The sequence below is a fragment of the Cinclus cinclus genome, chromosome 15 (assembly GCF_963662255.1).
Source record: "Cinclus cinclus chromosome 15, bCinCin1.1, whole genome shotgun sequence".
NCBI classification, from domain to species: domain Eukaryota; kingdom Metazoa; phylum Chordata; class Aves; order Passeriformes; family Cinclidae; genus Cinclus; species Cinclus cinclus.
Window position 1 is genome coordinate 2,241,232 of NC_085060.1, and position 71,348 is coordinate 2,312,579.

Sequence of the window (71,348 nt, forward strand, 5' to 3'; positions counted from 1 at the left end):
GTTCCTGCTGTTTTTCCAGGCTGGGTAAGGCTCTTCCCTGAGTTTAGTCCCAACATCTGTAGAAGCTGGTCAAAAGTCACCTGGGAGGAATTTAAAAGATCATTTTCAAGAACTAACTATTTAAAGATTTTCTTATAAAGACATCAGATTTATCCACTAAAGCCAAGAAGTAGGTGAATTCTATCCGTTCTATACATGATTACAGATCTATCTACAGTTTACCTCTTCCATCCATGATGTGGCCATTCCATTAATGTCAGTAACATTTATGGAGCACTCCTGCATTGTACCATTACAGGATTTAAAGGCAGAACAAACAAACACTTAGAAACAGCAGCTGAAAGTTCATCCAGGCAGACCTGAAACACCCCAGACTGCTCAAGGATCATCCATCCATCCTGCACCATGCCTTGTGCACAACCACACAGAGCTCAGTGACAGCAGCACAGTGGCTGTTGTGGCTCAGATCAATACAGTGCAATGCAGCAATTAATAACAATAATAATAATAATAATAATAATAAAAATGTTTCCTGCATTCTGCTTTGATAATGAGCTACAGCTGCTAGTAAAAATCCAGTCAGTGATTACAATGTCATGTCAAGGGCTCAAGCAGATTCTTAAAACTGCTCTGCTTTGACTGAACACACGTGAAGAGTTTACATTTAGAAAAACACAGTGTTTTAAAGCAAGAAACAGTCAGGCTTCTCACAAGCACATTCATTCCATCAGGGGGATGCAGCCAACAAGAGCTGCTTACCTTTTGCAGCTCCACACACAAATGCAGGGGGTGTGAAAGCTGAGTGGGGGCAGGATCCAGGTGTGATACATGAACTTACCCCTGAGGGATCACCTGCAATTCAGTCACCCTATGCCAACCCACAGCCTGGGGTTTGTTACCTGCTCCACTGGCACCACCAAGCACCACAAACAATTGATGAGTTAAGACTCACATTCCATGGCAATGACTGTTTCCTCTGGGAATTGCTGCAAAGCTGGAAGAGCCGTTGTGACAGGACAGCCATTTCTATTCACAAAGATAAATCCTTTATTTAGTAAGAATTATCCACACAGATGGAAGCACAGGAGTCAGAGAAAGGAGTCTTCCAGTGGAAGGGTTACACAATCTCATCTCAACCAAGCTTTCTGTGTTGTTCTGGAACATATCACCTTCCTGCATAATGTAAGTTTTACATTTTCATTCTGAAAAGAAACTTGAACAAAATCTCTGTGTTGAGAGATGCAAGCAACTATCACTCCATGGAACAGAAGAGCTGAGATTACCTGAGGGATCACCTGCAAGGAGTAAGCTTTGAACATCCATTTGGAAAAAGCACAACCTCCCTGCCAGTAACTCATTAAGTTGCCTGAACTGGAGGTTAAAATAGTCCAAATTTTTTGTGTTGTGACTTGATATCCTGAGCCTAAAAAGTTTTTACGTGGGAATTAGGATTGATTTCTCTAAGTTCACAGTTAAGAGATCATTACACACTTCGAGCAGCAGCCCCTTTTTAACATCCATTTTCTGCAAACACACTTCCTCTAAAAAACAGAAAGTGAAGAAAAAGAAATTAAATGTCTTTTTCTGCTGTAAAATTGCAGGCAAAGATTTTATAATGGGAATAGATAACTTGAATTTTGAAAAACAACCAGCTTGAGTCCAGAATATGAAAAGCTGCTGTTTAGAAAAGGGACGTTTCAGTTTGCAGCAGAGCAGAATTACCAAGATCCACTGAAGCTGGAAGAGAGCTCCCAAATCAATGTGTTTCTGTGAGAATTGTAAGGCTTTTCTGAGAGGTGCCAGGCAGACTGTCCTAAGGGTCAGCAAGTCTCTCCAAAGCCATCACTCTCCCATTCAATGCTTTAAGCATCTGCTTCAGTGGTGACACTTTGGAGTCACAGTACATGAATAAAACCTCACAATTTAAATGAAAAACAAAAAATAAGAAGAGCTGCAGTTTAACTTTGCAGCAGACGGGAGACTCACACAGTATTGCTGCTGCTTCTCCATAGCAATTCACCCCAACACAGCCACCACCAAGCTAGGAATGTTTATCCAGCAACTCCCTGACATGGGAAAGTTTTCAGTCATCTCCAGAAACCTGCTGCAGTTCTTTAAAACACATACTCTAGTGCAGGACTGGCCCCTTGTTTTAGCAACTGCCTTTGTCCAGAGTTCCCTCCTGTCATTCCATTTAAAGTTGGACAGAGCTGCAGCACCTCCACTGGCACCAAAAGGATGGCAGAGACAGGTAATGGCCTTAGAGCTGCATCAAACCCTACAGATTTAAACAAGTATTGATCATTCCTGGCATTTGCCACCTGAAAACCGTCCTCATTCCGAACTTGTAATGCCCAAGACTCTCAGTCCTTGCAAAGTCCATCCCCAGTGATAAAATCCATCAGCTTTCATCTGAAATTGTCCCTCACAAACACAATCAAACTTGGCATTAAAGTGGTTTTTGATTCCAGACATTTTGCAGACAATTTCCGATTCTGTGCACCCTGGTGGGACTTTCTGGGATGTCCAAGCCCTGGAACATGGAAAACTTTTCCCTCCACATTTCAGACCAGAGTAATTTCTCATCTTTGTGCCAAAAGGAAAACAATCTTAGGACTGAAATATTTATAGCCTTTGCCTGTTACCTGCTGCATGAACAGCAGACAAATTCCAAAAATCAGCCCTCGCAGAGCAGGGGAAGAGCCATAGTTTGGGGTTTGTCATGATGCAGGAAAGGGAGATTCCTCATAAATCAGATTTTCAATAAACCTTTGCTATTTCTGGCAGCTGGGAGGTAACTGCATTACAGTCCCCTCAGTGCTGTCAGCAGCTCAACCAGGAGACAATTAGGGAAAACAAAGGGAAGGTTGTAAACTGGAATTCTGCACTGCCACTGCATTAACTGGACTTCAGTTTGCTTCTACACTCCAATGATGAAAATTAAAGTGCTTTTAGAATAATTTTTAACTGGAGATTGATGCCAGGTTGTTTTTTCACCCATCATTTTAAGAGCGAGAAAATAAGTAACTAGCAAAGGTTTCACTCCTTTTAAGTTATGTTCCTATTTTTAGTTGTAAGGGAGGGTATAACAAAAAAATAAACGCTATTTGCAATTAAATTTCCAGAAGCACCAAATTCAGCCCTTCCCTAGTGCCCACACTGAGAAATCTTGCATCTGATTTACAAACATAATTATATCAGTGTAATTATACCGGTGTAATTCCCCAGAAATAACTAAGTTATTTTTTAGCATCCAAGAGAAAGATTTTAATTCTTAAATTCAACATGAAGAATTACACCAGGATAGCTCATGCTAAAGAGATGGTGAATTTCCCTGGAGAGAAAAGGCCTAAAAATACAACCCTGTTGTGGTGGGATGACCCTGGCTGCATGCTGGGTGCCCACCCAGCCTCTCCCTCCCAGCTGGGCAGGGGAGAGAACACAACAAAAGGCTTGTGGGATGAGACAGGGACAGACCACTCAGCAATTACTGTCATGGGCAAAACAGACTCCACTTGGGGAAATTAACTTCATTTGCTGTGAATTAGAAGTGTGAGCTGGGTAATGAGAAAATAAAATCTTTAAGCACCTTTCTCCCATCCCTGCCTTCTTCCTAGGCTCAACTTCACTTCAGAATTTGCCTCCTCCTTCCAAGCAGTGCAGGGGGGTTGTGGTCAGTTCATAATATTGTCCCTGCTGCACTTTCCTCCTCACTCTCTTCCCCTGCCCCCTTTGTGTCTTTTCCATGTGTCCTCTTGCCACAGGCTGCAGTCCCTCAGGCAAAGGCTGCTCCAGCGTGGGTCCCCCAGGGGGTCACAGCAAACCTGCTCCACCACAGGCTCCTCTCTCCACAGGTCCTGCCAGGAGCCTGATCCAGTGTGGGCTTCCCCCAGGGTCAGAGCCTCCTCTGGGAACATCCCCCTGGCTCCATCCAGGGCTCCTTCCCGGGCTGCAGGTGCATCTCTGCTCCATCATGAACCTCCATGGGCTGCAGGGAATCTCAGCTCCAGTGCCTGGAGCTCCTCCTGCCCTTCCTTCTTCCCTACCCGCATGGCTGCAGGGCTGTTGCTCTTCCATGTCCCACTCCTCTCTCCGGCTGCAGTTCTTCTTTCCTCCCTTCCCAAATCTGGGATCCCAGCAGTGCATTGCCCTGTTGGTGATGTGCTCAGCCTTGGTTCTGTCAGGCACAGGGGAAGCTTCTGGCATCTTCTCCCAGACGTGACCCCTGCAGCCCCACCCAAACCCAACACACCCACAGTGTCCTGCAGATCCCAAACAGTGAGGTTTCCTCCCACTGGAGAAGTTTTGGCTGTTGAAATGAGGAGATTATTATAGCAATGCTTTCAGCATTATCCAGGTCATTTTCTCATACATTAATGAGATAACAGAAATTTATGGAAGTCTTTATTGAATCTTAATTGCTCCCTAAGATCATGACTGAACTAGAAAGAGTGACTGCATTCTGCTTTGACTACTACAGCAGATGCTGAGGATACAAAATCCTGAACTGGGATTTGTTTATCTTTCACTTAAAAATACTGTTAGTTTTCCTTTAGAATAATACCAATCCATTTCCTGATAGTGCAGTATGAAAGGTGCTTCTGAAAGGTGAGAGGGGTAAATCCAATATTTAGTTTGCTACTAGAAGCCTAATATTTTGTTGAGGCTGTTCTTACTCTTTACAAGGAAGATTTTAAACCAGAACACCACCAAAGAATTTAAAAGGCATCTTCCTCACTAGCAAATGAGTTCAAATTGGCTCAATTACAATTAAAACATGATGCATTTATCAACCATCAATGATGAGAAATAATGTAAATCAAGGACAAGTCTGTTTACAATATAATAATCCACATCAGGTGACTACCAGGAGAATTTACCAATGCCTAAAAATTGCCATAAATTACACCCTTGGTTGGGAAGTTGGAAGTTTTTGAAAAAGCTCAGCTCTTGCAGATGCCACTGAATATTAAGAGATTCCTAAAGATGCAAAAATAGAATTCCTTTGGTTGAAATTATGTCCCCTGTGAAACTGTAAAATCCAAAAACTGCAAAACCCAGAAGTTTTTGAATGCTGACTTAAAAACAAGAGCTGTATTTCACTGTATTCTTGTGCAATTTTAACCTGCTATACAAGATCCAAGATCCCATTCAGCATGAACAGTTCCCACAGCCTTTCACACTGTTGATAATTTCTTCTTCGAGCTTCTTCCTTTCCTCCTCTTTGGATGTCTGGTTATTTCTCTCCTCCCAGTTTGGGTGGTTGTGACTGTGGAGCACTTTGCTGCTCTGTGTGTGCCACATCTCATAGTAGAGATTGCTGGGATTTGCCAGGAGTTCTGCATGCTTGCCACGTTCTGCAACTTTACCCTGCAAAACAAGGGCAGGAAGTCAGAAATCCAAATTCCCAGATCTTTAGGAACAGGCCAGCCATGGATCACAGTGTCACAGTATGGATTAGAGCAGTAATTAATGAGAAGGGGCTTGAGACAGCAAGGAAAGACTGAATGCACAGTGCACCCCTTGTGTGGGCACTGCCAGCTGAAAACAAGGAGCTGTGCTCTTCTCAGACTGCAGGTGCCTTTTGTCCATCTGGACAAAATCAAAAGCCCACCAGCATGGAAGGTTTTACTATCTAAAGCTGGAGGAGTTATCTAAAGTAAACGTGGACCTCTATACGAGGAGCAAGGTGTTCAACTACTCCTGCAAAGGTCACATGAATGGACCAAAATAAAGCACGTACTTGTCTTTGCTGGGTAGCAAACACATGTGAAGAAGCTAAAAGAGAAGAGCAGACACAGAGGGGTTTGTATTAGACAAGCCAAGCACATCTCAGATCAAACCCTGAAAACCATTAGTGTAAACTGTGCTTTTACGGGTGCTCTGTAGCTTGTGTCACTGCAATCACCACCATGAAAATGGCATAAGCAACTCAGTTCTCTGGGCTGTTCTCAGGAGCAGAGATGATTTATTGACTACCAGCATGGAAGGGAAGAATTGGAGAAAATTCCATGAAAATTCCAACCCTGCAGAGAAATACCACCACTCTTCAAAAAACCAAACTCACTTTTTACTTTGAGAGACATTCACTGACTTCAAATTAACCTAACACATGAATTCATTCTCCAGCTCCTTTTCCTTCTGGGAAAGGACAGCATTATACAGACAATCACATGGATTTGATATCAGTTCCAAATTCTGATCTACAATTAAATCTACCTCCTTGTGACATCTGCTGATGGACAAGCTGGGAAAAAAATTGGGTGTTGGCACTTCTATCACTAGGTGTGCCAGTGGAATCTCAACAAACATACACTTGACCAACAGAACTGCAGAATTTACTTAAAACCTTTAAGTGATTAATTCAGAGTAGAGAACAGGTTTTGAATTATGGCTTTTTTTTTCTAGTAACTCTTGACCAATCCTCAAAAATGGAACATCTCTGCTCAGCTCCACAGCATCAGGATCTGTATCATTACTCCAGTGTTTACCTGCTCAGGAATTATTCTGATTTTACCTCAGCAAAGGTGCTGGAATTTTGATTCCATGATTACCAGTGCTAAGCAAAACCATCCACAATCACCCTGTCTCATCCCTGCTCCTGAACCTTATTTATCTGGCTGCTAGCACATCAATCCTGCTGGGATGGCAGCAGCACACGGCAGCACTGCCTCCCTCATCCACAATTCCATACTTCAGCAAAGGGAGCACCCTGGCTCCTTCACTGTTCAAGGCTGTGCTTTTATTTTTAATTTAACAGTTACACTACAACACAAAACACGCTCTTAGGAAGCTGTGAAAACTTGCATGGAAAACAAAAAGCTGCCAATTGCCTTGTGACACGTTACAAAATGTTTGCGAGACATTTTAACGTGCACTTGTAGGAAGGCTACACCTTACAAGAGGGTTTTTCAGCAAAAGATGAAAAAAACAAAGCAGATCAAACACAAGTAAAAACTCCATGGAGCACTGCAGGTGATTTATTTATTTCACTACTTCATCCTGAGATTCATATAAAGCTGAGTTTTGTGTAGCAAATGTCACTGTTTTATAAGATATGGTTTTAATTGCCCATGAAATCATTGAATGTAGTGTAAGAATAATTTATTTGCTTTTAGATGTGCATTTTACATCACTAAAGACACCTATGAGCACAGCACAAGCTTATAAATAGCAACTGATAAAAATGAATGTAGAGATAAATTTAACATCTATTATCAGCAGATTAGAGCCCTGTACTTTCTGCATTATCAGTGAAAAGAATAATTACGAAGTTATCATAAGGACATTTGTTTATTTTAAATCTCTTGCCAGACATGGATTTAAGAGAAAAAAATGGACTTTGGATGAGTATGAGGTAACAGCCGAACACTGATATTAGGGAATCAAACGTTGAAACATGTTTTTCTTAGAAAAGAAGCCTACAGAAAGGGAACAATCACACTTTTCTACAGGTACAACAGAGAATGGTGCTCAGATTTTTAGCATAATTAGGTTGAACAATCCTGCAATAGTTCTATCTGTGTGGAAATGGAACATGCTGTCCTCTCTCTTTCCACTGAGAGGAAAAAAAGGATGCATGTGAAAACCAGACACTGAGCAATGAGAGTGAAGCATAAATTGGGGGAACACATGAGGAAACTTCAACTGACAGAAGCATGCAAAAAATTAAGATTAAAAACATGCAACAGTAAGGCATAAAAATAACAACATAGAAGACAGTCACACATGCCAAGCTTGGGCTGGAATTTTCAAACACAGTTCATTTCCAAAGAAAAAACTTCCAGAAGCTTGGTGGGAGTGCAACAATTCAAAGTGGACACACACAGAGTCTCCTAAACCAAATCCCTGACAGGATGTGAAAGTCACACAGCACCAGGTGAGCCCTCACCTGATCCAGCACGATGATCTCATCTGCATCCACCACTGTGGACAACCTGTGGGCAATGAAAATCGACGTCCGGTTCTTCACCATGTCCCTCATGGCTTTGAGAATGTTCTGCAAGATTGGAATAAACACAAACTCTTACATGCTCCTGTGTGAGATGAGGAGAAATCAAATGCTGCTGGAAATATGCAAATTACTGTAAATAAGTTTTGAAAATCATCTCTGGTACTGCTACAGCTTCCCAATAACAAACAGCCAGGAGTACGTACAGGAGAAACAGAAAAGTCCCAAACATAAAATTATCTGTGGTTTTGCTAAAGCCTCAAACTGAAGAAAAAAAAAAAAAAACAACTTGTATTCACAGAAAAACACAGCTATCCCCAGGGACAAAGGAAGAGAAGTGTCACTTCATTTCAGGAAAAACTTCCCCACAGAGCCATGCTACACAAGCAACAAATGGCAGTAAAAGCATCTAAAAATAAGAAAAACTCGTGGTTGTAATATTAATGTTTTCCCATGACTGTTAAAAGAAAAAAAATCCCTCTCAATTTTATGCCAGTGTGGAACAAAGGCAGAGCAATTCTGGCAATTATCTATGTATCCAGTGTTTCCTTTGTGAGCTCTATGCCACCTTCCAAACCACATCCCTGTGCAAGGAGCACTGACCAGGAATTTGTGCCCTCACTACCGTAAGTGAAGTGTCCACTTTATTTCCCCGAAAGTTTTTGTCAGAAAACATTTCCATTCCCAGGCATACTCTTGTGGAAAAGCCTCATTTTCATTTGCTGACTTCCAAGACCACTCTGAGACTTTCTGCTTTGCTTATGACTCTTGCACAGATACAGCAAAACAAGAGAGGAAAAATCTGAGAACTGAGTGTGATGTGGACATTTCTGGCCCATGAGAAAGCCATGCTACAATTTCAGTGCTGTGCTATATGGATGTACAGTTCATCCTCTGGATTCTTTGCATCTGGAAAATGAAAGTAATTTAGTGATTACAGGTCAATAAACTCACTCAATAATCTGCATAAGTAAACAGAGCTGTAGCTTAGCTCATTTTTGATGACATTAGTTTGGGAAATTAGTGCTGGTGCTGAGAGTTTTGTGCTTAAGCAAAGATGTTATGAAGGTTGATGCAGCTCCTGTGACTGTGTCAGCACATCCATGTCACAGCCCTTCCTGTGGAATGAACACAAATGAGCACCAGCATTGCAGGTCACACCTACCTCACCTGCAGCTGCTACACAACAAACAAGGGAGATTTGTCCTAAATTAGGTCCCAACTATTTAGAAGGCTTTTTTGATGGATACTAGATGGTATCTAAACACCTTCTGAAGTGGACTGGAAAGCTTCATACTTCATGGCCACCTGCAGCAGCTTCAAATGGGATTTCCAGAGTGGAAACAGAAAATATCCCAGACACAGCTGATACCCCCCACTATCTCCAGGTAATGGACTGAGCATCTCTGCTCTGCTCTTTAGGAGAACAGCTTACACATAGCATCTCTTAATAATACTGAGGAAACACTTGAAAAAGAACAGAGTTCTGAGAGGAAAAGAACATGGAAAAGCATCAGAATCAAACATCACTGCATCACTCAAACGTTAGAATTTTTTATTCCAATTTACCTCTTCTGTAATTGAATCTAAAGATGATGTGGCTTCATCATAGAGAAAAAGAAATGGCTCCTTTAACATTGCTCTTGCAATTGCAACTCTTTGCTTTTCTCCTCCTGAATGAGGGGGAAAGAGAAAAAAAAAGAAAAAATATTAAGTTACAATTGTGATAGTCTAAATTCAACAGCAGACATGATTTTTGAGTGTTGGCTGTTGGCTTTTTTCCTTCTTTTAATAGACATCATAGTCACTGCTGACAAATGTCTGACATGTTACATAAGGTAGCACACAAGTTCCTGCTCCCTGGCAAATTCAGTGATTCAAGATTGCTCATCCTTTTGGAAAAGGACAGAGAACTATTTTGTATCTTGCTCCAAGGCAAGAGTCTGACACAGGTGAGTAACATTGCTGTACAGTTACTCACTCTAAACAACTGGGAGCAGGAGCCCATTCACCGGGCCTAAGCTCTGCTCCATCCAGTAACTCTGCACACACAATCCCAGTTTTCTCTCACCACAGCTCTGTCCACACCTGCTGTATTGGATTCAGGCAACTTGCTCACACGTTGTGTCTTTCAGGTCTTTCATTGATATTCATCCAACTTCCCACCCCATAATGGAAATTTCACTCAAGACAGTTAATACTGTACTGCAAACCACCTTCAGCCTGCAATCTACAGCCTGGTGGTTTCTCATACAACCCAGTTTCAGACTAGTTTCCTTCCTAAACAATTCTTACAGCCAACATCTACTCAAGAATAACTCAGGGCAACTTTTACAGACAGGAAAACAGGTGCATTTGAGAACTCAAAATCTGCTAAACATTTGGTACACGACGCAAACACGTCACATTTGTGCTCTTGTCCTCCTTTGTTTTATTCAAGGCTTCAAAACATTCCATTTAATACCATTAGATTCTTGTTATTGTTCCATTCCTATCAGGAGAGAACATGCTTTCATAAACCATTTAAAAGGCTGGTGGTAATGCTGCAGTTCACATTTTAAACTGTCTTTGGCAGAACTCAGTAGCAATTAGAACTGTATGGTTTACTCAGTCTGTTTTAGTGTGCTCCCCCTCCCCTGTACAGCATCTCCAAAACAATGCCCATGTTTGAAAGACATATTTCAGTAAGCAGATCCCTCATATTTGCAGCAGATCCACTTGTCTCATGTTGTTCCCCATTCACACTCAGGGCAGCAGCACAATAACTGTTCCATTCACAAAGTCAGGGATTTGGGGCTGTTGCAGCTCTGCGTCTTACACATCTATCAGACAACACTGATGTGAAACAACTTGTTTTTCATTCTTTATTCTTGATTAATCAATCCTTGATAACAGTAAAAACTGCACAATATACTACATCACCATTTAAATTGGCAAATCTGTCATTGCTGCTAAAATCTTGTTTTTCCATTGTGCTCATAAACCCCGGATTTTAAAGAGAACCACTTAAATTCACATAGCTTTTACTCACTCTATTCCTGCCACAAAATAAAGAGAACAAGTCATGACTCCGTGCTCTCCTTAGGCTTGAAGCCTCACCCAACTTCAAAAAAACCCCACAAACTGATTCTGAAATGAATCCATATATATCTTTATAAGAGTTCAGGGAGCCAATCCAGTATTGAGAGAACTATAGATTCCAATTAGCAGTAGCTTTTTACAGAGCCACTGAAGGAACTCAGAACCTTCCATTTGGTATCTCCAATCCTTTGAACAATGACACCATCTCTGAGAACACTGTCCTGAGACTCCTGTACCCTGGCTGCACACATTCCTGAAGCTTGTTTATTACTGGTATTTATCAATACTCACCTAATTGTTGAAAATAAGAAACGGAAGCTGTTCTTTCAGTGGCAGATGCTTACTCACAGCTCGAAGGAATTCCACTGTCTTTCTCCTGAGTATTTTACATACCTTTTCTTCTTTAAATACAAACAAAGCAGGAGAAGAACACAATTCCCTTACCTTTCTCAACACCTTTGTGGAAGCACTGGCAGATGGGTGCTTACGACCATCCCAGTGGCAACACAAACTAAAGGATGGAGGAAAGGCAGAACCCATTTTCAGAAAGGCTCTGTTACAGGAGTCTCGAGGTCAGAAGGAAACTCCAACAAACCCACACACAATGCTCCAGAGTCAGAAAGGGACACAGAATCCTTCAGGTTGGAAAAGCCCCACAAGACCATGGAGCCCAACTGTCCCTCCAGCCACCACTGACCCATGCCCCCAAGTGCCACATCCACATGGCTGTAAAATCCCCGCAGGCATGAGGAGTCCACCACTGCTCTGAGAAGCCTGATCAAACCTTTGGGTGAAGGAATTTTTCCTAAAATCCAATCTAAACCTCAACATAAGGTTAAGGCTTTGAGCAACCCGGCCTAGTGAAAGATGCCCCTGCTCACAGCAGGAGGGTTGGTCTAGATAATTTTTAGAAAATTCCCTCCAACTGGAACTATTCTATTCTTCTATAAACACCAAGACATTTCAAACCTATTGTCAGTCAAATCCTCTTTCTAGCAATTATGAGTGTGGGGAGACAGGCAGCATAAGACAAATCTTTCATTGTTAGCATGATTCTCTTCAGTTCTGCCAGTACCTATTTAGCACCTTCTATTCCCTCACCCAGATCTGTGCTTCATATACTTTATTTCCCTTCTAGGTCTCTGCATAATCCCCTTCTGCAGCATGCACGCTTTCTCCTGCGTGCATGTTCTGGGTACAGGCTGTACCCTCTGATCCCCTGTTTCAAAGGCACCAGGACTCCTGACTGCAGCACTACAGAGAAACAAACACCCCTAAGAGCTGTCTCTGCAACAAGCAGCACCTCTGTCTGCACCCACTGCATCCCTCAGCACGAGCACGGCCCAAAGCACACAGAGTTTCCAATTCTAGTCCACTACCCCAACAGATCATGAGAAAAATCATTTTTATTTAGATGCACCTCCAGCCTCACTTATAATCTCATTTAACATTATCCCCTGAAAATACATTTCTTTGAACATCTTGCAGACTACAGCTGCCTTAAACTGCAGCCTTTCACATTAATATTTAGCTTTGACAGGCAGGCATTTTGGGCTCCTCTCCACAAGGACACTGAGGGGCTGGAGAGCATCCAGAGAAGGGAATGGAGCTGGGGAAGGTTCTGGAATTTAAATTCTCTGAGAAGCAGCTGAGGGAATTGGGGGGACTCAGTCTAGAGAAAAAGAGGCTCATGGGGGACCTTCCAGCTCTGCACAACTCCCTGACAGGAGGGGACCGGGTGGGGATCAGGCTTTGCTTCCAGGGAACAGGGACAGGAGGGGAGGAAATTATCTCAATCTGTTCCATGGCAGGTTCAGGTTGGATGACAGGAAGGATTTCTTCACTGAAGGGTCATGAATAGGAACAGGCTGCCCAGGGCAGTGGTGGAGTCACCATCCCTGAACTGTTCCAAGGAGTGGATGTGGCACTTGGTGACGTGGTTTAGTCAAAGGCTGGATTTGATCTTGGAGATCTTCTCCCACTTTAATGATTCTGTGCTATAAGCTAGATAAGCTAAAAGCCAACTTGAGGACTAAACTCTGCATGGAAGGCAGCAAAAGGGATACAAAGAAGCTGGGAGCCAACCTGAGAGCTTGAGTCCTCTCTCCCCGACCTGGGTGTTGTAGCCATTGGGCATCCTGAGGATGGCATCATGGATTCCTGCCAGCTTGGCCACTGCATACACCTCCTCTGCCTTGGCCTCTGTGTTGCCATAGAGCAGGTTGTAGTAGATGGTGTTATGGAAGAGAACAGCATCCTGCATTTGAGGGAAGCACATTTTAAATAAGAAACCATGAAAAACAGCTTCAAAACTGTCCCCATCCCATGAAAGAATCACTACAGGATGGGTTGTATTTTTCTTTACACAGCCTGAAGGTAGAAGTGTTTGGGGAAATTTCTTTTCCCAAAAAAAAAAAAAAGGGATTAATATATTTTGTGTCCTAAATATGTATGTCATGCACAGTTTCACCACTTTGCTAACTCATTACGGGTGGTAATCAACTATAAAGCTAAATCACTTAAAGCTGCAGGCAGTTTCTCATGGGGAGGCTTAAACACATTTCAGAAATTGGATCTATATGGTGATGCATATAAAAACATAACATTTCCTGAGGGAAAAAAGTCTAGTTCCTTTGAAAGTCACCATGCAACACCACTGCATTAGAACTGGTCTTCAATGAACTAGTGCCAGATACTGAGAATTTCTATCACAGTAGACTAGAATTACTGCTCCATTGGACTGTCTGGGGAGAAGGAAACATGGAATACCTGAGGCACAACTCCTATTGCCTTTCTCAGACTTTCCAAACTGACATCTTGGATGTTCTGTCCAGCAACATAAATATTTCCTTTCTGAGGTTCATAGAAACGAAATAATAACCTCACAATGGTGCTTTTCCTGGAATTGAAAAGAATTGAAGTTAATGTTACATCCTGGTTTGCCATTTGCAATCTCCAATCAGGACAGATGTACAAACAAAATTAATGAAAAGCAAACACAAGCAGCATCACACTTAAGAAACTAAATTCTGCATTGATTGGCATATTTAGTCCATTTACCCACCCTGACCCACTACCTCCTACAATGGCCACTTTCTTTCCTGCAGGGACTTCAAAGGACAGTCCAGCAAGGACTTTGTGCCCCTCCAGGTATTCAAAATGCACATTGTCAAAGGCGATGGAAGCAGTCTGGGGGGTGATCTGCAGGGGTGGAGCCATCTCTTTGTCCTAGGAAAGAAGAGTTCCACTTTATCTGTTGCCCAGAAATTATATCCAACACTACAACAAACTCAACAGTCTCTTTCCCACCTCAGAAAAAGGCAAACAGACACTTCAGCTCAGATATGTGGAATATAATCATAATTTGTTACACAAGTGACATTGGTTTGCTCCTCCTTTTCCCCAAAGGAGGTAAAAATTCCTGCTGTAAACACTCTGCCTCATAACTTCTTTTGCAATATATTCTGCATCATTAATTACCAATAAAAATTCAAGCACGAGGCATGAATACTTAAATAAAAAAAAAAACTCAATACAAACACAGCTTCCATTAAGCAATTTTTGCTCCTCTGCAAGAAAAAAAAAAAATCAACTGCTATTGCAGTAACTGCACTTAAAGAGGAGGCAAAACAGCAACCTCATACACAACAGCCCTTTCATGAATAGAAATTAAACCTGGAAGATCAGAACATGGTGAAATGATGGCATTGCCACAAACAGCTCTGTTAAATGCTCGGATACTTCAGGAAAACAAGCTACTACTTACTTTAATTTTGGTATCTACACTGAGAAGTGTAAACAAGGTATTCATATCTATCAGTGCTTGTCTTGTCTCTCTGTACACTGTTCCCAGGAAGTTCAGGGGCAGGGAAAGCTGGAACAGCAATCCATTCACCATTACCAGATCTCCAACAGAAAGGCTGCCTTAAGACAAAAGGGGTGTGAGAGAATAAGGAGACTTGAACGGTTTTCCTTTTAGGATGCACCAAAAGAAAGAATCAAGTCAAACCTCATTTCTTTTATCCCATAAATAACAAACAAAACCCCAGAACCCCTTCCCAGATTTTATACAGGGGTGCCTGAAGCAAATGGAAATGTTTGTGGATTTCACTTTTAAAAAGATATAATAGCACTGGCAAATAAGGCAAGCAGCACGTACAACATCAGATTGCAAAATCCACAGAGAGGCCTAAGGAAGTTAAAAGGGAAGGAAATAATATATGGAAGTACAAATCAGGAAAGACAATCTTAAGTACAATTACAGACAAATCCAAATGATAGAATTTGTCACGATCAAGAGAGAGCTTTCACGGTGTATATACCACAGAGCTGCTAAAACACACTGAGAACCTCTGGGCAGCTCAGTATCAAACAGGCTGATCAAGGGAAAACTCAGGATGTCACAGCAGCTAAAGGTAAGTGGCAGGTCAGTTCAGTTGAAACAGGCCCAAAAAGATGATTTAAAGCCATATTTCTACCATCCTGCTTCAAGCTATTCTAAATCTTCCTAAGAACTGCTATAAACTGCACCTACTGACTGATCTGTTCAGAGTAACCCTTCCCTGCTCTGGCATCTTTAAAAAGGGCAAAGCAGATACAAGAAATAGCAAATGGTATAAAGGTCTGCCCTTCAAACACTTAACAGCCTTTAAAGCATCATTATTTTTATTCTAAAACCACCTTGCTTTAGCAGAGCTTCATCCCAATTCTGTATTTAAAGCTTGTACTGTGTCTTCCTAATCAAGCAGACTTTATGCAGTAAATTAGACAAGTATAGAACAGATGGAAGAAATTCTTTTAATAATGTGCCCCTATCAATGTAAGGAAAGTGAATTATTGGTGACAAAACTACTGGACACAAAGCACATGGGTCTATATACACTGAGTCTTGCCAATACTGGAAGGAAGAAGGGCTAAAAGAAAGGATCTTTGTAGAATGTCCACAGATATATTTTTATCTATAGAAGTGCCTTTCAAAAACTTCCTGAAGTGACATTTTCTTGGGATCTTTAACTGCTAAACTTTTATAATGTTGTTGATAAAATCATAGTATGATTGAGAGAGTCATTGAGAGAGATATAACAGAATTAACAATACTCCAAGAAGCAGAAATACACAGACAAAACTTAAGCAAAAAACTCTCAATCTAAACCTCTCAAAATGAACTATCACATCAACCCTCAACTAATTAAAACTAAGACCCCTGTTATGGACAAACTGAGATAAAGACTCATTTTAGGCTTACAGACAGGTGAGTTACCTGCAATAATGCCCTGGCTGGCAAGCACCATGATGGCTGTTAAACCCACACTAAATATAGCACTCTGGCCAAAGTTGAGGAGAGCTAAAGTAGAGGTAGTCTTCAGGGATGCATTTTCATAGGTCTTCAGGAACTCATCATACCGTTGGGCTTCGTATTTTTCATTATTGAAATACTACAATATAAATAAAAGTGGTAAATGTGACAGTGACAAACATGCTGGACAGTTTAAATGACTGTAAAATGCAGTATGAACAGACTGAGTGCACTGACACACACACAGCTCCTCTCCAACAGTTCTAACAACTGAAGGAAAGAATCATAGAATATCCTGAGTTGGAAGGGACCCACAAGGATCATCCAGTCCAGTTCCTGCCCAGGACACCCCATCCTGTGCCTCACAGCATTGTCTAAACACTCCTGGAGCTCTGGCAGCCTCGGGGCTGTGTCCATTCCCTGGGAGCCTGTTCAGTGCCCCACCACCCTCCAGGGGAAGAACCTTTCCCCAGTATCTATCCTAAACCTCCTCTTCAAGACTTAAGTTTCCTTTTTGCAGAAATTGTTGGTCAAGGTGATTCAGCCATGAAAGGAACTTTTCATTCTTTATTAACAAAGAGATTTTTTCCAGCCCCCGCTAACAACTTTCCTGCTACTCTGTCAGTGCCACGCACTACTCTTCAAATGAATAATGCTTAAAAATATGCTATTGCTCCAAACATGCAGCCCTTTAAAGATGAATCTTATGACTCACTTCCCTGAGGCTGACAGAAGCAAGACAAAGAGCCTGGTAGTAAAGACTGGCCTTACCTTCACAGTCTCATAATTCAGGAGCGAGTCAATGGCAGCATTACCAGCATCATTGTCAGCTTTGTTCATTTCTATCCGAAACTTAGTCCTGGGAAAGGAAGGTTTGATCCAGTCACTGATGCCTTAGGATTTCAGCTTTTGTATTTTTTCAAATGCTGTACTGCATTAATGTATAAGTCTAAACTCCATACAGAGTGTTCATTAATTGTCTTCACATTTTGGTCAGACAAAACAATCTCTCTAAGCCTGAAATCCAAGGGCACTTTACAGCCTCAGTATCAACAAAAGTGAATTGAGGGAGAGCAGATTGGGGGAATATGACTTCATTGCCTGAAGCTCTAACGGGAGGGAGGACTAACCTCTGATATGTAAATGGACCAAACTTTTAATTGTCTGAAATACTTATGACCACCGTTCATCTTGGGTGTATCCTCTGTTTGACTGCTCAAGGTGTAGCTGTTTGAAGGCTTTTAATAAATACCCACTTTATTCTCTTAATCTTGCCTAGGCAGCCACTTCAAGGCATCGTGACAAGTTCAGGCTGAGGCCTGAGAGCGCCTTGGGGAATGTGAGGGCAGGGCCTGCCTTACCTCCACTGTGTGATTCCTATCGTGAACGCTGCGTAGGCTCCCAGCGTCCCCAGAGTGACCAAAGCAAACTCAGCACCACATTTGTAATACTGGAAGATTAAAAAAAAAAAAATCATCAGTTTTCAAAACTTCACTGTTCTCTCCAGCTAAGACATCCTAATTTTAAGACAAGAAATGATGGTCCCTCCCAACACAATCCCTGCTCTGAACAGCTCAAGGCTAAATGGAGGCTTAAACTCAAAAGGAAAGCAGCAAGAAGGATTTAGATGAAAAGATTGGAGGCAATAACCAAGAGCTAGTGCATTTAATGCTGCAAAGTTATTTTTCACATTATAAAACATAAATGCTGCTGATGCTTGTGCTGTTTTCACAAATAAGTATTTGTTTCCATGCTTTCTCAGCGGATTTTGAAAGAAAGCTGAAGACTGTAGAAGAAGAAATAAATGGCCATGCAAAACAACCTAGGAAGCATTTTCTGTACTTCAGGGCACATCAGGAGAGAAAAGCCCTAAGGAGGGTTGGCTGACAGCCAGCCTGGTCTGCAGCTTCCACTGGTTAGAAAATGTAATCCAACATCAACAGGCATTTCACTGTTCCATTCAAACTTGATTAAGTCCTTCTAAAAAGGCCAGTAAACAGAACAAGATCGTTGTTTTTCATTTAGTCTGAAATACATAATCAAGATTTAGATTTTTGCACCCAAATAACACCCAAAGATCCTGACTTCAAAGACAGAAAGTGTGATTTATTTTATGGAAGTTTAAATTTCAGGGTATTAAGCTTAAAACCTGCCAAGAGATGCCTATTTTCCAAAAGCTAATTTTCACTTTTAAGTTCTGGATAAGTCCAGATCAGTATTCAGGAAAGAGCAAATAAATACTCCCCCCTCTATCCTGAATGTGCTAAACCACAACATTTTTATTCTGTTTCCTCACTATTCACCTGGGTATATTTGAAACCTCTGTGCACAGTTTACTTTTCTAATTTCATTTTTCCAACAATTCTGAAGAAAAACATTAAGAACTGTCTACATCAATGCAAGTGGTTGAAGAGAGGCTTTAAATGTGAAAATAATTTCAAATAAGCTTATTTAAAGCAACTGATATTTGAAAATTATGGACTGCTCCCTTTTACAGTAGTTGCTTTCACCTTGTAAATTCAATTATTATTATTATTATTATTAATACTCAGTAGACTCTGGTAAAGAGCATCATTCCTAAATGAGACAATTCCAGCAATGACTAAAGCACACTTACCAGAATTCCACTGACCAGAGCCACTTCAAACATTGTGGGTCCCAGGTTAAATACTAAAGCACTGAGAACAAAGCTGATGCCCCTGGTGCCTCTGTCGATGGTTTTTGACAGTGCTCCTGTTTGCCTGCTTAGATGGAAGGCCAGATCCAGGTTGTGAAGGTGCAGGAAAACATTTCTGGCAATCCTCCTGATTGAATTTTGAGCTACTTTCCCAAATACTGCATTTCTTGCTTCATTAAATAATGCTGCCCCAGCTCTTGAGATACCATCTAAAAAGGGATGAAAAAGTTTACAGAATGAAAATAATTATATTTTCAACTTCCCTTCATGCATGAAATTACACTAGACTCATTCTTTATATTTTTTCAACAGTTTTAGTTGAAAGGTAATTTATACTTAATTGGCCCAAGCTTTATGCAATTTTTCATTTATAAACCATTGTGCACACATTTAAATCAGTTTCTTTTGCAGCTGGTTATAAGAAACTGCAGAATTCATAATCAAGAATAATTTCTATAAGCATTATTTCATTTTTTAATTGGAATACCAGAAGCAAGGTCAGAGAATATTGGGAACAGACAGCAACACAGTAACTATGAAATCATTAAAACACTCTGAGGGCTGGAGCCTCTCTGCCCTGGGGGCTCTGGCAGAGCTGGGGGTGTTCACCTGGAGAAGGCTCCAGGGTGACCCTAGAGCCCCTTCCAGGGCCTTAAGGGGCTCCGGGAGAGCTGGAGAGGGACTGGGGACAAGAGATGGGGGGACAGGACACAGGGAATGGCTTCCCACTGCCAGAGGGCAGGGTTAGGTGGGATATAGGGCAGGAATTCTTCCCTGTGAGGTTGGTGAGGCCCTGGCACAGGGTGCCCAGAGAAGCTGCCCCTGGACCCCTGCAAGTGTCCAAGGCCAGGCTGAACAGGACCAGGAGCACCCTGGGATGGTGGGAGGTGTCCTTGCCCATGGATGACCTTTAAGGTCCCTTCCAGCCCAAACCATTCCATTAGTCTGTGATTCACAGCTGTGATGCTCAGCAGTGCAATGGGCTGGAGCTCTGCTGGGCCCCTCCCTCCCTGCAGACCCTTAAGTCCCATGCAGGATTTGGGAATGCACTCACAGCCCACGAGGACAGCAGTTGCCAGGGTGGCTGCAGTGCTTGGGGCATCGCCGAGGTTCAGCACGTTCCCAGACACCTGGTTGAGGTTGTCCACTGCATATTTAAACATGAAGGGTACCAATATATTCATGGCCTGAAAGCAGGAGCATAACAATTAGACCATTTGCATTAAAATGTGGATGGAGCATGACTTTTTTTTTTTCTGAAATTGCTCTACTGTTATATTTAGTCCTTAAGCATTTAGTGCAGGTGAGGTGGCCCTTTATTCCAAGCACAGTGTTCTCCATTGTTAAATCCTTGCTGCTGGGGCTGCAGGGTTACTTCATTTCTCTCACTGTCTCCTTTTAAATGCGGATTTCTGTCCTCAACACACAAACTGCAAAGGCCCTTGAAGTGAGGCTGAGCTCTCAGGACAGCATGGCAAGCCCAGGAAATGAATGAAGCAGCAATCACTGCACGGCACACACAGAGCTACTAAACTGTGTCATCATTTGGAGCTGTTTGCTCCTTGTGATGCTAACATATTCAATGTGAAGCTCTGTTACACAGGAAACCACTCACCTGCACTTTGCTTACACTGGGTCACTGGCATGGATTAAACCAAAGCTCCGGGGAAGTCACAGAAAATAAACCAATCCCTCCTTTGTCTCTGTTAATACTCCTCTAAAATTTAAATATTGTTTCCCATTTGCAGCATCGCTCCAAACACGAACTTGATATCAGCATTAACCCCGGGGTTTGGCACAGCAGCACAAAAGACTTTCTGTACAGTCTATAAGATACTACAAATTACTGTACAAATGGGAGTTTTCAAACAAAACAGTCACATCCACCACCTATCACCCTAGAGAGGTGGCCCCTCTAGATGTGATCCCCAAACAAATGTCTCTTAAACACACCAACTTCAGCAGTTTTTTATTTGCACAACTGTAGCACAAGAAAATATGGAAGATCTCACAGAAAACATAAAATTCTTGAGTCTTGTTAATGCACCATTGTTACATTGCTCACTTATACCAACAAAAAAAAGGCAATTTACAGACAAATTTCATAAAATTAATAGAATTTCTTAATTCAAACTGCTCCAAACTGTTAAGATTTGAAAATAAGAACACAACTATTTCAGCAGTTGAACAAATATGTTATGACTTACAATCTTACAGTCACAGCAGATGTTAAAATACTTTACAGCAAGTCGACTTTGCTTAAAGTTGGGCTTTTTTTTTTTTTTAGTATTTGGAAAAAAACTTGTGGGTAGATGACAAATTATTTTACATAAGAAACAAAAAACAGAAACCAGATTGATACAGATATTTCAGCTCTCTCCACCAAATGTTTTGGATACCCACTGAGATCTCAATTGTATTTAGGGACATCTGTCAGGGCTGAAAGCCCAGGGAAATAACTGTAAATTAACTGGATATAACTAGATTTTGAGAGAAAAGAGTGATAACGTAATTTTTAGGTTCAGTCCAAATTCAAGGAGGAAGAATTAGACTTCCAGAAGTTCTAGTGACTGTCCCAGGATCCAATATTCCCAGTTTTACAGACTACGGCAAATAGTGGAAGGTATGAACTTCATCAGGCAGAGTAACTGGAGTTTTGAAAACATTTTTGCAAACTACAGATCTAAAGAAAAAAATGTAAACTAATTTTTGAATCTGTGCTGTTAATTTTTTTAGACAGTGGTTTAGGCTAAAGATTTAAATGCAAATGAGGAAGGAATTAATTTTCTCTTCTTCCTCCACATGTCACCTATGAAATATATTATAAAAAACATCTCAAAATCCTCAACACAGCATAATTGAGATAACTCCTGAGAGGAGATACACGAGATCTGAAGGCACATGGCTGAGGTTAGTGCTGGTTCCTTAGTGACTGAAAAGAGAAAACAGCTGAAAGATCAGGTCCTACTCGAAACATTCCTCTGGAACTTGTCCAGTGCAGCCTGAGAGACCTTCAGCCACAGCTCCCCCTTGAACAGATGGGAATTGTGGAAATCCTGCATCCCTCTCCCTTCCCCAGTATAACCAAACAACTCCACTTTGCCTTCAGAGATACTGAAACTTGATTTTGGGGTGGCATTTTGCTCTTAATAAAGATGAATCTACTGCCTTGTGTGTTCCAGCGACAACCAACATGACAAAGTGCAGGTTTTCCTGGGAGAGACCTCTCAGGAGAAAATAAGAATATTGTAATGCAGATTGTCTTCATTTGCTGCAGATTCTCACAAATCTCTCTGTAGGGATTTTATTCCTCACTAGACTGTTCTACACTACAGGTAGTTTTGAAATAGAACTACAGATATATTTAAAGTCCACTTAAAGAAAAGAGATGTATTCTTTAAACTGCTGTTCTCCACTCACAATTAATTTAACTGGTAACAACCTACAATTTTGCAGAAATGTCTTCTTTTACATCAATATAATTCTTCCCAATAGAGTTTTAAATGAAATTTAAAGCCTGGTCTCAGGTTATAGTTGTTCTGACTCCTGGAGGGTAAAGCTTGAATAAGAACAAGGCAGCACAGTATTGCATTTCATTAGCAATCAAGACAGTCTGCTTTCTAGTAATTTAAAAAGAAAAAAGTTAATCTTCTAAAGTTTGTAGCAAGAGATGAGAGGCCATTATTAGAAACAGGCCTTTCCCACTCAATTTGTTAAGTCAATGAGATCACATTCATAGTAATGGAAACAAAATTTCATCCTTCTGCATAAATTCACAGTTCTCTCTTTGTATTTGCTGGCACAGAACAAAAAGCTTTAAGCACACCTTGGTAGACCATGAAAATCTACCATGAAAAACAATTGTCTTACACAATGTATCTGTACAGGCTTCCCTCCTCTGCCTAATGCCTGAAAACTTGATAACAATTCCCATTAAAAAGACTCTTTTAATATGAATTTGTACATTTTCTATTCCTGGGTTTGAATTAATAGCATATCCTTGTTTGAATTTATTGGAAAGCAAATACAGCATCCCATGAAATCATCCCAACTCAATTGCCCATATTTAACAGCAGGTTGCCCTAGAATGAATCATGAGTAAATGAGTTTAAACATTTTTTTAATGACTGCACTGTTTTAAGCTGACAGTGCAATATCATCTTTACTCCCCCATGGGACTACACCACTTTCAAGGCAAACAGCCTTATCTTTCATTTTGCTCTTCCCAGCACTTTTTGTTTAATAAAGATGATGAATTAATGACAGGCTGAGCCCAAACAAGATAAAACTGGTCCACAGTGAACTGTTCTTTTGCCAGTGATTCAGTGAGAAATGCTGGCATGAAGATGACTGAATTTATCTCTGGACCAATATAAACATACACATCCAACAGCTCCATTTGTGGAGATGCACACAGAAATCTCCATCCCTTGTGCAGGCAAGACTGCTAAAGAAGCTCCAAAATGTGCTCCAGATGAGGGAAGAAGCACCTGGCTTCACAGTTTCTTCAAAATTAATGATGACCTGAACTACATTTTTTCCAGTAGGAAAAAAACCCAAACCCATTTTAAATACTTTTCACTTGAAACTCCTCGAAAAGCTAACAATTTCTAAAGGTTTATTGCAATTATCTAACTCCATCTGAGCCCCCAGAAAGAGCTCAAACACCAAGACCACAGGAACATGCTTCACTGATCAGACAGATATCGTTATCTTCGCAAGCAGGCAGAATTTGCAATTCAACCCTTGTGTCCTGCCTCCTCAGCCAACCATTCCTGTTCTGAAACCTGCAGAATTAGCAGTCAGTGGAAATGCAGAGCGTCTGAAAGAATTCTTTGGCTCATGAATAACACATGCCTGTTCTGTGACCAGGAGGCCAAAACCCATAGCAGGCTGACAGAGGTGACAAGTGACTTCGTCATATTCATGTATTTAATCCAGCTCCTCAGAAGCCTGAGTACTTTTTTCCTTGTGCCACAGAATAAAAATGGAAGAAACAGAAAAGTAAGGAAGCATTTGCTATACATTCACCAGCAGAGAAGGCAAAAAAAAAAAAGGGGGGGGGAGAACATGGAAAAAGAAAATCCAGATTTGCAGAACCTGAGCAGGCTGAGCTATGTGTCTGAAAACACAGATAATGCCCTGTGTACTCCTCTCACCTGCCCTCCTTTTGCATCCTTCACATTGTGTACACACATCTAGATAGGATATAAATATTTAAGGTAAAAATTTAAAAGTGTGTCATAATAATACAACAAATCTTGCCAGGAAGAAAAGACCTCACTAGCCCTGGAGCAGATTCCATCCTGTCATAAAAAGCCATACTAACAGCTTGCTTTGAAGGCTCACAATACCACAGGCAGTTATGTGGAGACAAAAAGGAACCAAAAATCACAATAATTTGTTCAATGACAGGCAACTGGGCCCCACAAAAGGAGTCAAGACAGATTGTAACTGCAGGCTCTTCAGAAGCTGCACACAAACTGGCTTTTGTTTTGAAAGTGAATTTTACTGAACTGGAAAATTTAAAGAGACAAATTATTTCTCAAGCAGCAGGACAAGGAGAAATGAACTCCAGCTGTTTTGTGGGTAAGTAACCAAATTAAACTGGGGGTGTATTCCTTAATTTTTTTCCCCTCATGGCTCAGAATTTCTTAACATACCTGTCCTCTTGGATTCCTTGGAGTTTTCAGAATAAAACTAAAGCCACCTTAGAGCCGCTGTATTTTAACTGGAAACCTAACATAAATTGAGAGGTATGAAACCTAAAGTCTTCTGTCAAACTCAGGAGGAATTGGCCAAAAAGCTTACAGGAGAGTTTCTTCTGGGGGAAGGTGACTTGCAGCAGCCATCATACCCATACAGTTCTCTAGAGCAAACCCCTTCAGAACAAGGGGCCTTTAGACAAAATCCACAGTGAGGATGTAAATCCTTCAGACACAGAATTCACTTTGTTCCACAGTGACCAAAGAAATCAGGCCTGGGCTGCAGTGAGGAGAAAAACATGCTGGTGTTCCTGTGCTGACACAATTATATAGCAGAAAAACTTGAGCAAACAGCTTGTGTGGTCTATGGAGTGCATTGTAATTAACCTCACAAGCAACCAGAACAAAGGGCTCCCAAATGGGATAATGAGGAAACCACACACAATTACACATGGTCCAGGAAAGATACAGGTAAACTACTTTGTACTGCATTTTCTCCAAGACAAAGTGACCTTTTATGTGCTCTGGAAGGGCAGCAGATGTTCAGGGCTCAAAGATGTGAGAGACTCACTACAGCTCTGGAATAAATTATTGCACATCACTTGCGTCACACTGGCACACACACTTAGTATGTGTAAAGTATGAAGCAATTCACAAAAAGTTCTTCCCAAAGGAAGACTGAGAACAGCTCTTGAGATTAAACTCCTTAATTTGTAGTTATCCAACACAGCTTTGTAATGACAGAACAAAACAAAGAACAGTAGCAAAGGACAGCTAGAAGACACCCATGAAATTTTTCACCCCTGCCAGTAATAATATATTATTTTCCATAGAGAGCTTGCTGTGTGTTTTCCCAATGAAATCCTTATTTGCCCAAACAAACATTCTCACAGAACACTTCTGCTTTAACAAGCATCTCCTAAAACCTGGGCAAAGCTCAGCAGGTTTTCTGCTTTTCTTCTGACAGTCTGCTCTGGACAGCAGGGCTTCTGGGCTGCCTTGTACAAATGTAAAGTGGGAAACTTAAGGGAACACATAAGAGATCCAAACACCCAGTTACTTCCCCAAAGAGCAGCTCAATGATCTTCTGATGGGGGAAACATCCCTCTGACATCCAGTAGAAATATCATAGCTCTTTTTTACACCAAATACAAAAGCTATTTGCAAGAGTCAAGGCATCCTGGTCATCGATTTTGTTTTCTTAACACCCCAGAAAGTTGAAACATTAATAAGACTTCTTAAAGGCAAGGTACAGTGCTGCCACATGCAGGATTAGAGGCTGGATTCACATTCTCCATCATATTTACGTAACACTACAAATTAGGGAATAGGGAAGTGGGGAGAAAAGAAAAAAATACTTCAAACATTTAAAAATTGCCTTCAGATTATTGCTAACATTACTAATCAGTCTTTAAAAAGGAAGTGAGTTAGAATAATTTTCATATCCACCTGGTAAATCTACATCACAAAACCTCAAGGCATCTGCATTTTGAGGAGAGTTTCCCCCAGAGTTTTAAAATACAGTGGAAGGCACTGCTGTGTGTTTTGCCCAGGCACACAAAAAGGGGGAAGCTCACTTGCACAGTCCAGCCATATTCTGCATGTCATCACCTGCATATCAGCAACATCCTGGACTGCAGCACAGCCCAAGTATCTGCTGGAGACAGTACTCATAAGTACCTGAGAGATAAAAACCTCTTGAGAAAGCACTGTAGACCAGCAATTCCTCTTCAGCTCACAGAAATGAGCACTTTTCTCTCCCAAGCCCTCCTCTTTTAACACCTACGGAGCTGAAATTTGTCTCTTCTCTCTTTTCATAACATGGCAATGGTGCTGAGTGCTAATATTAGCTTTATGTTTGGTTAAAATTGCTGTACTTAAAAGCAACCCAGCTGAGCTGTATGTCTCAATGGAATTCACAAAACTTCCTCCCAGTATTTTGCAATCAAATGTTTCTCTTTTTTTTTATTTAAAACAAAAAGGAAGCTAACATTTGCTCCTCTCAACTATTTCTACAAGGTTTGCACAGAATTTGAATTATATCCCCTTTTGCATGGCAAATTCTTTGAAAGAACAAATAAACACTAATGTTGTTGCAGGTAAGAATATGGAAGATCCTTTCACATAATGAAATAAAAGCAAGGGCAATCCTCCATTTCATAATCAAAGACTACATGAAAAATCATTTGAATGAAAGCAGGGTTGTTAAATACAAAAGGTTATACAGCCTCTCTCATATTAGGATACCAGAGGAGTCCCTGAAACAATTAATTCCTCTGTTATCTCATGGAGAAATATCAACAGACTGTAGCTCAAATCCCCTTTCCACAGCACAACAAGACCTCTGAATAGGCACCACCACACTGATCAAGTTCAGGGTTGAGAATGGGCACAGAGCCTTGAAGAAATAATGTCTGACAGCACCACACAAGAAGTGAAGAACAGCCCTTAACTCCAATTTCCTGTAATTTTTGAGATAAATAACTAGCAGCAATGGAAAATCCTGGGCTAAACTAATGGGATCAAGGGAAACAAAAATTCTGGTTGTCATCATCACCTCCCTAAACATACATATGGGTATCACCTGCAGATCCACCCCGTTCCAAAATCCAAGCTATTATTTCTCATACACGCTCTTGTGAAAAAACCAGACATCTTAAGAGCCTAAAAGCCCTTTAAATACTAACAAAGAAAATTATTCCTTGTACAGATGAACAGCCAGTACACCAAGTATCTGCTCCTACCTTGGCACTTGCCAGGAATGCCAGGGAAATGGCGACCCTGGCCCGCAGGTCTGGCCTGTCTTTGGGCCACACGTAGGACAGCATTGCCCTGATGATCTTCTTGGCATCGATCTCCTTCAGCTGAGGGAAAGGACAAGCAAAGGCACTGCATCACAAAGAGACCTTGGGAAGTTAAATAGCTATAAATAACAATGGATTTTATATGTTTGCATCGCTGCTGTATTTTATTTGGTAGGAAACAAGACACTTGACAATGTCTGAGACTAGGACTGCCTGTGAACATTTCAAGCTGAAAGGTTTTAGGTTTATATCCGTGACATGCTGTTAAAATGTTCCATGTTCTCCAGAGTGCAAGTCTGGCTGGCTGCAACTAGAACAGAGAAAGCCACAATTCCCCATCCTGAAATACTTCCCAGAACAAACAAACTGACCCTTCTTTTTTATCTCCTCAAGATTGCTGTAGAAAAATTCAAGGGCTTGCTACTTCTCTTTTGGAAGATGTTTTAAAATAGCTTAGAAACAACAGGAGAGAAAAATGGAAAAAACAAAAAAACAAAAAAGCAACCCAACAAATTAACAAAAAAGCTAAGGCAAGAAGGAAGCCTGAAAGGATCACAATAAACCTAAATAGTTTGGATATCTGTATCTGACACTGGACAATCAGACTTCACAGAGCAAAAGATGTACATGGGCACATGCTGGCTTAACTGATTCTATCAATTTTAACTGAATTCTTAAAATAGGTTCTCCCCCAAATCTCAGATTTTGCTCTAAGTAAGAGCACAATCCATTTAACAAAACGGCTTGAGAAACATTACTTTTTCTGTTTGAGTTTGTTTTAAGTTTTACTTTGGGATTATTTTTCTGTTGTTGGGTTTGGCTGTTGGTATTTTTTTTACAGCAATGTAGGTTATTTCCCAGATGGACACATGTCTGTCACTGACACTTCTGAGTATCCCACTGAACTCTCAGGCTAAATTATCTGCAGCCTAAACCACATTTCCTAATTGAGAACAAGAGGACGTGCAGCAACACAGAGCACAAGTATCAACAACTCATTTTTCTGTGCTGGCTACCCTGGCCTTAACTTTGAAAGACATGAGGGTTATCTAAGACAGAAATGAGGGCAGCTAATCTCTCCATTTCAGGCAATATTTTGTAGTGGGGAGGAGAGGGGGAAACAAAACATTAGTGCACACCTTTCAAAGATGACTCTCATGCCAGAAGTCAGTAGGAAGAGGGAGTATTATAATAAATCTTTCTGTTTGAGCATAAACCAAATTAGGAAAGAAATTCTCTGTTAAGGTCTGGGGTGAATAAGCAAGAAAGGAGAGGTCTGTTAAAAGGTAAAATTGCTGAGGCAACCAGGGAAGCCAATCCTATAAAGGTAAGCTTTGAAAAGCATCAGGAAATTAATCTCAGTTTTTTCTAGTCACAGCTTCAAGCAAAACTAAGGCATTTTGTCACTAACTGCAAATGTATTGGAACATTATACAGGATAAGAACATTTCAAACTACTTTTAAAAAATGGATATATGGAAGATTTGTCTGTGGAGAGAGGATGCAAAAGTGCCTCTGTAGTGTCCTACCCACTTAAAATATGGAGAAACCTGCTGCAGCATATACATGAATCTTTTCATTTGAGCCAATGATATGCATAAAAAGCAGTTCAAACATGTGGAAAATATCTTTGATCACCTCTTACAGGTTAAAAGGAAGTTAAAAAAACTGGGTACCACATTAACACAAAAGATACAAAAGTGCAATCGAGCAGTTCTAATTATATGTTGCTATTGGCTAGGCAGACTTTGCACAGAAAAGCTATTAAAAGGAACAAAATATATTGGCTGCAAACAAGGAATCTATTTCCTTTTTTCATGGCTCTGAACGGTGACAGAAGTAAATCCATTTAGAAAAAAGTCAGGAGGCAGCCAGTCATTTGCCAAGGGCCTTGCAAAGGAACAAGAAGAAATATCAAAGGATGCAAAATGCACACATATTACATCAAAGTTTACCATGAAATAAATGTTACTGTTGTACAGAAACATGAGTTAAAAATTGTTTAAATATGCAAGTGGCAACATTAAGAATTAAAATGAGCAATCTGTTCAATGGACTCAGGCCCTTTTTTGATTCTCTGAGGTACATAAAAAGGTTAAGAGATGAATTTATTTTACCTCCTTTTAAATGGTAGTAATGTTTTTACCTTTTCTTTCAAAGTCTATTTCTACTGACATGCAAGGAATGTAAGGAAAAATACTATAAATCTAACACAGCAGGGAGCAAAGAAGGAAAGCTTTTTCCTCTTTTTGAATGCAGCATGTTTTTAAAACACACTATGCAATACCGAAGATTATTTGCAAACCAACGACCATTGACCAACTTCCTGTCCCTTCTACCCACTCCATCCAGGTTCTGGACCTTTTAAAATACCTAAAGAGGGGGAAAAAAAGAAAGACATAATTCCTCTTCACAATCTCCATGGTTATTGAGCACTGCACAGCGTTCACTGGGCTGACCCTGTCACTTGGTGGATAAAGCCAGTGCCAGGATGATGAGCTGTCAGAAGTGGGATGCAAAAAAGTGGTAGTTTGACTTGAATTTCAGCTGTCACTGCTGATGAAGAGAGAAAGACACAGTTCTGGCTCCCTGTGTGCTCCCTCAAGGAACTCTATCATCCCTTTTATTGTACCAGCACGTTTTTTTTTCCTCCTGACTGAGATTATTCTCCCAACCACCACCAAAAAAACCCCAAAGCTGGTAAAGACCAGTTCTGATCTCAGTACTCAGCACAGCAGTCATTGCTGTAAGCAAAAGTTATTTTGGAATTTTAAGAAGTGCAAGTTTCTCTAGTAGTTACATGTGAGATGAAAGTAATGTGCCCTTCACTCTGTGCTCATCTTTAGAATTCAGTCCTATACCTGCAGAAGCTGCTATAAAAAGGACAATTTAAAATGTCACTCCCAAAGCCAGAACGAACAGCCTGGTTTGTCAGAAAAAACCTGGAATAGGGAAAGGTGTAATAGAGCTGACATGTATCTCACCTGCAGTTCTCCTGAAAGTATAATCCCACGGGGGAAAACTGTGGTAAATGGGGTGCCAGTATTTTTACACACTGAATACCTGTGCATGTATACATGAGATATAGAACTGCACTTGGAGCACCAGAATACTTCCTTCCCTTCAGTTTTGCTGAGAAATTCCTGGCAAACCCAATGTTACCCTGTTTTTTTCCACTCTTGACACATTTCACCTCTTCCACAGCTGGTTCTTGCTGCTTTCTCCTGGACAGCTGGTATTTGTTTAGCTAGACAACTGGCCATGTCCTGCATTAACCAAATTACAGCTGCATTGGAATAAAGAGGTTAAGGGATGAATTTATACAGGAATAGCTGCAAGTAGTGCCTGAAGGGAGAATGCCAATGGAATTTTATACTGCCAGCAAATTAAAAAAATATCATCTGGCATCAAAATTTTTGCATAACATATTGCCAGTGAGTTTTAGCATTAAGGAATATCCAACATCCCTTAAGGCTACTTGTGTTGTGGTAAACAGAACCTTCCATTTCCTTTCTGACCAGAGAAAACCCTGGAATCTGAACATGTGAAACAGAGAAGGAGAATCAGTTAGGTTTGAAGTCTGTTTTGCCCAGGAAATCCTAGAGAAGAGCTTATATCTGTTGCAAGGAGAATCTTAAAATGAGTCTGAAGTTAACACTACATGCAGAGCCACTGGTTCCACTGACTGGAGATGGCCAATTATTTTGCTTCCCCCTGTGCCTCATGCAGAAAAGATCACAGATGTTCTACTAAAACAAGCTGGCTACACATCAGGTTCTGAAATTCCCTCACACTATAAAACATACACCTCTCCTGAATTCTGCCTGTAGCACAAACAGGTCTGGATCCAATGAAGGGACAACTCTCAGATGAAAACTTGAAGGAAAATCCGGAGTTTGAACTCTTCCATTTCTTTACAACTGAGGCTGTAGGAGAGACATCCTCAGAACAGTTAAACCAGCAAAGCAGCCCTGGAAGACCTGGATTCTGAAACTGAAAATTCAGTTTGTCATCAATGTGGTCTTCACTAATTCTGGGAAAGGTTCCACCCAGGTTTGAACACGTTATAACCATTCACACAGAATGACTCTGCAAATACACAAAGCAGCAGAAATAGGTGTGCCCAGGAAATGAGAAGATGGGAGTTCTGTAAACTCAAGAGCTGTGATCTGGAAATTTTAATCACACAGCTGATACTGTACTGTTTTAACCAAAAGTTTGCCTCATCTTCTGATTGTAATCATTTGGTCTAATAAAAGAACCTGCTTCTCCTTATATACCATAATCATTACTTTAATGTGCTTCCTGAATAGAAATACAGTCTATTATAATATAAACCACATGTATTACCATTAGCTCCAAGTAAAAATACACACAGTTTAATTGCTTCTCTCCCCTCTCATTTCAAGTGTGATTTTACCAACTGATGCAATAACCCATGAGCTGATTTCTACCATCCTGCCTGCCAAGTCACAGGGAAATATCAGTCACAAACAAGATCAACAAACCAGTGAATGACAAGAAAACATATTTTCCATCAAAATCATCTATTTCAGGCCAATTTCAAGGGAGTGTGTAACAGTAAAATGGTATTTAAAAGAAAATAAACACCATTATCACAAATATCTGGTGATTTAAGAGCTAGCAAGTCTACATTGACAATTTAACAATATTTATATATCTACCAAGAGAATTTTGGACAAATCGTTGCTTGAGGTCTTCAGTTTTCAAGTTGAGTTTTTTTGGGGAAGCTGATACCATTTTTTATTTAAAAAACAAGAATAACTGAGCAAATTTTACCCCTTCCTTTGGATCAGTGTGAAGCCCTCCACCAGCATGGCCATGCCAACACATCCTCTTCTCTATCAGTTGCCACCTGGGCAGGATCTGTGTGAAAATGAAACATCAGTTTGCCAGAACCTCAGGAAACAGGCACATAAAAGTCAGCAGAAAGAACTACTGGACTGTTCTGCCACCCTCATCATCAAACAGTTTAAACTTGTTTTAATGAAAGATCTCACCTCCCTCTAAAAACCTTGCCTTGCTTCATAAAACAACAGTAAAAAAGGGATATAATAATCCTAGCAGCAAAGTGCATGCTCCAAGCAGCCAGGAGAGCAAGATAACCAATCCTTAAATACTAAAAATGAACTGAAGAACACAGAAAAAACCTGGAGAAAAAAACATACCCGGGCACATGAATATGTGAAGTGGAACACACTTCAGCAATAATACTCTTTCCATTTATGTAAGAGTAACTTTAATTGAGGGCAAAATAAATAGATAAATCTGCTTCACAGTTGTCTTTTCCTACCAGGATGGGAATGGGCTCAAGTTAACCCATTCCAGATGCTCTGCTGCAATCCATGTACAGGGGCAGATTGGAAAAGAACCTGCTTATTAAAAACAAATGCTCACTTCTCTTAGCATGTAGCCAAGAGAAAAATCTCCCTGGAGAAAATTACTGAATTTATTTTTGCATGTAGATGTACTGAAAAATAACAACCACCAGGCATTTTTCCAAGTTCAGAGTGCCTGCCACAAACAATGGACCTGTTAAAGCTTTTCAGAAAAGAATCTGCTTTTTGTTTAAAAGATTTGTTACATGTTGACAATTTCCAGGTTCAAGTTATGTACAAGCTTCTTAGCAATCTTATTTTATGTATGATCGTTGATAGCAGACCCCAGGGATTCCCAAATCAAAATGTCACTTCTCACATTTTAAAAACATTGTAAAGAAACCAATCTAAGCAGATTTCATGCTTTGAAGTCACAATGACCCTCAAAAGATTTTAGCTATTTAAGTCAGTTATGAGTGGTTATTATTTTATAATTAAAAACAAAAAAAGAAAAGCAAGACAAATACATTTCTCAGCTTCGAACAAGTTTGTTACTCAGAAATGTCATAATTCTTCCATGAACAGGAAAAATTGCATCTTCCCTGTGTTTGCACTGGCTTTTAAGGCAAGCAGACCTCATAGGAGTAAGAGCCTGACATCCTGGCACTCAGTGATGAGAAGATTCTACATCTTAAGCAGAATTTTGAAGGAATAAAGCCCTACATATTAAAGAAAAATGCAGATTGTCCTACCTGGCTGTTCCTTACTTGGGTATTTTCTGTGCTTAATAAATAAATCTAAGTATCACCACACAAAACCTACACTTTTAAGAACTCTCTTTTGAAGTTATTGTGTTATCAGTCATTTGCAGAGATTCAAAAGCACTTCTAGGGGCAGAAACGTAAGTTGCAATTCAACTTCAGAACTGTAAATAATGAAATGAAAAAAAAGAAAAAGTAACAGCAGTCTAAACTGAAAGATGCTCTAAGGGCTTAAGTTTCTCATCACCTGCAAGCTGGAAGAACAGCAGTTTATACCCACCTCTGAATGCTCCAATAATGGCCTTGAGTAATTCCCTCCCAGACTGTGCCATAGCCTTTGCCTGCAGATTGGTGGAATCTACCGAATAAAACAGGAGGGGAAAAAAATAAAAGAGAAATGAAAACAGAGTAATGCAGAACATGCACTTCACATTCAGAGAATCTTCATCTAGTTTATGTAAACAAGCACAACATGAAATGAAGGCAGATGGCTTTGTTTTTTAACAACTGACCACAGAAAAAGAAAATTGGTGGGGAGCAGCTGTAAAATAAATTACATTCACACATCAGAAATGCTCAGTAACAATGAACCGAATTTCCCTTCCCTGAATCCCCACTCTCATCAGACTTTGTTTCTTCTGTACAACAAAAGCCCAGTTTTCCCTTTCCTCTCATTTTAATTTTCTCCCAGGTTGTCTTCTGAATTCTTTCGAATAGTCTTTTGTCCTGTTTTTCATTAAGAAATGTTATTTTTATGCTTATAGGTTCTACCATTCCCAATTCCTCTTAGCTCAGCTCATGCCATGCTTGTCTCCAGAAGGCAAATCAAAGCTACAGCTTTTGCCTGGGAAGCACTGGGACTGTGAGAAAGTGGAGCAGGGCTGGCAACAAGTTTTAGGTTATCAGGACACAATGTATGCAATATTCACAGATCCTGCAATGCACCTTAACCTGTAATACACAGCTGGCACCAACTGTACCACGCTCTACAAGTTACCTTGCAAAGCAATCCATATTTTTCTGTTTCAAAAGACCAGAACAGAATAGTTTTAAAGGACCATTTCTTTTCCTCAGAGGGACTGGCTGGCAGTGCTTCCCCATGGCAAAGCAGAGGGACCTCTCCTGGTCAGCTCTGGCACTCAATATTCAATCTTTCATTGCTCTGTTACAGTATTAACCATATACCTCACTCCATGTAACAATCACAAGAGCAGGAGAGCTGCTCACCAGCCCACAGCAAAGGATAAATAGCAAAAAGAAAAAAAAAAAAAAAAAGAAAAAAGAAAAAACTTAATCATAAAAAGGGTTATTTTAACCTTGACAAACAGCAGCACCATTATATAATTTATACCTTGCCTTAAACATCCTTTTCTTCCTAAGACATATATCTCAAGTAATAATTTCATGAGTCATTTCAAAGAATATTAAAACCATTTCTCCACAAGTCATCACATGGACCTGCTATTCCAAACATTTCTATTATATGACATTACATACAGAGAAAGAGTGAACATCATAATTACACATTTTGCATTTAGTAGAGCTAACTGGCCTGGGTGAACCACCCAAAACCTGGGTTAAAGAAAGGAGTTGTCTTTCTAAAGCACCTCCTTGTAGGTGCACTCATAACTCGACAGCTTTGTGCCAGCACACATGATGCCATCTAAAGCACTTTCCTGGAATGGTGACAGTGTCATAAACAGAAAATATAATGGAAAAATTATGATGCTTCAGCAGTATTGGAAAGCAGCTAATTACTGTTTTCTAGAGTGTACCCACAGCATATCATAAAAATGTTTTACTAAAAATCCACCTCTTTTGACCCCAAAGTTCTCTGAGTTCACTTCTGACTGAAATATGAAGCAAACAACATCACAGAAACAACTGAAACACCAGCAGATTTGGTCTCAATTACTGCATTAGATAGATAGCCTGATTTATTGCCTGAAGCTATGAACTGTCATGGGGTTAAGACAGCAAAAACACTAAAGGTTTTGCACAAGATACCCAGAAAAACTTGTTCTTATTTTCAGTCTTGAGCCTGGAAGGCTGGAGGTTTCAATCCTCTCTCAAGCTCCTACTAAGAAACAAATCTGAACAACGAAAGAGTTAAACAAGGTGAACAATTTCCTTCACTGGTAATTCCTATGACTCTCACAGTACTGACAGCAAAACTGCCCAAATGAGAGGGACTGAAGCTTTCCCTGCCAGTCTCCACATATCCTGAAGGAAGATTTAGGACTCCACTTTCCCTCACCAGGACTCCCAAGAGCTTTAAGAATACAAAGAAAAGCCATACTTGAATCTAATCACAACACATAAAAGAAGCAGCCTATTGTTTTAAAGAACCAAGAGCAACTTAAGAAATAATTCAGGGAACTCAAATTCTGGTATTTCCTAACTCCTGAATTCCTGATTCTGCACCATTATGTTCTTTTAATGTATTTTGGATATGATTCTATAAACTCTAAAGGATGAAACAGATGTCTGGTACTGATTGCACATGGAAGTCATGTTGCTAAAGTGTCATGACTGTGGGTAGTAGTTAAAATACTACAAATGCAAACAAACAACAGGGATTAAACACATTTGTGCAAGGTCAAACCCACACTTAGAAGCTTCTCTCTGGAATATGATACCTTGTGTTCCAGACACGCTGCACTCATTCCATGGGGATTTTTTTTTTTAACTAACTGTAACAGAAAAGATAACTGAAGGTGGGATTCAAGTTCATCTGCAGCATTTAAGTCCCACAGTTAATCCTGCTGAGTTTACAAGGCAAGAAAATAAATTATGAATAGGAAAGAGTGGAGAAAAATGAAAAAAAAAAGGTGAAAACATGCTGGTATAAAGATAGGCTAAACTGTCACCAGTATGGACGATATAAACCCAACTGGAGTTACATTTAACAGTGGCCAACATGCAATTGCTCTGGATACTTGGATGGATGTGTACAGAGCAAAGGAAGGGACCTTAAAGCTCATCCAGTGTCACCCTCTGCCATGGGCAGGGACACCTTCCTCAACACCAGGCTGCTCCAAGCCCATCCAAGCTGGCCTTGGCCACTTCCAGGGATGGAGCATCCTTCCTCACAGCAATTTGAGATGTCCATTTTTACAGGTAGATATAGGGGATTGCTGCTCTGCTCAGCAGCAATGCCTCCTCTCTAAAGGGATTTTGAAAATTCAGGGAATTTCATATAGCCCCTTACAAAGCAGGTATTTGCCAGTGAAGGTTGCTGACTGCCACAGACTGTCTAGCTGCACCTTCAGAGTCCAGAGAAGAGAATTTAGCAATGCACACAAACACATGAAACATCTGGACAATAAACATCAGTGCCATTCTACAGAACAGATCAAGCTTCAGGTGAAAATAAATAGATAAACAAATGAGGTAAAATATAAATAAATGTAACAAAAATACCTGAAACTTCTCTTGCAACCCCTTCCAGAGCAAGGGATATTATTAAGTTATGCAGAAGAACAAGCTCTTTATCACTGGCAGCTGGAAGGGCAAGATAATGGAAGGAAAAAGTCTCTATTTTGTACTGTTACAGTTACAATAATTTACACAGCCCTGCTTTCTACAACTGCCAAAGTTCTCCCCAAAAGAAACCCTTCAGTGTATTTCTTTGCTTAAAAAGATTCCTAGGAAAATAATTATTCTTAGTTAAGGGCTGTTTTACCCTTCCAGTCAAAAGCTATTTTCTTTCCATTTAGCTAATTTAACTAATTTTTAGATTTATTTAATTTCTATATTTACACTGAATAGAATTTGCCATTGCTCTTTTTTTTAATACATGCAAACTTTTAAAAAACAAAAAACAAACCCACAAGTTTCCTAGAAAAAAAAACCCAACAGCAATTGTTCAGTTACTCATGAAAGTTTATCAAGCCAACGTGCCAGCTCTCTACGCAGCAGAGATCCTAAATTCCAAACACAAGTTTTGACATGATGAACCCCTGCCTGCTCCAACCACACGAGGGTGAACTGAAGGAGCTGTGGTTATGGAAATACAAACTAATCTCAATAACAAAAAAAAAAAAGAGGCCTGATCCCAGTTCCACAATATTTATGAAACTTGTTTTTCCCCTCTGTAAATTTAGCTTTTTTCCTCTCCAGGATACAAATGCTACATGCCTTAGTATTGAGAAAAGCAAAACTCTAATCAAAACTACTGAAAAATGTAAGTGGGGGGGAGGGGGGGGGGGGGAAAGATTTTTATCTGTAATGCAACAGCACCCAAACAACTCTACTGTATTTGATTCTCATGGTACCATCAAAAATACATATATTGTATTGTAATACATTTAGGTTTACAATTAATTGGAAGCTTAAAAAAAATTACAATGGACATGAAACTATGAAGACAGGAGACCAAGCAACACATGAATGCAAAGCAGAGTAGAAGGATGAGAGCCAAGTCTTTGAAATTAACTTTTTCAAAAAGAATGGTTACAACTTTGCTCTTACAATCATATCACCAGAGCTTCTTCTTTCCTTTAATCCCATTTTTCCTTAGGAGTTAAGCCATGGCTGTACTGTTCACCAGCTTGAGCTGTAACAGGAACAGCTCTTGACTGACCCAGTTCTGCTGCCACAAAACGTTGGTGTTTGTGTAATTACATCAATTAAAGCAGAACTGTGGCTGTGCAGTTCAGTTCCAACTGGGTTTTACCCCAGCTGTGAGGAGCTCTGGTGTAACTGTGCCACAGCAGCTGTGTCCCTCTGTAAAGTCCTTACTGTCAGGACAACACACCTTCTTCTGTCAGCAAATTTAGTTATATGTTTGAAAAAACATATCCCAAAATTTTGAAGGGCATTATAACCAAAAAGTCCAGAACACTTGAGTTTGAGCCTCTTGCCAGAGTTTTTGTTTAATAAAATAAACACCTGTGCACTTCATGGATTCTAGTTTTCTGCCAAATAGCGCTTGATGGAAAAGTGAAAATTCATTACCAGACCATTAAAAAAAATGCATTAACTGACCACTTTCTAACACAAAAATGCCTAGAAACTAAAAAAAAAAAAAAAAAAAAAAAAGAGATGAAGACATACATATGTCCTACAGATATAGTATTAGCTTTCTAGTTCAGCAAATCTAGTGCAAATCCACATTTAGTGACATGTGGAAATTAAAACTGATCAGCAGGGACTGGCATTTCTCACATGAAAATAAAGTAATTCAAAAGGAAAGCAGGAAGATAATTAACACTTCTATTCTTCACCATGATAACACTGCTGTTTGTTCCCTAACAGTTGAAATACATCTCCAGGAACAACAGACAATACTGAGTATCAGGTATATTCTGACGTATGCAAATATATGGGTAAAATATTTGATCTGCATCGACTTTAGCTCTCAGCCTCTCACACAAGCTTCCAAATTAAAACCTCCAAAATTTAGCCTTTCAGTCCTGCTCATCTCATCTAGTAATATATAGCTGTCTGTAGTCCCTGACAGAATTCTGCCTGTCATGAAAAAGTAATCAAGGCAGGTGACAACGAAAAGTTACTCATAAACAGCAGCAACCTGAAGGGATAAAAAAAAAAGTTTATTACCAAAGAAAATTAGAAGCTGAGAGTTTATGAAAGTTCATTCTCTCAGTCTTTGGGATACACTTCCTTAAGCCACTTTGAAAAATGCACGTGAATAATTGAAAGCCGGACTTAAGTTTGAGACAAAATACTCAATACTTTACTTGTAATATAAAATAAGTCAGTAAGACCCGTTACAGCCTTCCGTGGTTGACAGAAAGCATTCCAGCTCCCTTTCCGCACACAGCGGCAGAATTACCTGCCAGCAGGAGTTATTCCTAAACACGCATTCAGCATCCGTTTAAAGACACCCATGGTTTTAACGCTTGTCCCCAGAGACACCCCACGACACCGCCGGCCCCTCCGCACCAGCGTCCCCGCGAGTCCCGGCCTCCAGGAGCCCCCGGTGCCCCCCGCCGATACCAGCAAGGCAAGGACGAACCGGGCGCTGCCGGCAGAGCCGGCGGAACAACGCTGCGGGCACCGGCGCCCTCTCAGCCCGTCCCCGTCCCCGCTCAGCCCCCGGTGCCCCCTCAGCCCCTCACCGCCCGCCCCGGAGTCCCCACACACCTGCGCGCCCCCCGGGGCGAATCGGGCCCGTCGCCGCCCGCTCCCCACCGCACCCCCGGAGAAGCAAGCGACGGCGGCGGCGGGCGGCGGGCGCAGCAGGGCCAGGGCGAGCAGCAGCCGCCGCTTGCGGGAGGCTGCGGCCGCCAGGCCCCGCGGTGCCCCCAGCACCGCCATCTTGCGAGGGCCGGGGCGCAGCGGATTGTGGGACGGCGGCGGACCCGCGCGAGGGGCGGGGTGGGGCGGGTCTGGCCGCCCTGAGGGGAAGGTGACGCGCGGTACCCTCAGAGCCACCATGGCGGAACCCCCAGAGGAGCTGACATCAGACCTGTCGTGGCGGACAGAGAGGGGCTGTTCTGGGCCTCTCCACTGCATTCTGCGAGAGGGGCTGCCCTCCACCATTATGCCCCGAGATGGGCAGCTTTGAGCACCACCCTTGCACTCTGACAGGGGCTCCCCTCAGCCCCAGCATGGAGCCCAGAGATGAGCAGCCCTCAGCACCTCTATGGTGTCTCAAGAGGGGCTGCCCTGAGTGCCACCATGGCAACTCCCAAAGGAGCAGCCACAGCCCCACCAAAGCACGCAGTGAGAGGTGCAGACCTCAGTCCCACAAAAGCATCCAGAAAGGGGCTGCCCTCAGTCCCACGACAAAGGGGCGGTTCTCAGTTTTGCCATGGTGCCCTGAGGGGGACAGGCACATCCCTGCGGAGCTGGGAATTAACCAGGCCATTGAGAGCCATGCCCCTCACAGAAGGCTTTTTGTCCTGACCAACGCCTTCTCTTTGAGGCGCTGCACTGCTGGAATATGGGTGTCCTCAGCACAAACCACACAGCTACAAGCATCGCTCGTCAGCAGCACTGGCAGTACTTTGTACAGGGTGCTCCTTCCAAGCTGCTGGTAGCAGTCCCGCACTTGGTCCTGATGCAGCTGGACACTGACATCGCTGCAGACAGAAAGAAGTGCTCGAGCTGACAAACAGTCCCTCCGGATTTTGGGATCCCCACAGAGCAGCTGCCCAGGTGCTTTCCTTACCTGTGGCACAGATAAGCCCTGGCCCGCAGTACCGTGAGGGAGCACAGGCCGGAGGGGAAGGTATGAATGGCATGTGGGATGATACATCTCTGCACAGACCTAATCCTGTATTCCACATCCTTCCCAGGGTTAAGTTCTGAGCTACCTCAGAGGCCTCTTCCATCCCACACAGCTCAGCCGTAGTTCCTTTGAGCCAGAATAATGCAGCAATAGTACTATTCCTAATTAAACACCCACTTAGGAAGACAGAGCTATGCTGTGGATTACATTTCCAATGGCCTATATACTCCCATGTGATCGGCATGCAGAGCTGTCAGAAGACTGTAACTCTGTGTGGCATTTCTAATCACACAAAGATTTCTTCAAAGCTACCAGAGCTTGACTGCTGATGCTCTTGCCTTGAGGGAGAGCTGTAAGCTCATTTGCAGGGAGAAAGACAGACAGACAGACGGAAAGGAAAAGGACAATTGGCTTAAAGTGGATTTTTAATGAGGCTGGATTTTTCTAGTCTGTGCTTTGATACGCAATTTTGCTCCTGACCAGGATCCACTTCAAACGACAGAGGTGACATTTCTCTGGCACTAATCTAATTCTTCATCATAATTGTATTTGGCAGAGCTGGGTCTGAACAATGCTGCCCCATGGCATCATTCAGAGGGATAAACAGGAATTCTGGGCTTCTGACTTCCATACACCCACTTCCTTCCCTATGCTCTGCTCTACATGGAAGCTTGACCAGGCAAAACAGGATAATCACAACTCTGTCTGGGATAGCCTGGACAGACAGGCTGGCCAACATGACAGCATCTTCTTTTGAGTGATTTATAATGTTTCTGCAACTTTCCCACACGCACTGCTGCAATGGTTTCGTGCACTGTGTTTGTGTGCACACGTGCTGCTTTATGGGTCAATCCAACATGCAGTACAGGCTCTCAGCCCTGTGAAATGTGTCCAGTGTTTTGACCAAGTCAAGCTCTTTGTTCATGTGCTCCTTGCAACATTCCTGCACATGAATAACAGAATCCTGCACTGTGGTATCACAGGTTCTCACTACTCCAGTGCCTCTAATGTAGACTTACAAATCACTCAGCAAACCTTTATTGTCATACCTCACAACCCCTGCATCATCTCAGCCTTGTCATTGTTAGACAATGTACCATTTAAATTTTTCCACGTGTAATATATGTGATATGAGTATTCTCCCTGCAAATTTTACTTTGGCTGCTCTTCCTTCTTTAATAATTCTCCCATGCTACTGGCTTTATTTCCTCCTGCTAATATTTCAGTCTTGTTTCCAGTTCTGATCTTCTCTTGCTCTTTTTGATACCACTTTATTCATGTGATCCCAGATTACTGGTACCTGTACAAGGTACTGCACTAACCCTGAGAAAAGAGCTCAGGGTGAAAAGAGCTCACATTCCTGTAGTAGTTACAATCTCTATCCCAGAGTTAGTGAACCAGGAGAGCAGAGCTCACGATAGAGACACAGAAAGCCAACAGAGGAGTTTTATGAACTTACACTGTTTAAAGTAGCTCACCACAAAATAAATATCTATTTCTCTGCAGATTTAGCTGTGGAAGCAGAGGATCTCCTTGGAGACAGACAAATCAATGCCTGCTCCAGAGCTGGCACTCTGGAAAGACGACAGAAGCAGCTCAGTTGAAGAAATAGAAGCTCCGAAGAAAGAAGAAGGAATGGAAATAAATCACCACAAAGGAGATTAGTGATAGAATCCTAAAAGATACCTGATCTGGCCTTTTTCCAGGAGCTGTGTGGACAACAAACCAGGGCTTGAGAACAAGGTCAGTGTACTGAATGAGAACATGTTAGTTTTTCAGCTAAAAATGTTTACAGAAGCAGCTCAGCAACAGAAATACAACACCCATCTTGTGGAGGTGAAATAACATTTTATTTAGAGTTTCTTGAGGTTCTTAGCTTCTTTCTCATTCAAGGTGCTTACTATGATTCTAGCACTGTAATGAATTTCACTTCTAGCAACAAGTACTTATTTCTTCCAGCTGTAAAAAGCAGAGTACAATTTCATAAAGACTATTTATAGAAGTAACATTTATAATTAATAACGTTCCCATAAAATGGAAAGAATCAACACTGAATTCCAGTCAATCAATATGCCAAAGGGAGACTGGAATCTATTCTGTATGGTAACATTGACTGTTCCAGCTGTGGCAGGCATCAGCCTAAAAGAAAGTCCCCCAGGGCTGTGGTAATCAAAATCAATTCAGGAGTCAGGCTAGAGGGAAGAGTGTCAATATTCAAACATTATTTAGAATCAATGGTGTTGGAAGGGTATGAAAACAAGGAGGGGAATGCTTCAAAGAAGTATAGGAAGTAAGAGGGAAAATTAAAGAAGATAAAGTAATGCAAAGAAAATAAAAATAGAAAAACAGGACAAGATTGGGGCACATAGAAGCCCTTGTTCAGAGGTGTAAAGTAATTTTGGCAAGTAGAATGTGTGCTGAAAAGAACAGTGCTCTTGGAGATAATAAGTGCTCTTGTTGCATTTATTTCTAGAAAAATATGAACTATTAATCCTCAGACCCTGCACTGAAGAACTGAACAGCTGCACACACTTGGAAATGCAGTGTGAATTATATCTCACTGTCAATTAAATCAGTAGCATAAAAGAGCTGTATTTTAAAATGTGTTTGATTGTGTTACAAAAATGACATGTCCAGTTGTTTTCACTGAAAATGTGGTCAGGCATTGGAAGGGGTAACCCAGGACAGCAGTGGAGTTACCATCCCTTGAAGTGTTCAAGGAACAACTGAATGTGGCACATCAGCCCAGAGCAGAGCAGAGGCATCCAGCCTTGGCCAGGTCATGGATTTACTGCCTGTGAGAAGATAAACCTACAGTGAATCCACAGCAGTTTGTGGCTCTGTCATGTCCTGATCCCTTTGCCTTCTCCAGGTTTTGTTCCAGCCTGTGCTCTGGCTCACTGCAAATGCACCAGGCCATGCTTGAGACTTCTTGGTTGTTCCTGGTTGCTTTTCTTCTTCTATTTTTTTTTTCCTTTCTCCCCTGCTAATCCAGTCACCTCCCCTGAAGTGGCTGAGGTTGTTCTCCCTGCCAAGGGAACGAGGGCACACAGAGCCTTCTGTCCACAGAGCGCTCGCCTTGGCCAGGCACAAATGGGAGCTTTTCTTTCCTCCTGTTCAGAAGGCACCAACAACGAGGTGTTTGGCCATGGAAATCAGTAAGAGAAATGCACAATTTAAAGGAAGATTTACAATATAAAGTTGGAATGTTGGGAGGAAGGTGGGGGGAGAAACAAAGGAATAGACAGGGACAGATTTGGGGGCTCAGAGCCCGTTAGCAGCACAGTTAATGGGGCCAGAGGCTGTGACCCTGCTGGAACTGCCTGACATCAATAAGGAGGATTTTAGCCTTGTGAGGCAGGGTTGAGTGTCTTTGGGGTGTTTGGTGGAGCAAGGAGCCTGTCAAGGAATTTCTGGAGAAGCTTGGAAACTGCTCTGGGACCCTCCTCACCTTTGGTCCTTCCACAGCTCTGTCAGGCACCCTGGAAATTTGTCTTTTCCTGTGAGGTCCCTGTGAGAGCCTTGGGCATCTCTGGGTGTGTCTGGAACATGGGGCAAAGAGAAGGTGTGGAGTGAACATCAGCTCTGCTCCTGCAGCTGCTCAGAGACAGAGCTGCAGGAGGGGATGCAACCAGCCAGGGACACTGGGGGAATGTCTGCAGTCAGGGGCTCAGCCTGGACTGCTGGTTTGGGTGGGTTGGGATGGCTTTCTGACAAAGCTTTCAGGCTTGTCAGGTGTGCCAGAGAGGAAAGGAGAAATTCAGTGTGTGTGCAGTCCATGATTCCAGTTCTGTTTCTGCTTCAGGAATAGCTTCAGCCTCAATAAGGAGGACTCACTGTTTGCAGGGTCAGTGTTATTTCCCACAGCACACTGTTGCTTTAGAAGTGCACACCAGGACCTGGGAAGGAAAGAGGAGAAAAGGTGAGTCCTTAGCTTTATTTTCTCATTCAGTTTCTCTTTTTAAGGCTTTTCTGAAAAGAAAGGCCTTTGTATATATATATAGATCTGCTACATGTCTATATGCCTCTCTCATTTTAGTTTGTGCAGAAAGCTGCATGGATCAACTGAGTTTAGCACTTTTCAGAATTGCTGCCACAACATTTCTGAAACTCCTCTTTTTTTCTCCTTTTTTTTGCCCCTTTTTTATATAAGGATTTAAGAATTCAGAAACAACACAAACATTTCCCTACCTGAACCTTCCTGGTGATCAAAATTATAGAGGATTTCCCAAACCTGAGTTCTAACACAAACATCCACCAGGGTTTTTTGTACATCCTCTTGTTCCTTTCTAGAGTTGTCCCGTGCACAGAGAATTGTAACCAAGTGCGGGGTTAATTGGGCTGTGCGTAAAGAAACAGGCAGGGGTGAGGTGGCTCCTGAGGTTTGCAAAGGAATCAACCGGCAGGGAAGTGCCAGCTCCGATTGCCTTGGCAGACAAGACCCAGACAGGAGGAACGAGCTGCTGCCTCTGTGACCCATTTACCTGCGGTACCGACCTTGAAACAATCCCAAAAATCTGAGCTGTGCTTCTCCTTGGCCCGCAGGAAGGCTTGGAGTGGGAAGCAGAGCCATCAGTTCTGTTCCCTTTCGGCCACTAAGGGGAGCTGCTTCTTGGCAAACCCGGCTGTGTGACCCAGGGCTTTCAACCCCCCAGAACTGGTCGTGCTCGTTGTGTTACAACCGCTGTGTGCTGCACAAATCCTGATTTCAACTTTGCTTTTGTCCTCCAGGGTGAATAACTGCATTGGATTTTCTAACTACAAATTCTTTCTACTGTTCTTAGCCTATTCTTTGTTGTATTGCTTGTATATTGCTGCAACAGTCTTCAAGTATTTCATTAAGTATTGGACAGTAAGTCATGAAATCCAGTTACTTTTTCATCTCCTGTCAGTCTCGTGGGCTTTAGTGACTCTCGGTGCTTTGTGGTCTCAGGCAGCGGAGGGGCTGCATTTTCCTGGGAGGTGTTTCCTGGGCCCTTTGGGAGTCCACCTCCTGTTAGATGTCCAAAATGCACAAAGCAAGAAGCAAATAGCCTTCAGGAATTTCAGACTAGGTTCTTTTCTGGCAGAGAGGTTCTATCCCTTCCCTGCTCTCGTGTTCGCGTGGGTGTCCCTTGGAAAGTTTGGCATTGATGTTAAGATGCTGGCAATGATTTCTACACATTTACTGAAAAGAAAACAAAAAACACGTCTAAAAACCTAGCTTATTTTCTAGCCCCTATATGCCTCCATTTAAAAACCGAGAGAACCAAAGGACTCTTTTTATGCCGTTCCCAGGGGCTGTCCCGGAGCTCTCCGTGCGGGCAGGACGCGTCCGCCGGTGCCGGTCCCGCCCCCGAGCTGCGCTCCCGCCGCGGGGCTGAGCGGCGGTGCCGGCCGCCAATGGAGCGCGGGCGGCGGGCGCGCTTCCCCCGCCCCGGCGGCGCGCACGGGGGCGCGGCCCCGGCGCATGGAGGCGATGCCCTGCCAGAACCAGCGCCTCGGCCCGCGGCCGCAGGATGAGCCTCCCGCATCCGCCACGACCACGGCGAGCGGCGGATCCCGGCTGATCCGCTTCGCCGAGCCCAGCGAAGATAGCGGCTGCCCCAGCCCGGACAGCAGCAGCACCAGCAGCAGCAATGGGGTGGTGGCGGCGGCGCCGGTCCCCGCCGGGGAGGGCTGCGCGCCGGCCATCGGGCCGCAGCTGAAGCTGCTGCCCATGAACGACCAGCTGCGGGAGCTGCAGACCATCATCAGGGACAAGTGAGCGCGCCGGGCCGGGCGGTAGCGTGGGCTGGGGAGGAGACGGAGGGTGATCGTCGGCCGTCGCTCCCTCTATCCCTCCCTCTTCCAGGGAGCCGCAGCCCCGCCGAGCCGCTCTCAGCCGGCCCCTGGTGCCGGAGGGATGCGTGGCGGGCGCTGCCGGCCGGGCCCCGGCGCGGCCGGGCTGTCCCCGCCGGGCCCGGGGAGCGAGGCCGAGGCCGGGGCTGTAGGGACGCGCTGCCGTGCCGCGTGTGCCGGGTTGAACGGCCGGGCCGGCGGTACGGCCGTGTCTGGTGACGCGGGCCCGAGGGCAGCGCTCCCGGGGACCGACACAGAGGCTCGGCGAGTCTTTAAACCTCTCACGGACTTGGACGGTCCCTGACGGGGTTTTTGCTCACCTCCGCCCTGCGGGCGGCTCCGAGCTTGCGTGCCACATCATCAGCGCAAGGAGCGCGCTGCACAACGTGGGTGAAGCCCTTGAGAATGAAGGCTGTACTTTATAGTCCCGGCAGCAGCTGAGGCTCGTTACCTCTCTGGAGATCGTATCCCGCAGGCAGGATGGGCCGGGAGCTCTGCCCAGGCTCTGACCGGAGACAGCTGTGAGCTCCATGTTCCACAAGGCAGCTCAGGTGTTGAACACGTCCCTCCCGCTGCTCACGCTTGTAGCTGAGCTTGTTCAACACTGGGATGGTGGTAGTGGAAAGTATTAAATATAGTATGCAACATAAGACAAGCTTCAGCAGCATCCATCTAGTTATTAAAAACTACTGGTTTGCGAGAACCACCAGCAAAGAGGTGTGAAGCCAAGCCTATCAATAGTGATCAGGTCCTGAATAAAACCCTATTTTCCTGTGACACAATGGCTTTCTGACATCTGCAATAAGTCATTGCAGAGACACTGTTCCTTGCTGTGTTTCGCATCTGTCCATCTGCATAGTCCATGTTTTGCTATTTTCTGGCTCTTTATAGCTAGCAGTAATTCATTTTTTATGCAAGACTGCTCACTGTTTCTCAAAGACAATACCTCCATTAATTTTATTAACTTATCTGAGTCTCCTTACCTGAAACTACTTTGTGGAGGATTTTCCTTTTTTTTTCAAAGCATTATGGGAAAAACAAAACCTGGCAGCAGGAGCAGCAGAGGCAGTGCAATCCTGATGTGAGGAAGGCACTTGTGGCCAGACCACACAGAAGATCTCTGCAGGTGGGAACACCCATCTGGCAGCTTCTCTGGGGAGCAGAAAAGGAAGCTGGGAGTGGGCTAAGCAGGGAGAGAATCCAAACCATGCTTGGTGATTGCCCGTGAAAGGTTTTGAGGTTAGTGAGAACCATATAGTTTTGATGTCTAGACAAATACTAGCAATGTAATTTCTTTACTCAGGGATTTTATTATTATTATTTTGTTTTACACAGGTTTTGACCTCTTTCAAATACATTTAACATGTTTCTGGTTACAGTGAGCTTTCCCAGAAAGCAGCAGCTGTGATTTTAACTTGAAGGACACTTTTTAGAATTACATCAGCTTCATTGCACAAGACTTTGGTAGGAGGAAGTCTAGAATAGGACTTGTAAACAGTGACTTACTCAGAGCAGCTGCAGCAATCGCAGACTGTCCTTTATTCTGAGTATGATGTTGCCCTGGAAGTGGGGAGGGAACTGTCACTTTCAAGCTCCCTTCCCTACCAGTGAGGAAAATTGGGCTACAGCCTACTCAGAAAGGTTGGCTTTCTAGGTAAGAACAGTAGGCAAACATTATTTTTTTGTGTTTTGTCCCAGGAATTCAGCTGCATCTCGCTACAAGACCTCAGACTGGCCTATTTTAATGCCTGTCATTCAGAGAGATGCTGAAGGGAGAAGAGGATTTTTTAGGCACTGTTCATTAACCTTTCCCTGGGCAGTTGCAATCTGCCCTAAGACAACTCTGCAGCTACTGTAGCATTCAAACCAGGTGCTAAAAGAAACTCCTCCTCCTTAGAACCCTGTCTGTGAACTGGTAGCAATGTGGCTCAGAGTAGCTACTGGTCAAAAAATCCAATTTAAGCTGATAGAGGGGTATATTCACATAAAGTGCTTGGGAAGAGGGAGAAGCTGTCATCTATAGGCAATTATAGCCCTGTCACTTAGACTTTCTGGATTAAAAAAGAGCAGGTAACACCTTAACTCAAGAAGAATATTTAGATTCTTAATGCTGCAGAGGATGGATGTTCCAAATACAACAATACCTGAAAATGGCAGACATTAAAAGGCAAACTTCTGGGGAGTGAGAAATGGAACAAAAGTAGGGAAGAAAACCCCAGTCAATTTGAGACTATTACCGTAAGTGAGGAAGGAGTAAATATTCACATAATCCCAGTGAACTTGGATGGAACTAAGAATGGTCAGGGCAGCTGCAGAAGACTTTGGGGAGTCTGTTTTGTCCATAGCATGAGCTGCTCAGAGAAGTGGAAAGCTCTTTCTTGCTCCTGAGAGGATTCCGAGAAAGACATTGTGGCCTTTCAATTGGCATTATTGTAAAGAAAAACCCACCTTCATGTGGCTGGTCATAGTGTCCCATGGGATTCAGAGGTGCCTGGCTGGGTCAGGGTTATCCTGGTAAGACCAAAATGGTACTTTTGCTTCCTTAAAATGAAGAAGAATTTGGTCTGTGTGCCAGAGTTGGGGAGATGGATAGATCACCTCAACTTAACTGTGCCTGGGTTTCCTTGTTTTCCCTCAGGCTTGTCACTTTTCTGCTCAGCAAAGGCTTAATGGGGGCAGGTACCTTTTATACTGGGATATGAACCTCAAGTGCTCTAATGGGATGTGATCTGATGCACTGAAGTACTGAACATTCTAGAACTGTCTCTTTACAAGGAGGGAATGATCTCAAGGTAATTTCTAGCCTCACAGATAAGAACCAGGGATCTGAAAGCTGAAATGAGTAGTGCAGTGATATTTTTATATAGAACCAAGTTCATTAGCTCAGGTTGGCAGTGACATTTTAAACTCATGATTTAACAAGAGATATGATTTAAATCCAGATACTTTAAGGTTCTTGTGTCTGTTGAGTGAGATCATTCTGTGGTATTTTGTTAAAGCTTCTTATTCCCTAAGGAGCAGAGTGATAACGTAGAAATGCAGATGGCAGAGTGGTTGGATGTGCAGTCCTGGCTGCTGCACAGGGCAGGGGGATTCAGGAGTGTGTAACTCACCTGTGCTGGATGAGGACAACTGCTGCAGGCAGGGAGGGTGGGATCCCTCTGCATCCCAGACTTGGCATGTTAAAAATTAAGGACTGCAGTTCATTAAGTACTGAAGTACTGCAGGAAGAAGTTCCCAGCTACATCAACTCCCTGAATGCCAACAGCTCATTCAGCCTTCAGTTTTCTTAAAAACCTTTTACAAATCATGTGTAGGGAAGTGGTTTTTTTCCAGCCTGGCCCTCACCCTGGGTGTCTTTCAACAAGCTCTGTGAGGTAATGAGAGAGAGATACAGGAATTACTGAAGCCCTCATACCTGCAGACCTGACAGTTTTGTCACTAGTACCAAATGCTAAAGCAGGAGGAAACCCTACAGCTACTTTATTACAATACAGTCCCAAAAAACCCATTTCTTCTCACCTCCTAAAACAGACACTGTGACCTCAGCCACGCTCCCGGCCTTCAGAAACAAAATGAAATTCATTTATATAATGTAACACAACGTTCCTGCTACAAGTTAGGTTTTAATGCCTCATGTTTGTAGATGTCTTGTTACTTGATGAAGCAGCTGAAACAATTTCTAGTCTGACTTGACTCATTACTTTATGTATTTCTATCTGTTATTTAAGGAGAACAGTTACAGTGTTTTCACATAAACGTTTTTTTTTCTGTCCCTGGCAATTCTGACTGGGTGTAGGACTTGAGATGTCACAGCTTTCCAGCTGCCCCTGTTACAGGAGGTCTGACATTTTCTGTATTACTGTTATTTGTATGCACTGTGGTTTTCTGTTGCCCTTTCCTTCTCAAAAACCAGGTATGACCAATGAAGGGTGTTCAGTGAACTGTGCAGAGGAGCATATGTGCCTCTGCAAGCACAGAGGAGTTGGTTTAAAGCCTCATAATTTGCATTAATAACTCAGAGTGTTCACTCAAAACACTTTATCACTTTGCAGTCAAAACTGAGGTCGGGACATTGCTGGGCCTGTCTTACACCTACTTGTGAAATTTAGCTGAATTTTCTGAAATGTTGGTCTGGAAGAACCTAGATATGCCACTTAGCTACTTCCCTCTTTTTAAAGCACTTATCTACACCACAGACAGAAGTATGAAACTTTCAAAAAACCATAATAAATGAGGTCATATAATGTCAAAATAGCAGCAAGTTAGGAATATCCTGTCATTACCAGAAAGAAGGAAAAAATTAAAAGCAAACAGTATTTTAACAGTGTGTTACTAGCACAAGGAAAGAAACTAGACTAAATTAATGATCTTCTGAAGCCTCTTTTTTAAAGTGGGGAACAAGTGACTGGTTCCCAGGCAATGAGCAGGCAAACCTTCTGACTTTGATTCATGTAAGCATGAGGTGTCTCAGGATCTTGGGGATTAAATACAAAATGATGTTTAAGGAGACATGCAGAGTATCAGGGTTTGAAAACATGAGAGGGATTAATAGAATATTTCATTTAAAAGTGCCTCTTACCGTGTTGGTACTGTGTCTGAGGGTTTTCAAGGCCATTGTCCTGTGAGTGTTGGCTCCTTCACTGGAAATGTGTCCTATTCTGGTGTAGTGGGAGTTGTTCTTGGCATGGGAAGCAAGGTGTTAAAGCCGCTTCTAAAATTCAGGCTTTTAACCTTTCATTTTGCCTTCTGAAGGGGCCAAAAGCCACCGAGGCACCTGAGCAAAAGGTTGTACCCAAACTAATAAGAGGCAGAGAGGTGTTTTCATGGGAATGCTATTTAATCCTTGCTCAGTTTAACCTCCCATTCACTGATCTAATCATACTCAGTGAGTTCTAGATAAGATAGGATGTATCTGTTGCTTATCAGGTGTGTTGTCAGCCCTGGGTTAAGGATCTGCATGGTCATTGTCCCACAGTTTCTGACTGACTGGAGGACTGGCAAGCAAAGCTCACTTGCAAAGAGCTGCAGGGAAAGCAGGAATATCTGAGCTCAGGAGGTGTTTTGGAGCTGAGCTGGAACAGCAGCACTGTGGGAACCCTACAGAACATCATCCTCTTATGTTTAATTGCTAGTGGTACAGCACAGCAGTGTTGCCAAACCCCAGAGTTGGGTCACTGCACCTCTGCCACCAAGCAGGAAACCCATGATGCAGAACCTCTGGGATAAATTTAGTATATCATAGGAGACTTTTCTCTGAACTGCCTTGGAATATAGTATTTAATATTGTATTTAAGCAATGTTTTTAAAGTAATTCCCCAACTTAAAATGTAAATTATTACCTTTTTCAGGAAATCCAGTAGAGGAGACTTCGTATTTTCTGCTGATCGTCTGGTAGGTGAAGAATTTCTTCTTGACATTGCACTTTGCAGCTCTTCCATAAAATGGGTCTTTCAGAACATAAAAATGGTGGTGTTGACAGCAGCTTTTCTACCCAAAGGAAATTGCTGTGTGACAACAACTTTCTGTATAGGGGCTTCTGATCACTATTTCATAGGGCTTCTGTTCACTATTTCATCTCAACAGGTTCCAGAAACCATGTTGTTACCAGACCCAGCTACTTGAGGACAGAGACCTCAACAATAAGAGAATTCTGTTCAAAAACAGATACACAGAGGTTGCAGATAATTGAGTTTTATTTTGAAGCAGCACTTTTGATCTTGTGAACAGAGCAGTACAATTTCTTACAGCCTAGATATTACCAGTTGCTTGCATGCAGAGGTGCCTCCTGGCACTTGCTGTGTATTAGATTAGTAGCTCTGGGTGCACCCACATGGAGAATTTGTCTTTAGACATATGGTGGTTACTGGCAGAGACAAAGCAATTTGAAGTTTTCACATGTTCTAGTAAGTCAGAACAAAGACTGCTGGGAGTGCAGCCTTTATCTCATTTAAATTACAGTTTAAAGAAAACCCCAGCACTTGCTACCACACACAAGGGTGTTTGCTTTTTGCAAATCCACTCTCATTAACAGAGAGAAGTGTTTTTCCCCTTCCAGCATATTCCAGAGACCACTCACGGTTACAGCCACAGCAGGCAGGTTTCCTGTGATGAGCCCAATCTTAATCCAGGTTTGCTCAGGTTTAGATATGGCCACAACCTAAGATTGTGACTGCAGTGCTTTTTATCTTCATGACTTTCCATTTCCCCCCTGCTACTTTCCCCTTCTTGAGGATGTTTCCTGCATTCCAGTACTTTACTGTGAAGAACCTTTCTCCATGTACCTTCTCACCTTTCTTGGGTGTCCTGCTCTGTTCTGAGGCAAACAGTGATTTTTTTTTTTTTCCCCCTCCTCTCATTGCTGGAAACTGCAGATCCAGGCAGTGAATTCAGGTCCTTGTACCAGTGTCCTCTATGGGCTGGCCAGCACAGCCAGAGAGCCTCTGTGTGCTGGTCCTGCAGCTCCTTGCCACAGAACCTGCTGCTCTGTTTTCCATTTTGTAGGTGGAATTTTGCACAAAAGAATATGTAGGACTCTCATTTTCTGAATGTTTTTCCTAGGTGTGACAACAGTTATAATTTCATGTGGGATTTGGTCTCTACTAAACTTGGTAAGGTGCAAACAGTTATAACTTGCCATGTTTTCCACCCAGAGAACAAAGAGTGTTTAATGGCAAGAAGCAATACATGAAGAAAAGTGTGGGATTATACAGGAAGAAAATACACCTTGTTGCAGTGAGAAAATGAAATTGAAGTTAAGTTTGCTCCTACCTTGGCAGCTGTTAGGGGCTCTGTCTCCAGAGGGAGAGTTCTTAAGGAGGGATTCTGAAGGTGATGGATTTCTGGTGGTGCAGGTTTTTCTTCTGGCAGTTTGTTTCACACATAAGGGGATGGCACAAAGGAAATGTTTGAAGATACTTCTGAGAAAAGAGGAGTTAATGGGTGGTGGAGGCTGGCAGGAAGTGTCTGAAAGCCACTGCCAGGGCTGTGATCCTGAAGCTGAAGGAAATGAGAGTAAAGTCTTGAGGAGGAAGGACCAAGACAAACCCTTGGTGTTTGTGAAGGAGGAGAAGCAGCCCCTGGCATGGGAGACTGTCAGTCCTTATGGCTGGTGGTGGTGGAAATGGGGACAGCTGGAACTCAGGACAGGTGGTGGGAAGGGCACAGGGCTCCTCTCTGCACTGGAGACTCCCCTGATCCCTGCACCCACACAGTGGAGGCACTGAGCTGTTGTCACAGGTGCTGGTGCTTTGGAGCAGAAAGCACATTTTTGGGGGTGATTGAAGGCCTGAGTGGAGCCATGAATTCATTTCTCAGCCCTAGCAGCTGCTTCCTGTGTAACACTGACGAGGTTACTTCACCTTTCTGCCCACCTGCCTCTTTCAGGTGCCTTCTTTTTTCTTTTCAAAAGTGGTTTGAAATGCTGAGCTGCAAAAAGCTATACAGATACCGAGGATGTTCTGCCTCCTCTTGAGCTTCCAAGAAAGGCCACACATAATGGGTTAGAGGATTTTCTTCTCACACTCTTGTACCTTGGGACCAAAGCTCTACTTCCTGTTCCATGTGGGACTGTAATAAAACCAGTTTTATCTTCTAAGCAGTGGCAGCCACCTCTCTGGGAGAGGAGCAGCTTGTTCTTTGGGCACGAGAGAAAAGAGGAGGAAATTAATCCCAGAGTGTGGAGGTGGCAGAAAGCACAGTGCAAAAAAAAATGTTTTATCAACACTGACAAGTTTACAAAGAATCCTTCCAGCCTCTGTGTAAAACACTGATAAGTGTGGGGAGATCACAGAGATTATTTGACCATAAGACCTGCACTGGATTACTCTAAACTTTTGGCAGATTATGTGGAGCAATGTCAGCACTACAGCAAGATGAAAAAAGCTTTTATTCCAAACCTGGCAAATAGGTTGGCTTTTTTTTTTCCCCATTGAATTAAGTTCAAAAACATAAAAAAGGCCTCACTCATCTGTTGAGAATAATTTCTCTGTGAAGCCTCTGCCTGCCAGATCTAAATAAAGTCAGTTTTATGGTTGCTTATGAGCCCCTCTCTTCTCCCAGTTTTATTCTGCAATGCCTTTGATTTGTGGCTAAAGATGTCAGCCTCAAAAAGGTCTCTAAATTCAGTCCCTAACTGCTGTTAAAGTGGGCTCAAATCCTTTGGGCTCACCCAGTCCTTGTAACTACTACTGCCATGTAGTGCCTTATCTCCAGAGATAACAAACCCTTTAAGCTAACCCATCTCTTTGGTTCCACAGATCAGACTCGTGGTTGAAGAGGGACTGAATCAACTGCCCTACACAGAATGTACCGTGACCACTCCAACAGGTATGTGGGAAATCACCCCTGGCCTGATAGGACTGGAAGTGGAACTGATACCAAAATACAGAGAATTCTTACAAGAGTTACAGGTTATCCTGAGGTGGAAGAGACTCAGAGGCTCATTGAGTCCAACTCTCTGCTCCTCAGAGAACTGCCTAAAACTGAATCCTGCAACATCCAGATGGTCTGAACTCTGACAGGCTTGGTGCCACAAGCACTTCCCTGGGGAGCTCTGAGCAGGGCAGAGCACAGAGTGACTGTCCCTGCTGGTTAAAAAAGCTACAAAGCACCTAACACAATTAAGCAAAACAGTCAACATTGTCATTTCACTTAGGATTAAATTAATCTTGCAGAACCATAATGGAAATGTACCAGTGTATGTGCAGGACCAATTCACCTGCCTGTACCACAGCCTTGAATTAAAATTGATGACATTTCACGTGCCCAGTAAGGAAAAAGGACTTGGCAACAAACAGCTTTGCCTTGCCAGCCTAAATCTGGCCCTGCAGCTGGGGCCAGCAGGGAGTGAGGATGAACAGGAAATGAAAAGTAGCTATGCTGGCACTAGAGAAAAGCATTGCAGGAGTTGTGGTTGCTCCTGTCAGCTGTAAAGATCTGTAAGGTTATAGATACTCACATGTGCAGTACTCAGAGGCAGCTCCTGAGGGCATCAGCAGGTTGGGGGGAACTGCTCAGCTCTGTGGTGTGACCCACAGTGCACCCGTGAGACGTGCAGCAGCTGAGTCCTGCCGTCCCTGAGAACTGCACTTGCATTCCTGCAGGGTGACACTCCCACTTTGCAGTAAAGCATGGTGTGGCTTTACTTACACTTTGAGAAATGATGGACTGCAAACTCTCAACTGTGGAACCAGGCAGAGTTTAGACACCCACCCAGGAGGCACCATCCCTTACCTGTGTTAACCTCAAACAGCAGCTGCTTCACCTCTTGAGCACTGGTGTCACATCTGTTCCCAGTGACAAATCCAGGACCATCTCCTCTCAGTTCAGAGAGGGCAGAAGGGAGCAGCCACTGCCACTGAGCCCTGGTTTCTTTCCTCACAGGACACAAGTATGAAGGAGTCCGATTTGAAAAGGGAAACTGTGGGGTCAGCATCATGAGAAGTGGTAGGTGGTGCTGGCTGCTGAGGAACACACACTAAATGCTTTGGAAACCTGTAAGCAACTTCCTTTCAAAGATGTGCAACAACAGGTTTACCCAAATCCTTTCTTAGATATCCTTGATGACAGAATGTACAGGAATTTCTCCCATTAACCTTTAAGGAGACAAATGGCTGAACAGATCTCCTGTGGCCTCTTCCCTGGCAGCTGTTCCCTGTGAGGGGCCAAGTGCCCTCCCCTGTTTCCCACTTGTGCCCAGAACCAGGGCTCCAGCCCAGCCACACTCCGTGTGGGCAGAGTCCCTGTTCTTGCCCAGTGCTAGGCAAACCCTTGGATCAGTGCTGTCAAACCCAGCAGCCCCACACTGTGCCCCACACTCTGTCACCAGGATGTCCCCAAACCCCACCTGCCCACTCTGACCTTCCCAGCTCTCTCCTGTGGGAGCTCAGCACAGCCGGGAACACCAAACCCAGGGGCTCAGCAGCACTGAGGAGACTCGGTGTGCTGGAAACAGAGGAAAAAGGGGAAGAGCTTCAAGGTTTTGATGCTTAGAACTGTTCACCAGCACAGGGGTGGGACTGTCCATGTGGGAACTGTCCATTTGGGATTTTCCATTTAGGGACTGTCCCTTTTGGGACTGTCCCTTTCGGACTGTCCATTTGGAGTCTGTCCCTTTCGGACTGTCCTTTTGGGATTGTCCACTTAGGGACTGTCCATTGGAACCGTCTATTTAGGACTATTTGGGACTGTCCCTTTCCCTGCGGGCCCTTGCCCCCAGCCCTTTCTCAGTGTCACCACGTGCTGCTGTGTCTGTGCTGCTCCTTGCAGGGGAGGCCATGGAGCAGGGCCTGCGGGACTGCTGCAGATCCATCCGCATCGGGAAAATCCTGATCCAGAGCGACGAGGAGACCCAGAGAGCCAAGGTGTACTACGCCAAGTTCCCCCCAGACATCTACAGGAGGAAAGTGCTGCTCATGTACCCGATCCTGAGTGAGTGGCTGCCACCAGCACGGACAGCCAGACTCCTCTGAACGCTGAATGAAAACTTCCACATGCAGGGGCTTTGATTGGGGTTTCTGCTTGGTTTAGGTGGCAGAGGAGGGAATTGATGAGGCTGTGCCAGGACACACATTACTCAGCTGCACCAGTGTGGATGCAGAGCAAATCGTTTTGGTGGGGCTGCTTTTGGAAGAAAGGCTGAGATTAAGATGGGATATAAATTTAATTATATTAATTTTGCTGCGGGAAAAGACTCAAGCAGTGTTTTTCTTATTCTGAGATATTTCGAGATTAATATTATAATGACTTTGTTAGGATGAGGTTGCTTGTTCACTCCAAGTTCTTGCCATTAGGAGACCAACATTTTGTACAAGGAGTCCATACAGAGGTCATTCCTTTCCAGTGGGAAAGGACAGAATCACCATTCAGTCACACCAGCTGTACCACAGGCACTCTCAGCTTAGGACAAGCTCATCAACCAGGGCACAATCCCTAAACCCTGTCCCCCTCTGTGCCCTCTCAGGTACTGGGAACACAGTCATTGAGGCCGTCAAAGTGCTCGTGGAACACGGGGTCCAGCCCAGCGTCATCATCCTGCTCAGCCTCTTCTCCACACCTCACGGTGAGTGGGAGGGGCACAGGAGTGAGCACAGCTCTGTCTGCTGGGGACAGTGACATCAGTCACACATGGGTGGGCAGGGCAGAGCTGTGCCTCTGCCATGGCAGCATGGCTTTGCTCAGAGCAGGTTTGGGGCTTTTTTTTGCTGAATTGTAACACTGAGAGAACAGCACCATGTTTGGTGTGGGCAGTGAGGAGAGGAATGAATGGCGAAACTGCAAATGGGAGGGTGTTCCTAAAAGCAGGAGTTTGCAGCACTGCCAGGTCCGTGGCTCACAGAGCAGTGCCAGGCCAGCTGCTGTTCTGGACCATGGAATGGGGGGGTTGGTCCAGCACCAGAACAGCACCAGGAGTGGGAGCTGAATGGAGCAACAGAACTTGCCTGGCTGCAGGTTCAAGGTAAAAGGGGATCTAAATGAGGAACATTTGCTTCTCTGGGAGGAAAGAGGATCTTGTGTGTTATATTAGAAATTGGCCGTGGCAGAAATCGCTATCAAAAAACTCAGCTGAACTGCAGAGCAGCCTGAACCACAGCTGGGAGTATGGGTGTAGGAGAAAGGCAATTCCCCAGAAGAAGACCCCAGAAAAGTAATCCCCTGAAGTCAGGCAGTTTTCCTCACAGATGGTTAGCTAAGGCAGGAAGAGGAAGAGGAGACAGAAGCACAGAGCCTGACTTCCTTTTGGAATGCTGCTGATCACAATTTGACATGGGCTGAAGCACTGTAGTCATTACTGCCTTTGCTGTCTCTTCCAAGGTGCCAAATCCATCATCCAGGAATTCCCAGAAATCACCATTTTAACTACAGAAGTGCATCCTGTTGCACCAACACACTTTGGACAGAAGTACTTTGGGACAGACTGACAGTCCTGGAGCAACTGGATATGACTCTAAGGCATTACAAGAGGTTTTTTTTTATATTTTATTACTGTTGAGTTGGCCAAGGGCATGTTTAAAAACCTTTTTGGCCAACTAACTTAGGGTAGTGCTGGCCTGAACAGGGATCAGGTACAGTGACAAAGCACTCTGGTTCCACCGACAAGCATCTCCATGTTGGGGTTCTATAATTGCCACACTCTGCTTTAACCTATTTATTCTTCTCCAGCCTGCCTGTGGCCACCTGCAAGAGCAAAATAAACCCAACTAAACCCCAAGGGAGTGTCCTTCATTTCTAGGGTCATTTGGCATCACTCCAGCTACAGCCACTCCCAGTGCTTCCAACTCTCGGGGTGCACTTGGACTTCAATGTCCTCCTGAGAAGCCACGTGGATTTTTTGCCTTTGGCTGATGACCAAGAACCAAAGATACAACTCTTGGAATTTTGCTCTGCAAACATTATTCTCAGATAGTGAAACACCCCTGGTCCTGAATCAAGAAGATTCCTGTTGCAGCACAGGTGCAAACTGGGTGGGATTTGGGGGTGGGAGCAGCACTGCCTGTGGAAATTCTACACATACAGAATTTGGGAATTCTAAGAGACAAAACTTGTGGCTGGATCAGTCTCACCAACCCTTTAAATGACAGGAAAATTGCAGCAAAAAGCTGGAACTCGATTTCTAATCCTGTTCACAGAGCACCAGAGCCAGAAGACAAGCGTGGCCCTCAGGGCTCAGCAGCCTTTCCAAAGCCTCAGGGCATCAATCTGCAGCCAAATCCTTTCTTTCTTTAAATCCCCTGGCGTCAAGTACCATACCCAGCTGGCCAGTACCTCCCCTTAGTGTAACTTTGGGGAAATCCATAAATACAATATAAACCATAATTATTTAAAAATATATCCATATTCTACAAATGCAAGATTAGGAAATGTTGTCTCAAGTAGGGTCCTTACCTCTCATCAGGTGAGTGGAGTGCTGAGGTCTGGGCTGCCCCCACCAATCAATCTTTTTATCACAGATAAAGAACCTCCCCTGTTCCAAGCAGTAATTCCAATTAATTAAAGTGGTTTAACACTTCCAGAGGGGGAATGTTTAGCCTGAGCATAGGAAATAAGCATTCACAAGTCTAATGAATTAGCCAAAAATGGTTTTAATGCAGTCCTTGCCTGCAGTGCAGTATAAACCATAATAAAAAACAACAAAGCAGAACATACAGGATATTCAGCTGTAGAAACTGTACAAACACTTGGAAAATGCCAGTGAAACTCCACAGAGCATCAGCACAGTCAGAACATTGGTTCAACAGTAAAAACGAGTACCCAAAGCTTTTGTAAAAACCCATTTGATATCAAAAGTCTCAATGCCAGCAGCAGCAGCATTAAATTCCTGAACACAACACCCCAAAGGTGGGCAGTAATCTCAGTGTGACATTCCTTGGAAAATAATTACTTCCCATTGAATTAGGGGGGAGAGATGTGTATTAAGTCACCAGTTCTGCCTGGAACAACTGCCAGCCCCAGGCCATGCTGGGTTCCTAAAGCAGCTGGATGCAGTTAGAAACCACTCAGGGGATTGCTGCAGTTTCCCAGTTCTGTCAGCTCCATCCATCAGGAATGGCAGAGGGAGCTCCCAAAGGGATCTCCCCTGACCCACAGCAGCCCCTGCAGGGGGGTTCTGCTCCAGCCCCATTTTCCAGCATGTGAAACCCCCTGGCTTTCCTGGGAGGAAGTTAAACCCTCCTGATACATTGAATGGCTCTGCCATTCTCTGATCCTGAGAATTAGCTCAGTTCTATCTTTGAGGGACCCATCTGTACCACAAACAGCATTTTCAGATGAGGAGCAGACATCTGAGCAGCAGCTGATAATTTTATAAAATAACAAGACCTTTCCTGCTTCCTGTGTTCCTAACCCAAAGTTCTCTGCTCCAACAATGGATTTGGAATCACTCTGGAGCAGCTCTGTGAGTGCAGGAGGAAGCCACTTCATAGTGTAGTTAATTCCAAAGAAGGATGGAGTTAAATCAGAACAGAGGAACAACGGGTTCCACCTCCTCACCCCAGCTCCAAGTCACAGCCTTGTCCCTCCTCCCTCCCAGGGAAGGTCACCTGCACCAGAGTTCATGACATCAGCAGCATTCCAGGGAGTTCTGGGACACATCCATTAGAATACACCAACACTTTTCACTTTGGGCTTCAAGTGCTGAGAAGGGGCTGCACACACCTTCCCCAGGTTAGAAAGGAGAGGGGGAGGCCGATTTTGTTGGGTTTCAGGCTTCCCGTGGGATTTAGTCCAAGGTTGAACTCGAGGCAATGCTTCAGGAGTACTGGAACAGCAGGGAAGCTGTCAGGTCAGGTACCTGCGTGCTCCAGGGGCTGTCTGACACAGCACTGGATGCAGGCAGGCATTTCTTTTCAAGCACAGCTGGAATAAGAAGCAGAGATGATGCCTTTGTCCTTTTTGTTGGATTTTTTTGGGGCTGTGGTTTCCCCACCCCCTCCTTAACATAATTGTTTTTAACAATGGCTGTTACCCACTAAAGTTTTATAAATGCTGCTATAAATCTTAAAACCTCATACAGAAAAAAAATACAGTATTTTAAAGGAGCATGCAGGCCTGAGCAACTTACAGGCTTATATTTGAAATGTAAACTTAAATTTTATTTCACAAGGTTTACATCCCAAATGGAAGCTGGAGAATGAAGAAATGAAGCTTTTAGGAAAGAGAAAATGCAGGAAGAGGGATCCTGCTCAAAGCAAAGCCAGCTGGGCCTGATGATGGGAACCACAAACCAATACCTAACAAACAGAGAGATAAATTACAAATAAGATACGTGGCACTACTGCATAAAATGACACCCACTCACCTTCACAGTAGCCAAAAAAACAGCACAAAGCTGAAAATATTTAACTGTATGTTCAGGAGGAAGAGGGAAGACTCCAAGTGGGATGGAAAAAGGACAAGAGACTAAAACCCTGCAGCAGTGGGTGTGAGCTCAGTGTCTGTGACCAGGGCAGGGAATGCAGCACTAGGCAGGAAGAGCCCATGGCAGAGCCAGGGCAGGGTCTGACAGACCAGGCTGGGGATGAGAACAGCCCCTCTGCCAGACAAACACCTTCAGTGATCTGTTCAGGATGAGCTTAGGTTTGCAAGTGTTCTGTAATTAAGCAGAAGCTGATAGAATTAGAAAAATATCAATAAAATTGAGGTATTTTCAAGTACTATGGATCCATTTCAGAAAGCTGTACCACAGGAGTCACTGAAATGGAAACGTGACCCTTTTGAGTTAATTAATTCTGGCTTAATAAACAAGGTCAGCAGTGGCTCCTTCCCCTGCTAATTAAACCCTTCCATGAGTGCACCAGCTGTGCAGAGTAAGTGCTCAGCAGAGTAACTCTGCACAGAGTAACTGCTCGGCACATCATTCTTCATAGATAAACTCAGGGAAAAAAATAGTAATTTTAATTTTTTTTCCCCTTGACATTTTACATTCATATCATATTACAGACTTTATGCATCAAGTTGTGCTTTCAGTCCAGACCAGCATCTAGAACTAGAGAGCTGCAGCTGGTGTGGATTTTGCTGAATCCATTCCTGGTTGTCCCAGGAAGCAAACATTCATTGCATAGTGCGATTTGGAAGCCTCCTGATTCTCACCAGTGACTGCACCCCACACTCACTGGGTACAGCCTCCTCAAACATGCTCCCTGCTTGAAGGAAAACAAGATCATCCTACTCCAAAAATTTCCAACTCAGCAAGAGAAACCTGGCAGTGCAGTGAGGGTTGCACAAGTCCTGGGTCCTTGGGCAGGACTTGCTGGCCCAAGACTGGATTTAGGACAATTCCACACAGGAAAATATCAGTATGATGCTCTGTCTGGGGTTTTGTACCTGAATGTAAATGGGAGAGAAGGGGGAGAGGTGAGGAGGTGGCTGTTAGTGGTCAGTTATTTCAGAGCATGAATCCAGGAGTAGAGAGGTAACAGTGGAGACATCTGAGTCAAGTCCAACAAAAGCATTCCCTTCTTTCCCATGGTGACATCACTTGGAAAAGTTGCTCAGAACTGAGAAAGCTGTAGTGTAGATCCAATGCTAAGCAGAGAAAACAGCCCCTGCAGGGCATTGGGGCAGTTCCCTTGTTGCCTCCACACTGCTCCAGGCTAGCGTGGAACACCTTCAGCAGCCCCCACAGTCACACAGCTGACACCAGCACCAGAACTGAGACTCAAACCTGAACAATCCTCCAGGTTCTCTGCCAGGAACTGCACCTACAGCACACACCCAGAGAGTGACAGTGAACACAGGTGGCAGCCCCAGTGGGAACACTTGGGCTGCTCCTGGCACAAGGAGGGCTCAGGGTGTGCCTGGAATGCTGGGACACCAGCACAGGCAGTGTGAGACACACACAGGATGAACTGGGATCACTGGCCAGCTCCCAGAGCTGCAGCACCCTGGGTGTTGATGGGATGAATCCCACTCCTGGAATGCTGGCATAGAGGGTGCAGGCAGGGCAGGTAGGGGAGAGGTTTGATGATATGGCCTTTACAGTCAGCGATGATGGTGGAGAGCCCCTGGATGAGGATCAGGGCATGGAAAACAAAGGAGATGCTGCAGTGGGCTACCCCTGAAGAGCCATTGGCAGGTTAAATGCTGCTACCATACACTGGGCTGAATATTCTCTCTTTTGTCACCTGCAGCAGTGACCACAGCAGCCTGAGGAACTTCTCTTTTCCAGTGCATTTACTCAGCATGAAAAGGACAAAGGCCATGGGTAAAATAAGGATATCACCTTAAGTGAGCACATAGGAACAAAATGGAGCTGCTCACTCAGACATGTGGGTTTTTCCCATTTTGTTCTGCCTCATTTTACACAACTTTGGGGTTTGTTTCACATTTCATGAAACTATCCAGCATCTCATATGTGGATATTAAGAAGTGGCTCTGAAGTGACAAACTTTGTATTGTTTTTACCTGGACAAGAATTTGTTACAACCATGGGAGTATGAGCTGCTTCAAAAGAAAGGGAAGAGATGACCATAATTAATTACAAGAAAAGTGACTGAATAAAAGTTACTTGGAAACGTTTAAAACCCTTTCTCAATCTGAGCTTGGTACCTGTGTCATCACAAAGACATCTGGCTTGGTATTAGCAGACAAAACCTGATTTTCTGTACTCCCTAAAGAGCAGTGCAGCAGCAGGAGCAGGCAGGGGAGCTCCTGCACAGCTCTGCTGCTGCTGCTGCCTGGCACAGAAACAACTCAAAAAATGGCAGGGTTGTAACCAGAACCAAACCCAGGAAGGGCACAGGAACCTGCTCAGAAAACTCTGGAAAATTACACTTCAGCTGACAGGATGAAACAAAGTCACCAAATCATCTTCCTGGTTTTATATACAAAGAATTCCAAGTTTTTAAAGGCACAGATAGCACCTCTGGAGGTGTTAAATTCTGGCTGTGTTTAGCTGCCATCATCTTCTCAAGCTCCCCCTCCAGAGCACCCTTTGCCAGGAATGAGGGGATTAATTCAGCTGCCACCTTGCATCACACACAGCACAAGGTCCAACACCAGATTTACATTAGAAATGCAGCTTTAGATTGACAGCAAAACCCTTCCAGCACTCAGCAGCCATTTGGTGAAAGAGCCACTCAACAGATGGGGCTCAGGTGGCTGAAGCAGGAATGTTTTCAGTGTTCAGGGCCACCCTGAGGAGAGGCACAAACCCACACGAGCCTGGGCCAGCCCAGCCTGGCCCCTCACAACCAAACTCAGCAGTGAGACATCACAGAGAAGTCAGCACTGCCTGCTCCACAAAAACTGCAGAGGCTGAGGGTCAAAATTCCTGCCCACAGGGCACGGGTCAGCCAGGAGTTAAACACCTTCTCTTAGGGAAGGAACCTCTACAAGGCTCTCCTGGCTCACAGACATTCATTCCCTGTGGCAGCAGCAGCACAGGAACAGAGGAAAAAAGGGCTTAGTCTGTAGGCAAAGCCTCCATCACCAAACTCGCTCATCAGCTCCTTTCTCCTGACATGCACAGCTGCTCCTGCAGTCACTGCCAACACCAGTGGGCTGATAAACACAAAAATGGGATAGAAAATGGTATTAAATGATCTTAGAGGCAGTACACCAATACTTCTAGCATGCACCTAATTCAAACAAGAATGATGGACTGGGCTGAATCATGCAGATTTAAAAAATGGACTCGGGTCTAGAAAGTGTCCATAATCCAGCCATCCAAGTCTCAGTTCCATTCCCCAGAACAAAAACAGGGATACACACATCTTTGACTGTAAATGCAGCAAAATGGAGAAACAAATCTGATCACCTCTTAGTGCAGAAACCCCTGAAGCCAGTCAGTGCACTGAGCTGGGAAGAAGTCTGAAAAAATTCAATGTATCAATTGTATCTTCAGTATTTTGGGGTTTGAGCCACCCCCTGGAGAGTGAACTCCAAACACGTCTCTTGGAGCCACAATTCAGTGCACGTTTTGAATTCACATCTTCCTTTTTGACTCCATGAACACACAAATCTCCATCAAACACTGATCCAGGAATGAGATGATACTTTAGTCCTAGGAATTAATGCAAACTGGACTGTCTGAAGTTCCCTGTTGCATTTTAGGAGCCTGCAAGTAGGATGCAAAAGCACTGTAACCCTAACTCAAAGACAATAACACCCTCCTAAAAAAAAAGTTTTAAAAAATATATGGCCACAATATTCTTGAATCTTGATATTGGCAATATGAATATTTTATTTTCATTCACAGCTGCACATGTACATGTGCATGTTCAGCACTTTTGCTTTCAACACTCTTAAATTCAGCTACCAATTTAGTGCCAGATTTAACTGGGTCTGTCTTGCATTGAGCTGAACTGCCTCAGAATTTAAACACATTAGAAAATGCCACTTGTCAAGGAAGGTTGGAGAATCAGCTCAAAATAAATAACCATCCCCAAGAATATTATGGCTTGGAAGAATTTCAAGAACTCAAGTCCCTGATGTTTGCAAAATGGAAAGGCCTTTGGAAATGCACTCGCATCAACATTTTTACCTATTCTGAATAAAAAATATATAGTATTTATAAAATAAAGAGAGCAGGCCAAAGAAGATTGGCCAGAATCACTCTGTAAAATTGTTCTGTTAACTCTGTAACTTAAACTTATAAAGCCTTGGGACATCTGGACAGCAGGATTCCTGGAGAAGCACTCTAGAATGCAGATTCCCATCAGACAATACTTCAGGATGTTTTCTCAGCTTGAACATCCACCTGTTTTCTGCTCCTCAATACTGAAGTCCTTGTCAAAAGAAGGGATGTTGGCTCCTGAGAGGGAAGCTGAAATTTAAAGAAATACAAATATGCAACCATAGCACTGCTGGTTCTGAGGGATTGAGGGCTGATCTGGGCTTTGGGAGTCATTTTAAAGCCATGAAGAACAACAGGAAAATGCTGATTTTGCCTGCCCTGGGGGAACAGCAGGATGCAGCCCTCACTGCTAGCAGAAAAACACTCTGGGATTTTTCCTTAGTGGAACAAAGTGGACTCCTACAATGTGCCAGAAGCCCAGTGTTGGCAGAGTGGAGGGGCCCAGAGGAGCCAGGCAGGGATTGCAGTGCTCTGCCACACCAGTTATTGACTGCCTTGGAACTGAGAGGGGCAAACTCCACCTGGCAATTCCACCTCCTGCCAGCGGGACGGCAGAGGATGCTCCTGGAATCTCGGTCACTTACATTCCCCTGGGACAAGAGGACACCGTGTCCTCCTCACTGCCTGCAGCTCCTGGGGCAGGATGTGTGTGGGGCATCTCCCCTGTCCTCCAAGTCAGAACAGGAGGCAGAGCAGGGAATGTTCTGGAAGCAGCACCTGCCCCAGCTGGTGTCAGCTGTTGTGGGACCCACCTTTTCCAGGGGGAGAGAAAGCCTGGAGAAGAGTGACAGCTGACGTGGCATTACAAGGTACTTCCTTGTATTCCCAGCTGCAACTTGGCTGTGCTCAGAGCAGTTTAACACTGCACCTGCACCTTCCCACACCTCCCATGGATCCCAGAATTTCCATCTTGTCAAGGTCCAAGCAGTGCAAGGGTCATTCCTGCCATGTTTTCCAGAGGAGCTGCAGGCCTGCTGTCCTCCCCTTCACAGAGTTCTGGTGGCTCTGGTGTCACCTGTGCCAGCACCCAGCCCAGGGCCACTGAGAGCCTCTGCTTCCTTTCAGGGCCCCTTGAACGAGGGATTTCTGGGCAAGCTGGAGAAATATTTTCCTGCTAAAGCCCAAACCTGTTCAACATTACCTTCCCACTAACTGCAGAGCAGTGGTTTTGAGGGAAATAGAGAAGGGAACACTGACCTTTCAGATCCAGCTTCACACCACTGTGTTTTCACACTGCTATGTCTCCCTTTCTATGGCAAGGGATGAGGCTTCACCAGAACCTGGGAAAACCAAAGCAGTTAGAGGTAAGCAAATCTGGTTTTCTCACTGAGAATACATTTCTCACTAAGCATGGGATTGTGTTTTTAAGGATAATTACAAACAAAAATAGACAACCACTTGTCGGAGAGAACTGAACAGCTGTCTTTAACTGACATTACTCTATTATTGGCATTATTTATTTCATAACCAAGTCACAAGCTTTAAAGCCACAAAGACAAATAAAGGTCTTGCAGTTTTAATGGAACATTTCAGGTCTTTCTGGTTAGACATTTTTACTGGTTTACCTGTGCTGTGTAAGAAAGAATCCGAATACTTCATTTGAAAGGACCCACAGTGATCATCCAGTTCAACTGCCTGGAAATGTCAGTTATTTTATAAGCACTATAAATTGGGAGACTTCATGTAAGTTCCAGACTATAATCTGGGGTCTGTTCTAGCCAAAAATCACCTCACTGTCACCGTTTTCATATGGAAGAATTAATTATTTATTCAGAGAATTTAAAGTTTGTAAAAGCTGGAAGAAGCTCTGACTCATTCCTAAAGGAGTTATTTTAAGCATCATTAAAAATTCACAGGAATGTCATAGTTTGCTATTTTTACAGGCAATCTTGTTGGTTTTAAAACTCATTTGTATTACCTTGTGTAAGTACCAAAATGTATAGAACCAACCAGGGAGAGCAGGTAAATTTATTCTGGCAATAAAGCTGGACAAAGTATAAAGCAAGTTCCTAAATGTATCCCTGCAGTCAGGTGTTTGCATGCCTGTTTTTACATACTCTCAGAGGATAAATACACTTAAAAAAAAAAAATCTAAATATTCTCCTTCTTGCAGGTAATCACTTTATGTCCCAAATTACTGTGCTGCATGCAGCAACATTTACATGTAAATACTCTCAATTTGTGGCAACTCCAGTTTCTTGAACTCTTGAAACACCCTCTAAGTTCATTCACTTGCGAGTAGAAAGTTGCTAAAAAAAGAGAAATAATTGTTTCCAAAGCAGACTTATTTTTAGTCTGTGCTCCTTAATCAACTCAGAGCTGCTCAGGGACTTAACCAACACGTTTTTTAAAATTTGATTAGCTCTTATAATTCAGCTATTGGCCACTGTAGGTCAAGACAACTAATTTCACTGATTTCCTTACCCTGAGGCTCTTCATCTACTCCATCTTCTTCCCACTGCTCCTCATTTGTCAGGAGAGGGTTCCGAGCTTCACTCAAGGCTCTCATTGGGAAAAAATGTCCATCCCCCTGGCTGCATGGAAGAAGGCAGAGAGGGACACTGCAAAAGCAGCAAGTGACTCTAAAAGATGATAATTTCTCTACATTTTTTTCTGCAAAGTTTTCTGTTGCCAGTATTTCCCAGGTTTACTTAAAATTATCTTTAAGATTGGAAAAGTACCATGTTTGTCTTTTATTTTGGTTCTCAATTTTTTCAAGGTCTCTGGAGTACAAAAATTGAAAGTTATGGCCTGGAATCAAGTTATTTTTAGCAGAAGGTAAATGTGCTAATTTGATCAAGTAATTTGAATGCAGAAAAAAAAAACCTGGAAAAATTAGCTTGTGGACAGTTAGAATTGACAGGGTAACTAAGGAAAACATTTATGAAAAAGAAGCAATTAATAGGTGTAAATTTTATCAATTTATTCCACAGATACTTCAGATCAGAGATCTCACCTGTATTTGACTGACACCCAATAGAAAATGGCCCCACTCTTACTGAAAGACATACAAAACCCCCACTTCCTGTGACCTACACCTGTACACAAAGTGTGAAAAACTGTAATTATATCAGCTTTTAGCACTTCAGCTCTTAGTAGGGTTACTTACCTAGAGGCAATAGGCAGCAACCAGAGCTTTTTTTCTTCCCCAAACACTTGCTGGAGATTCTTCACAAAGCCAAGATTGAATCCATTTTTATCAGGGCCATTTTGAAACACTGGAGCTGAGAAAGCCTCTGTAAACAGAGGCAATTTCAGTGGAAAAAAATGAAAATCAATGCCAAACACTCTGCAACAGGGTTGTACACCTTGTAGCCATCTAAAGACAACATGATTTAATGGATTATAGAGATACAGCACTACCAAGTTTCAAAATAATGTTTTTCCATTTTGCAAACCCTGTAAAGACTTCCCAGCTGAAGGAAGGAATTTGTTCATGTAACTGAACCTAGAGAACAGTCAAACCAACCCACAAAGGGTTGTTTCATCCAGAGAATGGAGTTAAAAGATCTTTCTGTGGGACTTGATGAAATTCAGAGGGTGAAAGTTTCTTAGAAAAACTCTGCAGAATGAAGCAGGTTGGTCTTCATTGCATATTCCAGAAGTGGCACTGCAGGTTTAAATCATCTCGTTCATGAATGTTATAATGAACAAGCACTGGGGACAAACAAATGCAAATAAACTCTGGGTTCTGGTGAAGCATAAAATTAAGAAAAGAGAGGAGAGAAGAACATTGAGTGCCTTAGGAACAGTTTGATCTCCCTTCTCAGCTGCTGCACAGGTCTGATGTTTTGGGATAGATTAGCTTCAGTGCCCCATGAAATGACTTTAGAAGTAAATAACTTGATAAAATCAGAGTATGTGCTCACTCTTGATAGTGTCTGTTTTGTTACATAACTTTATCCCAAAAGCTTTCAAAGTTGAACATTTATCTGAGGAAAGGCAAAGAAATTTTGGCCAAATTACACTATTTTAGATGATAATTTCTTTGGTTTTACAGTTTTTAACAATTTCTTTGCCTTTCTCAGTAAAGATGGACACTGTGTTTCCCAAGATCACCAAGCTGGTTGGAAGGCACACTATTATTCCTGAAAAGCTGCCCTCATTTCACAGCAAATGTAGTTTTACATATGCATAACACTTATAATTGGGCTGCTACACTTTAAGGCTCTGGTTTCCCTAACAAAGCTTTTGTCACACCAGCTAATAAATGCAGCTCATTTGCAGTGACAAATTTCAGCAGCTTGTACCAAGATCTTACATCTTCCTCCCCTCATAAACCAGCAGGAACATACAGAAATAGAACAAATGCCTTTTTTCTTCTCTTTTTCTTCTTACAGCACCTTTGGTGTATCTTTCTAGAAGGAACAGAGACAGAAGAGCCTTACCTAGAGTGGATCTGTTCCTGCTGACGAGCCAGCAGTGGTAGCCAAACAGAAACATGAGGCTTACAAAGAACATGATTGCCACAAAGAGAAGGAAAAGGATGTGAAATTTGGAACGTCCATTGGTCAGCTCACCCTGGAAAGGAAAGCAACACAGAACAAGTGATAGGAACAAATTAAAGATGGAAATTATTTGTACTTGGAAATATAATTCTAGAACTTCTATTGGGAGTTTTCAAACTTTTACAGAAAAAAAATCAATCTTACTATAAAAAGCAAAAAGAGACAAAGAAATGAATGTGGTTCATTTCCCCTCCTGTACCTCAGCACAAAGAGTGGGGGGTGTTATTAACTCTTGGTATGGCTCAGAGCCAGCCCAGCTGCCCAGGTGGGCATGAGGAACACCCTGTGCCCATGGGAAATGAGCAGGCAGGAGCTCTGGAAACCCTGTTTAAGTTCTGCTGAGTTTCCTGTGCATACATTAAAATTCTGCACCTTGGCTCAAGGGAAGCCTAGAGAAACCTGCCCTCCACATCTATATCTATCAGGGAGTGTTAGAACTGAGAACAGATGGATGGGGAAAGTTAAAAAGCCAAGTGGGATCTTCCAAGCAGAAGAAAGGCTCCTTTCCCTCTACAGCAGAAGAGCCAGGTGCCAGAGGTGCCCAGCAGTGACATAGGCAGGCTCTGGGGACCTCCAGGGCTCAGGGCTGTGCCTTGCTGAGTGTGGGGAACAATTAGTGCACAGCAAAGGTACTTAAACACATACAGAGTTACTGAGCAGAGGGGACAGAAATAGAGCCCAAGAGCCAGTGTCTTACTGGAGCTGTCAGCTGGCCTCGCTTGCATAGAAACAATCACCAGTAACTACATAAAAGCCTCCTTTGGTTCGCTCAGTTTGTAAATGGAAAAAAGAGGCCTATGGGGGTTAGAACATGAACAAGGCTTTTAGACTTGTTTTTTGTTTTTTTTTTCCAGTAAATATGTAGAAATCATTGCCAGCATCTTAACATCAATGCCAAACTTTCCAAGGGACACCCACGCGAACACGAGAGCAGGGAAGGGATAGAACCTCTCTGCCAGAAAAGAACCTAGTCTGAAATTCCTGAAGGCTATTTGCTTCTTGCTTTGTGCATTTTGGACATCTAACAGGAGGTGGACTCCCAAAGGGCCCAGGAAACACCTCCCAGGAAAATGCAGCCCCTCCGCTGCCTGAGGCCACAAAGCACCGAGAGTCACTAAAGCCCACGAGACTGA

At 43.1% G+C, this 71,348-nt stretch overlaps 3 protein-coding genes across 4 annotated transcripts in view; 1 reads left to right on the plus strand and 2 right to left on the minus strand.

Moving 5' to 3' along the window:
• Positions 1–4,387: 4,387 nt before the first annotated feature.
• ABCB7 (ATP binding cassette subfamily B member 7) lies at positions 4,388–39,906 on the minus strand. The gene is made up of 16 exons (XM_062503169.1): positions 39,723–39,906; positions 33,895–33,972; positions 32,315–32,401; positions 27,455–27,574; positions 20,060–20,192; positions 18,946–19,214; positions 17,690–17,778; positions 17,100–17,187; positions 16,293–16,467; positions 14,799–14,956; positions 14,097–14,260; positions 13,802–13,931; positions 13,118–13,289; positions 9,521–9,624; positions 7,892–7,999; positions 4,388–5,370 (listed from the first exon to the last, which is right to left on the minus strand). The coding sequence occupies exons 1-16, from the start codon at positions 39,894–39,896 to the stop codon at positions 5,152–5,154; spliced, it is 2,268 nt and encodes a 755-aa protein (XP_062359153.1). The 5' UTR covers positions 39,897–39,906; the 3' UTR covers positions 4,388–5,151.
• A 5,909-nt stretch (positions 39,907–45,815) lies between these two features.
• UPRT (uracil phosphoribosyltransferase homolog) lies at positions 45,816–58,835 on the plus strand. The gene is made up of 7 exons (XM_062502849.1): positions 45,816–46,554; positions 51,984–52,026; positions 54,891–54,960; positions 56,017–56,079; positions 56,902–57,063; positions 57,596–57,694; positions 58,447–58,835. Exons 1-7 carry the CDS (start codon positions 46,262–46,264, stop codon positions 58,551–58,553), a joined length of 837 nt encoding a protein of 278 aa, XP_062358833.1. The 5' UTR covers positions 45,816–46,261; the 3' UTR covers positions 58,554–58,835.
• Positions 58,836–66,943: 8,108 nt separating this feature from the next.
• The window catches only part of ZDHHC15 (zinc finger DHHC-type palmitoyltransferase 15), a 13,227-nt gene continuing 8,822 nt past the window's right edge, over positions 66,944–71,348 (minus strand). The window contains exons 8-11 of one of the 2 annotated variants that reach the window (XM_062502756.1): positions 70,096–70,228; positions 68,817–68,943; positions 68,132–68,241; positions 66,944–66,987 (exon numbers count right to left, since the gene is read on the minus strand). In XM_062502756.1, the coding sequence (XP_062358740.1) occupies positions 66,944–66,987; positions 68,132–68,241; positions 68,817–68,943; positions 70,096–70,228 (414 nt within the window). Of the gene's footprint in view, positions 66,988–67,633; positions 68,242–68,816; positions 68,944–70,095; positions 70,229–71,348 lie in introns of those variants that run through there. The other variant, XM_062502755.1, reaches the window with a different exon arrangement.

What these genes read in the sequence shown, in the direction of transcription:
- ABCB7 (XM_062503169.1), bottom strand. Translation starts at nt 39,896, where the DNA reads ATGGCGGTGCTGGGGGCACCGCGGGGCCTGGCGGCCGCAGCCTCCCGC. An exon ending in GAGAGGACTCAAGCTCTCAG is followed by an intron (nt 9,625 to 13,117) that starts GTTGGCTCCCAG and finishes CCCCTCATTCAG; the next exon opens with GAGGAGAAAAGCAAAGAGTT. An exon ending in TAGATTCAATTACAGAAGAG is followed by an intron (nt 8,000 to 9,520) that starts GTAAATTGGAAT and finishes CCAATCTTGCAG; the next exon opens with AACATTCTCAAAGCCATGAG.
- UPRT (XM_062502849.1), top strand. Translation starts at nt 46,262, where the DNA reads ATGGAGGCGATGCCCTGCCAGAACCAGCGCCTCGGCCCGCGGCCGCAG. An exon ending in TACCGTGACCACTCCAACAG is followed by an intron (nt 54,961 to 56,016) that starts GTATGTGGGAAA and finishes CTTTCCTCACAG; the next exon opens with GACACAAGTATGAAGGAGTC. An exon ending in CCTCTTCTCCACACCTCACG is followed by an intron (nt 57,695 to 58,446) that starts GTGAGTGGGAGG and finishes GTCTCTTCCAAG; the next exon opens with GTGCCAAATCCATCATCCAG.